At 43.8% G+C, this 72,089-nt stretch overlaps 2 protein-coding genes across 4 annotated transcripts; one reads left to right on the plus strand and one right to left on the minus strand.

Annotated features, from left to right (window-relative positions):
• Positions 1-7,690: 7,690 nt before the first annotated feature.
• Positions 7,691-49,573, minus strand: LOC141051085 (uncharacterized). Of its 3 annotated transcripts, none has more exons than XM_073547944.1 (7): positions 49,473-49,573; positions 25,651-25,800; positions 25,342-25,521; positions 25,134-25,257; positions 24,953-25,050; positions 20,466-20,556; positions 7,691-9,435 (listed from the first exon to the last, which is right to left on the minus strand). In XM_073547944.1, the coding sequence occupies exons 1-7, from the start codon at positions 49,497-49,499 to the stop codon at positions 8,522-8,524; spliced, it is 1,584 nt and encodes a 527-aa protein (XP_073404045.1). In that variant the 5' UTR covers positions 49,500-49,573; the 3' UTR covers positions 7,691-8,521. The 3 variants fall into 3 exon arrangements, with proteins under 3 accessions (XP_073404045.1, XP_073404046.1, XP_073404047.1); XM_073547945.1 differs by lacking the exon at positions 49,473-49,573 and adding an exon at positions 49,387-49,464; XM_073547946.1 differs by lacking the exon at positions 49,473-49,573 and adding an exon at positions 49,215-49,295.
• Positions 28,336-30,956, plus strand: LOC141051106 (uncharacterized). Its single transcript, XM_073547985.1, has 3 exons — positions 28,336-28,436; positions 28,549-29,157; positions 29,280-30,956. Exons 2-3 carry the CDS (start codon positions 28,829-28,831, stop codon positions 30,133-30,135), a joined length of 1,185 nt encoding a protein of 394 aa, XP_073404086.1. The 5' UTR covers positions 28,336-28,436; positions 28,549-28,828; the 3' UTR covers positions 30,136-30,956.
• Positions 49,574-72,089: the final 22,516 nt, after the last annotated feature.

Consider the following 72,089-nt stretch of genomic DNA (forward strand, 5'->3'; position numbering starts at 1 on the left):
TTTGTGAAATAAAGTTAAATGTTCATTTTTTTTTTTAAATATTCAAAAAATTCCTGTGAAGCACCTGAAGGGTTAATAAACTTCTTGAATGTGGTTTTGAGCACCTTGATGGGTGCAGTTTTTAGAATGGTGTCACTTTTGGGTATTTTCTATCATATAGACCCCTCAAAGTGGCTTCAAATGTGATGTGGTCCGTAAAAATAAAATGGTGTTGCAAAAATGAGAAATCGCTGGTCAACTTTTAACCCTTATAACTTCCTAACAAAAAAAAATGTTGGTTCCAAAATTGTGCTGATGTAAAGTAAACATGTGGGAAATGTTACTTATTAAGTTTTTTTTTTTCCAAAATCATTTTTATTAAATTTTCAAGTTTTTCATACAGTTGAACATTTCTGTAAACTTACATATTATCTCACAGATAAAGGCAGTATGTGATCGAATCCCCATAATAACAAAATCCCCAAAATAATGAAGAAATTAAAATCATGTTTACGCGCAGCCCAGGTCCCCCCTCCTCATTTCAGGCATGTGTTCATTGACATAGTTTCAGACCTTCAGATTCCCCAACGTTCCCCCTATGCTCTCGAGTAAATACCAGTTTGAGTGTATAAATGGGTTCATTACCTCTATCCTTTCGTCTTTTGTTCTCAATAAACCTCCTCCATTTTCCCATGAATTTAGCTGTTTCCCTGTCTTTGTTTCTCATCGCCTCTCTTTTATCAATGTCCAATGCTTTTTTAAGGCCCAGTATCATATCTTTTTCGTCTGGGAGCGTCTGCGTTAGCCAGTTCCTCAGGATCAATCGTTTGGCCAGTAATGCTATAACATGAAATAATTTAGGAACACTCTCTTCCCTCCCTCTATTTCCCGTATGGTGCAGTATCCAACATATGGGTTCAAGTTTCACCTTAACCCCACAAATTTCCTCGGTGAGCCTCTGTACCATCGCCCAAAAATTCTGTGTATACTGACAGTGCCACATCCCATGGATCATGTCAGTTCTCTTTCTAACATTTAGGGCATTTCTCTCTTCTGTTTGGGCAATTTGCTGAAGGAGGAATGTTAAAACCAAGCACTAGGCCGTGCATAATTCGAAAGTGGCTGTCTCTCCATTTCTCGGAGATGATGTGTTTCCTTACTCTTCCCCAGCCCTCCAAGACACATTCCATCACGTCCTCTGAGTGTAATTCTCGAGTCCAACAGCTAAACATTTTGTCTGACCCTGATGGTAACAGGATTTCCCTTGCATAACTATATATTTTTGAGATATTCACTTCTTGTATGTCCCATTTGGTCATTGTGTCAAATTCGTTAGTCCCTATTTCTTTGGTCACCTCCCGAAGTTTTCCCATAATGTGAAATTTCACTTGGTTATATTGGAGGATTTGAGACTCTTTGAGACTGAATTTCTCTATTACCTCTGCCCCCTTCAACCACCTGCCTTCCGTCTCATGTAACAGGTCACCCACGTTTCTCACCCCCTTCCTCTTCCATTCCTCGAACAAAGCATTCTCACGTCCTAACTTGAAATCTGTGTGTGCCCATATGTTCAGGTGTTTAGAAATTGACCAAGACAATTTGAATTTCTTCCTCACCGCCTTCCAGGTCATGAGAGTGTCTCTAAAAATCAATGAGTGCTTAACTTCGCTCGGCACCCCACTCAAGGAAGCGTGCAGTAGCGAAACTTTATCCCACGGTTTGCACAGTTGGGATTCCAGAGCGTTATCTGAATACCTCGATGTGCCCTTTATCCAATCAATTATATGGTGTGTCAGACAAGCCAAATTATAACCACGCACATTGGGTAGACCTACCCCCCCTCTATCTTTATGACTCATCAATATTCTGGCGCGTAGTCTCGGCTTTTTGCCCCCCCAAATAAACTTTGAGAAAGCCCTGTTAATTCTGTTACAATCTACATGTTTGATCAGAAGGGGTATGGTTTGCATGGGACAGTCTGGCAAAACTCACCATTTTCAAGAGATGGCATCTCCCCAAGAATGACAGCGGTAGCCCTTTCCACCTCTCCAATTCTTTTTCAATTTTGTCTATGAGGGGTCTATAATTCAGCGCATATACCTGACGTGGGGATCTCCCAATTTGTATGCCCAAATACTTTAGTGAGGATTTCATTATCGGGATCCCTACCAAGTTATCTCTTCCCTGACTTTCTTTCCCTTCCCTTAACATCAATATTTCACATTTTGCCCTGTTTAATTTAAATCCAGAGAAAGCCCCGAATTTTTTGATTTCCCCTAATAGGCGTGGCAAATCTCTTTTTGGGTTATTCATGTATAGGATAATATCGTCAGCGAAAAGCGCAGACTTAACTATCATTGATCCTACTCTAATCCCCTCATGTGAATCTTGCGAGTTAAGGAACCTAGAAAGGGGTTCTATCGCTAGGTTAAATAACAATGGCGATAAAGGGCATCCCTGACAGGTTCCTTTATACAGTTTGAAAGCGTCATACAAAAATCCCGGTGTGTATACTTTGGCTTTGGGGTTTTTGTACAAGGTCGTTAAATAGTCTCTGAATGGACCCAGCATTCCCATTTTGTCCAGTACCATACCCAGCCACGGCCACCTCACATTGTCAAATGCTTTTTCTGCATCCAATGTGACCATGGCTGGGCCGGCACGTGGATCTAATTTCCTAGCTCTAATTGCGTCTAGGATCAGTAGAGTTTTTCTCACGTTCGTGACTGCCGATCGACCTTTGATAAAACCTGTCTGGTGATTTGTGATTATTTTTGGTAACAGCATCGCTAAGCGATCAGCAAGTATCTTAGATAATATCTTGATATCCTGGTTAATCAGTGATATTGGCCGGTATCCCAAGGGTGAATCTTTATCTTTATCCCCTTTTGGGAGCAGTTTGATATAAGCCGTATTCATGTCCTCTGACAAGCTTTCCCCTTTCAATATGTTGTTAAACATTCGTGTCAGGGTGGGTGTTACCTGCGATCTAAGATCTTTATAGAATTCCCCATTCATCCCATCCGGGCCGGGGGCTTTATGCGCTCCCAAGTGTCTTATTGAGGACTGTACCTCATCCTCTTTGATGTCCATATTTAGAAAGCATTTGTCTTCCTCTGTAAGTGGGGTCAATGTTATTTTCTCTAGCCATTCCGTCCCCCCCGTGAGATTGTCAGATTCGTCTTTGTATAACTTTGCAAAGTATGTACCCAAAATCCCATTAATGTCTTTGGGATTAGTTACCATATCCCCTTTTTTCCCCTTTAAAGCTGTTATTAGAGTTTGCGCGCGTATGCCTCTCGCTAGATTAGCCAGGAGTTTGCCAGATTTATCACCATACCTGTTCAATTCCACTTCTCTTTGCCCCCATACCAATTGCTCCCTCCTCTCCGCCCATTCCTCATATTTATTTTTGGCCTCTACCCATTTCTGTTTGTTAGAATCGTTTGGACAAGTTTTTAAAGCTGTGTACCTAGTCCTTACCTCATTACTCGCTAATACATATTGCTCTCTGATCTTCCCCTTCAGCCTTAACGTGTAGGCTATGATCCTTCCCCGTATTACCGCTTTCCCTGCTTCCCAGAATAATTTTGCGTTCTGTTTATGTTCGGTATTTAACAACGCATATTCTGTCCATCATTCCTTGAGTTGTTTTCCAAAGTCTCCATCTTTTAGTAAAAAGGAGGGGAAGCGCCATAAATCCTGCCCCCTCTGAAATTTTTCTGACAATTCTATCGCTACTGGGCTGTGGTCTGATATGACCATATCTTCTATGGTCACCCGCCGTGTCCTTTGTATCATGTTGTCAGACCCCAATATCAAATCTATTCTAGACCATGAATTTTGAGCGTGTGAATAATGGGTATATTCTCTCTCCTGCGAATGTAACACTCTCCAAATGTCTTTGATGTGTAGGTGCGAAGTCATATCTTCCAGATAATTCCTACCTGTTCCCTGTCGTTCCCCAGTATTACCCTCTCTACACGATGATCTCTTTCTATCTTCTCCCTCTCTCATAACCTGATTGAAGTCGCCTCCTAATATCACATTGGGCTCTGCATCCCTCAGGATTCTGTTTTGTAACTCTGTAAAAAAATCTTTTTGAGATATATTAGGTGCATAAACATTGTATAAGCTGAATTTTTCCTCGCATACCTCGATGAGATGTAAAAGTCTCCCTTCCTCATCCCCTTCTTTTTGTATTATTCAATGAGCAAGTGATTTGTTTATTAGGATCATTACTCCCCCCTTTCTAGTTGAGGTCCCCGAACTGAACACTGCACCTACCCACATCTTATGCATCCTAAATGCTTCGCTCTCCCCCAAATGTGTTTCCTGAAGCAGGGCTATATCCGCCTTCAGTCTTCTTAAATGTCTCAGAACCATGCTTCTCTTGTTAGGGGATCTTAGGCCTTTCACATTCCATGTTACTATCTTTGGCATATCTGAGCTCTGGGAGGGTTTCCTCCTCCGCTGTTTTTATATCTCAATTTATAATTTTCTCCATATGAGGACCTGAGCTTGCGACCCATTCGTCATTATCTCCCACCTTCTTTCAGTTTGGAACCACATATAAAAACCCTCTTTTAAAGCAAATTCCCCACCCTTCCCCTCACATTTCTCCTCCACTTATTTTCCCCATTTTCGACTTCCATTTTTTTCTACCCCTCAAACGTCGACAACCCCTTCCCACCTCCCCTACAGAGCCTTTTAACTGACCCGCCTATAAACAAGAATGACCAACCTCTCTGCAATATATCTTACACATGTGATCTTCTGTAACTATAACAAATTTCAGTTGTACCCTGTCTACCCTCCCAAACCTCCCCCGGTTGTTTGGTCACATGTCACTCTTACCCACAATAAGAATGTGCATAATGTGAAAAAAGGGTAGGGAGAGGGAAAGAGAAAAAAGAGGGGGGACACAGAGCCCGCAGGGGGGACTAGAAGGATAACAGACAGCGAAAAGGAAGCAAGAGGAAACGGATAGCCACACACAAGAGAGTACGTGCGGGAGTGAAAATATCAATTCAATTAGCAAATTAATGGCGAAATTTCGTCTCTCCGCTGGTCGTCGCATCCCATCTTTTCTGGATCGCCCTACTGATTGACCACCTCCTCTTCTGGGACATGAAACGGGGAGTGAAATCTTTCAGCGGTTGTTATGTTCCTGATCCGATTTGTCCAAGTCCATTTCTTCATTATCAGTGTTTATGTGAAGTTCCTGGCGTGGCTCCTCTTCTCTCGTTGTTACGTTGGTGTCTTTGCGTTGTTTTCTCATATCTCGTTGACTGTTTGATCTCATAGCGTCTTTCTCCTCATGTCCGATTTGTGTTCCACTACTTCTTTGTATAATGCTTAACGCCTCATTACTTATTAAGTTTTTTGTGTGCCGTATCTCTGTGATTTAAGGGCACAAAAATTCAAAGTTGGAAAATTGCGAAATTTTCAAAATTTTCGCCAAATTTCCGTTTTTTTCCACAAATAAACGTAAGTTATATGAATGAAATTTTACCACTAACATGAAGTACAATATGTCACGAGAAAACAATGTCAGAATCACCGGGATCCATGGAAGCGTTTCAGAGTTATTACCTCATAAAGGGACAGTGGTCAGAATTGAAAAAATTGGCCCGGTCATGAACGTGCAAACCACCCTTGGGGGTGAAGGGGTTAATAATAAATCTTTCACATAGGATTGACGGCTGCACTTTAAAATCTAAATCCTCTATAATGTGATATTTCTGGTGGTCCTGCTTGAATTACATTGAATGGAGGATGTCAATCCCTTACCAGGATTCCTGATTAGAGAATCTGAGGCTGGACTAGTCTGGAAGAAACAACGCCTCGAAGGACTAGTCCTGGCACATTTACATTTTAAAAGCTGCAGAATTAAACTTAAAACACAGAAATGTTACATTAAAGGATTTATTATATTTCTGCTCCCATCATATGTAATTTATAAGGGACAGTTAAGGGACCTGAAAGGTCTTAATAGTCTCTCTTTGGCACTCGTAGAATAGAGCACTAATATTATGAATAACAATGGCATAAAAGTCGGCAGATACACACTTATTTTACCTACACTGTGTTCCAAATTATTATGCAAAAAATATTTCCTCATATTTTCTCTAAATTACCTATATGAATTGCAGTCATTGTTATTTTCCAGTCATCTAATATTCTAGTATAATTGCAATGTTTTTGAACAAACTGCCTATGAAAACAGTATATTTTTTAAAAATAAGAAAACACTCAAAATCCATGTTCCAAATTATTATGCACAGCAGAGTTTTCAACCTTTTTATTTTTATTTTGAACCAAAAAATGGTCAATTGTGAAATAAGCATTATCAGCTTATTACAAAATGAAATCAAACAGTTTTCAAGTCAAAACTTTATTCTAGGTGATGTTACATTTGCACATAGGACCCCTTGTTCAAAAGAAGCTTCTGAACTCTCTCGTCCATTGAATTTGTCAGTTTTTGGATGGTTTGTGCTTCAATTGTTTTGCATGTGGACAGAATACCCTCCCAGAGCTGTTGCTTAGATGTGAACTGCCTCCCGCCATCATAGACACTCCTTTTAATGATGCTCCAGAGCTTCTCAATGGGGTTGAGGTCAGGGGAAGATAGTGGCCACACCATAAGTTTGTCCTCTTTTATGCCCATAGCAGCCAGAGATGCAGATGTGTTATTTGCAGCATGAGACGGTGCATTATCATGCATGAAAATGATCTTGCTGCGGAAAGTTCGGTTCTTCCTCTTGAACCATGGCAGGAAGTGCTGATTTAGAAACTCCACATAGATTATGGAGTTCATCTTTACCCCTTCAGGGATCCTAAAGGGGCCGACAATCTCTCTCCCCATGATTCCAGCCCAAAACATTACTCCACCTCCTCCTTGTTGGCGCCTTAGCCGTGTTTTCATGGGGTGTCCATCAACCAGCCATCCTCCACTCTATCCATCTGGAACATCGAGCGTTGCACATCACTCATCGGTGAACAAAACAGTTTGGAAGTCAGTCTTCATGTATCGTTTGGCCCACTGGAGCCGTTTCTGCTTGTGTGCAGTGGATAGAGGTGGTCGACAGGATGGCTTACGCACAGCTGCAAACCTCTGAAGGACCCTGCATCGTTGTTTGGGGGACGTTGGAGGCACCAGCAGCTTCAAAAACTTGTCTGCTGCTATGACAAGGCATTTTTGCAGCTGCTCTTTTAACCTGACGCATTTGCCTGTTGGAAAGAGTCCTCAATTTTTCCTTATCAGCACGCACACGTGTGTGCTGGGAATCAGCTACATACTTCTTGATTGTGTAATGATCACGATGAAGTGTCTTGGCAATGTTGATTGTAGTCATGCCTTGACCTAAATACTCCACAATTTGTTGCTTCTCAGCAGCCGACACATCCTTTTTCTTTCCCATTTTGGCAAAAAAATGTAGGCTGCTTAATAATGTGGAACAGCCTTCTTAAGTAGTCTTGCCTTTATTTGGACACACCTGCCAAACTAATTTGCACAGGTATCTGCAATTGCTTTCAGTGATATAAAGAGCCCTGACACACATCACCATCAATGAGTTTAAATGACAAGCAAAAATATTCTAACCTTATCACTCCTAAACTCTTTTTGCATAATAATTTGGAACACAGTTTAATGTGGTCTTGTCAAGGTACATGTATCTTTTCGTATTGCACCAAAAGACGTTCCTCATAAATAGTCTAATCTCAAGCAGTAGCTTCCCCTTGAGTATGCTGGTTGGGTCTTCTTGATAAGGAGCAGAAACAACAACATACCAATATTTAGCAATATAAGTCTAGTTTCATATTAGCGTTAGTTAGCACAGTGCATTGTGCGCATGCGCCCCTATGTTTAACATGGGGGCGCATGGTCTAGCGTTGCATGCGTTTGAATGCGTTCTTGTGCACATGCGTTTTTTGAAGTGCGCCTAGACACGCCGGACGCAACCTGTTGCATTTTTGGTCCGTCCAACCTGTGTCAAAAAAACGCATGCACACACTTTCGCACGGAATGCGCCAAAAAAATCACATTACAGTCTATGGGAACGCAGGCGTGCGCATGGACATGCGCACACCTGCGTTTAAAATCGCATGTGTTTTAAGAGTTAACATGGCTAGAAACGGGTTAAAACGCAAGCGCTAAAAAAAGCAAAAGCATGATGTGTTTTTTGCATGCGTTTCTATTGCGCAAGAAGCGTAGTGCTAAAAACCGCTAATGTGAAAAGTAGCCTAAGACAAATCCCTGCACGCAAAAATACTTAAATAATTTGAATTGGACATTCCCAAACATGGTGTAATATGGTTACGCCTGCCAGCCTATAGCACTTGATGCCACATCTTAACATCTGAATCTTTAAGAAAGACTGAAATGCAAGTGTATAGATCTCAAAAGTAAGCAATTATGGGTTACAACAATTTTGAGTTGCTATTGTATATATTATTGGCTGCATCTCAGGTGAGTTCTTGATGAGCGAGTTTGTTGATAAAGAATGTCCAATATTGTAGACCTGAATTTGTCTTTTTTTCACATGTGAGTTTTTTCATGGTAAGTAAGATTTGATTTACGAGTAAAATATTTCCCACATGCTGAACAAAAATATGGCTTCTCGCCTGTGTGAATTCTCAGATGTTTCACAAGAGAAGATTTAATGCTAAAACATTTCCCACATTCTGAACATGAAAATGGTTTCTCCCCTGTATGAATTCTGTGATGTGCAATAAGACTGCTTTTCTGAATAAAACATTTCCCACATTCTGAACATGAAAATGGCTTTTCTCCTGTGTGACTTCTCTGATGTCTTCCAAGATATGACTTCTGGTTAAAACATTTCCCACACTGAGAACATGAAAATGGCTTCTCCCCCGAGTGACTTCTTTGATGTCTTAAGAGATGTGATTTATTGATATAACATTTCCCACATTCTGAACATGAAAATGGCTTTTCTCCTGTGTGACTTCTCTGATGTCTTCCAAGATATGACTTCTGGTTAAAACATTTCCCACACTGAGAACATGAAAATGGCTTCTCCCCCGAGTGACTTATTTGATGTCTTAAGATATGTGATTTATTGATATAACATCTCCCACATTCTGAACATGAAAACGGCTTCAGTCCACCATGAATTCTGTGATGTCTAACAAGATCTGATTTCTGGTTAAACCTTTTACCACTTTCTGAACATGGATATGGCTTTTCCTCTGTGTGAGCTGTCTGATGTTTAACATTCCTTCTGTTAGTTTTACTTTGCTTAGCAGTTTGTGATGAATCAGAAGGTACAACCTGTTTAAAAACATCAGATGATAAATTTTTGCTGTCCAGGGCTGGTGGTGTGTCTGGGACAGTAGCATGTTCTTCATATGTATTTGGTGTAATACCATGATTATCTTTCTTGAAATCTGAAGAGTTAACAAGTCTCTCTGACCTCCCGGTAAAGTTCTCTGAGAAGAAAAAAATTGATTGTATTAATTTTGAATAATAAAACCATATTATACAGCTCTGGCAAAAATTAAGAGACCACTGCACAGTTTTATAAAAATCAGCTTCTCTACATGTCTGACAGCCATTCCATTCCAGTGTCAGTTGAATTCCAACCAGAGGACACCTCATTCTACTTAATGTGCTTCTGATTAGGTGATCACCTGAACCAAATCTTATTTAATGAAGGAAAGTATAAAAAAAAAAACCCGCTGTAGTGGTCACAATCATCTAACAAAAGGTCAAGCTGGATGGGAAAACAAGTGCTAGTAATATCCCAAAGTAATAGGAATGAAAAAATAAGTCTAGAATACAGGGGATGGAGGGCACCATCGAATCAGAGTAAACAATGGGATACAAATTACTAATTTTTGGTGATCCCTGGTGTGTAGTATGTCTCTTTTTTCTGTCTTGTTCTTACAGGAATGAAAAAATAACTTTTAACCATGCCAAAGGGTTGAGAAGAAAGGTCTTAAGTGAGGAAAAGAAGGGCTCAATTCTGGCTTTACTAGCAAAGGGATACAGTGAGCGTCATATTGCCTCCATCCTTAAAATTTCTTAGACGGCAGACCACTACAACAAGATCAAGCCGCAGACATTGGGGACATCAAAGCCACAGACCGGCTGAGGACGAAAATGACTCTCCATTGACCGGGATGACCATCACCTTATTCGAATGTCACTCAGCAACTGCAGAATGACATCAAGTGACCTACAAAAGGAATGGCAAATGGAAGCTGGGGTGAAGTGCACGGCAAGAACAGTTGGTAACAGGCTCCTAGAGGCAGGGCTTAAGTCATGTAAAGCTATAAAAAAGCCTATCATCAATGAGAAGCAAAGGAGAGCCAGGCTGAAGTTTGACAAAGACCATAAGGATTGGACCATAGAGGACTGGAGTAAGGTAATCTTCTCTGATGAGTCTAATTTTCAGCTTTGCCCAACACCTGGTCGTCTAATGGTTAGACGGAGACCTAGAGAGGCGTACAAGCCAAATTGCACCCATTGTGAAATTTGGTGGAGGATTTGTGATGATCTGGGGATACTTCAGCAAGGCTGGAATTGGGCAGGTTAATCTTTGCGAAGGACGTATGAATCAAGTTGCATACAAGGTTATCCTGGAAAAACAGTTGATTCCTTCTGCTCAGGCAATGTTCCCCAACTCTGAGGTCTGGTTTTTCCAGCAGGACAATGTGCCATGCCACACAGCTAGGTCAATCAATGTGTGGAACACCACATCAAATCCCTGTCATGGCCAGCCCAATCTCCAGACCTGAACCCCATTGAAAATCTCTGGAATATAAATCAAGAAGAAGATGGATAGTCACAAGCCATTAAACAAAGAAGAACTGCTTACATTTTTGTACCAGGAGTGGCATAAGGTCACCCAAAAGCAGTGTGAAAGACTGGTGGAAAGCAGCCAAGACGCATGAAAGCGGCGATTAAAAATCATGGTTATTCCACAAAATATTGATTTCTGAACTCTTTCTGAGTTAAAACATTAGTATTGTTATTTCTAAATTATTATGAACTTGTTTTCTTAGCATTATTTGAGGTCTGCAAGCACTGCATTTTTTTGTTATTTTGACCATTTCTCATTTTCTGAAAATAAATACAAAATTTAGTGCTTGGAAATTCAAAGACGTTGTTAGTAGTTTATAGAAAAAAAAGCAATTTACATTTCACTCAAAAATATACCTGTAAAGAGAAAAATCAGACAGACTGAACATTTTGCAGTGGTCTCTTAAATTTTGCCATAGCGGAGATAGATATTAGCTATTTTATAACTTTTCTATCCAAAATGCAAGTATGTAGAAACATGAAACTAGTTATTGACAGACAGTATAAAACTTTTCTCTAGTTTTCTATGTCATTGATACCAGTATCTTCATAGATTTTACAGTGCCTTGCGAAAGTATTCGGCTCCCTGGAACTTTTCAACCTTTTCCCACATATCATGCTTCAAACATAAAGATACCAAATGTAAATTTTTGGTGAAGAATCAACAAGTGGGACACAATTGTGAAGTTGAACGAAATTTATTGGTTATTTTAAATTTTTCTGGAAAGTCAAAAACTGAAAAGTGGGGCGTTCGATGTTAAATCGGCCCCTTTAACTTAATACTTTGTTGCGCCACCTTTTGCTGCGATCACAGCTGCAAGTCGCTTGGGGTATGTCTCTATCAGTTTTGTACATCGAGAGACTGAAATTCTTGCCCATTCTTCCTGGCAAACAGCTCAAGTTCAGTGAGGTTTGATGGAGATCGTTTGTGAACAGTAGTTTTCCGCTCTTTCCACAGATTCTTGATTGGATTCAGATCTGGACTTTGACTTGGCCATTCTAACATCTGGATACGTTTATTTGTGAACCATTCCATTGTTCCATTGTAGATTTTGCTTTATGTTTGGGATCATCTCCGTCCCAGTCTCAGGTCTTTTGCAGACCCCAACAGGTTTTCTACAAGAATGGTCCTGTATTTGGCTCCATCCATCTTCCCAACAATTTTAACCATCTTCCCAGTCCCTGCTGAAGAAAAGCAGGCCCAAACCATTAGGCTGCCACCACCATGTTTGTCAGTGGGGATGGTGTGTTAAGGGTGATGAGCTGTGTTGCTTTTACACCAAACATTGTTGCCAAAAAGTTCGATTTTGGTTCTGACCAGAGCACCTTCTTCCACATGTTTGGTGTGTCTCCAAGGTGGCTTGTTGCAAACTTTAAATGACACTTTTTATGGATATCTTTGAGAAATGGCTTTCTTCTTGCCACTCTTCCATAAAGGCCAGATTCGTGCAGTGTACGACTGATTGTTGTCCTATGGACAGACTGTCCCACCTCAGCTGTAGATCTCTGCAGTTCACCCAGAGTGATCATGGGCCTCTTGGCTGCATCTCTAATCAGTCTTCTCCTTGTTTGAGATGAAAGTTTAGAGGGACGGCCGGGTCTTGGTAGATTTGCAGGGGTATGATACTCCTTCCATTTCAATATGATCGCTTGCACAGTGCTCCTTGGGATGCTTAAAGTTTTGGAAATCATTTTGTATCCAAATCCGGTTTTAAACTTCTCCACAACAGTATCACGGACCTGCCTGTTGAGTTCCTTGATCTTCATGATGCTCTCTGTGCTTCAAACAGAACCCTAAGACTGTCACATAGCAGGTGCATTTATACGGAGACTTGATTACACACAGGTGGATTATATTTATCATCAGTCATCTGTAAAGCGCTGCGGAATTTGTTGGCGCTATATAAAGATTATTATTATTATTATTTAGGACAATATTGGATACAAAGATCCAGAATGAACTTCTGGAGTGAGTTTGCTGCACTGAAAGTAAAGGGGCTGAATAAATATTGCACGCCTTACTTTTCAGTTTTTGAATTTCCACAAAAATTTTAAATAACCAAACGTTTCGTTCAACTTCACAATTGTGTCCCACTTGTTGTTGATTCTTCACCAAAAATTTACATTTGGTATCTTTATGTTTGAAGCATGATATGTGGGAAAAGGTTGAAAAGTTCCAGGGGGCCGAATACTTTCGCAAGGCACTGTATGTTGCATGACTACTACATGCACTTTAGCGTAGAACAAGAAAAGAGCAGTATAGACATGGGTAAATAAACAATAGTTTTGGAGCCAATGTAATAAGCGTTCAACAAAATGTTTCTTGAGGCCTCATCCAGCAGCCAGTTTGGTAGCCCGTGGCAAACAGAGAAGAGCACCTCAAACTTCCTGCTACCTATGACATCATTATGTTGCTGCGAGATGCACAAATGATGTCATATGGACATACAAGTCAGAGGACAATGGGTGTAGGCCAGGGTTCCCCAACTCCGGTTCTCAAGGCCCACCAACAGATCATGTTTTCAGGATTTCCTTAGTATTGCTCAGGTGATAATTGCATCACCTGTGCAATACAAAGGAAATTTTGAAAACATGATCTGTTGGTGGGCCTTGAGGACTGGAGTTGGGGAACCCTAGTGTAGGCAATTGCAGGTGGAGATGCCACAGGAAGTAGGAGCTTTGCAGTGCTCATATCAAGGTTGCTATAGACTACAAACCAGGCTGTTGTGAGTTCATTTTCCCCTTCGTCACTGAGGTCTGGTGAACTCCCTATTCTGGTAAAGGAAGGTAATGAGCCTGATTTTCAGGCACCTGAGCCTAATGATGATGACTGGCTGAGTGGAATCACGGACTGGATATAAGGCTGCCGACGCCCTTCTGCCCTGCGAGTGATTTCTCTGTGGACTTCTAGGAGACCAGTCTGATTCCTGCTCCTCTAAAGCTAAGTTTTCTGCTTTGCCTGTTAGCATTTGTGTTTTGTTTTTGTTTGCCTTGCTTTTCTGGATTCTGCCATTCCCTGCTAGGGTGAGCTGAATCTCCTTTTGCCGGTTGCTCTGTCTTCAGAATATTCCTGAGTACTGACATAGCCTTTTTGAAGCCTAGCGTCTTCAGGGCCTTTTTCACTGTCAGTCTGTTGGCTCTTATTTTCATAGGGTTTTTCACGGATTGCAGACAGCAGCCTTTCTGTCCTTTCCTATCTAGTTAGCTTGGGCCCCATCTTTGCTCAGTTTATCTTTCTGTCTGTGTTAGTGTTCTTTCTTCTTGCTTCACCGTCATTATATGTTGGGGGCTGCCTTTTGCTTTGGGATCTGCTCTGGGGCAGTTTAGATTTCCCTTTCTGTCTTTAGGCTATATAGTCCTCCGGCTGTGATCGAGGGGTCTAGGGCATCGTAGGAACCCCCCACGGCTACTGCTAGTTGTGTTGATAGGTTCAGGGGTCTGCAATCCGATAGCTGCCAACTTCTCTTGTTTTCTGGACTTAGCTAGCATTTCTGTTTTTGCCTCCTATGGTGACTCATTCATAACACCAGGCGTGCAGCTAAAGGGTCATAATTCAAGAGATTAATCTATTATCCTTCACAGATAGACAATTTCCCCCATCGATAATGGCTGTGGCTTATCTGTATTGACTCAAAAGAAAAAAAACCTGCGGGGGAACATAGAGTATAAGTAACCTAAAGCAATTTATGCAGAAGATAAACTATGCCGAAATATATACATGGAACTCTTAAGAAAAGGGTTCCATACAATATCAGATATAAGCCTACAAAAAATTTACATAACAAATCACCATATAATAAAAGATAATGCTTGGTTAGAAAAAAACATGAAACGGGGGTGTGGCTGGACATGGCAGAGTGAAGACGTGCTTTCTGCTGCTCCTAACCACCATCCACCAAGCAATCGGTTCTAGTACCTCAGCATGGGCAAATCATGGCTAAAAAGACAAGGACCCAGTCCTGCACCCGTTCTGCACAGAGACCGGACCAGGCATCATCTCCATCATCCCCCCTGGAACAGAGGCAGTCAGGAGGTGCTCACACGCAGGGTGCAGTTTCTGCATCAGAGCCTGGGAACAAGTCTTCAGACCACCAGGTAACCGGGAGGAGAGAGGAGGGTCCCCAGCGAGATCCTGTATGCGGCAGGGAGGTTCCGGAAGTCCCCACTGAGCAGAGCCTGGAGGGCATTGTGCCATTACAAGATGGCCGCTGCAGCAGCACTGCGGGGTATCACAGACAGCGTGCAGGAGACGCTGGTGTGTCGGAGCCACTAGCTGCCTGTGGTTATCAAGCGGATCAGAAGAGACTTTTTGCAAATGCAGCTTTATGACATCTGGAGGCTCCAGCACCCATCAGATCGGGATTATAATTTTTACTCCCATCCGCATGATTCTTATAGAACGTTAGACTATATCCTCCTCCAACAAAATGCCTTACCTTGGCTTTCAGATTCTAGTATTGGTATCATACTTTGGAGAGATCATGCCCCTATATATTGCTCACTAAAAGTATCATCCCTTACCAGAACATCAGGGTCTTGGCGTCTCAGTGAGTCGCTATTATTTGATACATTATGTGACTCGGACGTACGGGCCTCCATATCTAACTTTATTGTTGATCATGGAAATGATACAGCCCCCACAATTAAATGGGAAGCCCTCAAGTGTGTACTTAGAGGGGAATTTATCAAACATGGGTCCAGAATCAAAAAAGACAGAGGTCAGGCAAACAAACTAGCCTTAAAGAGAGTCACTAATCTGGAGTTAATTCACAAAAAGCCGCTCTCCACTGCAACCCTCAGAGATCTTCTCAAAGCAAGATTAAAAGATAAAAAATTACTCAGTTCTTCATGTAAACGTTTATTTCAGTTAGGTCAGAGTAGGTTCTATGAGTTAGGTAACAAACCGAGAAGAATGTTAGCTAAAGCTCATAATGCTAAAAAAGACCCAAACAAATGTTCCCTGTATTAAGAATACTCAAGATAAATTGGTTCATACCCCACCTGAAATCGCAACCCTCTTCCATTCATATTATTCAAACCTACAGTATATAACTTACCTACATCTGCCCTACACTCGGGAAATTATATTAATACATCAGCCCTCTCCAAAAAATATTGGAGGATGAAACAGTAAAATTCCTTGAAAATCCTTTTTCACATCAAGAACTTGAAGCTTCTGTTCGAGATCTCCCTAGCAATAAAAATCCAGGGCCTGATGGTTTCACAGTTGAATTCTTTAAAGTATTTTTGAACAATTGTCTCAGTTAATATTACAATTGTTTAATTTTATATCCCTTATCTACTTTCCTTCCTCCCCATTCCACAATGGAACATGCTGCAGTCATCCCCAAACCGGGGAAAGACCCCAACTCATGTAGTAGCTATAGGCCTATATCTCTAAAATTATATGCAAAGCTTTTGGCCAATAGACTTAAATCCCACCTTCCTCACTTAATACACCCAGACCAGGTGGGTTTTGTTCCGGGAAGAGAGGCACGAGATAACACATTGAAAACAATAGATATTATTAATCATGCACACACTCAAAAAAAACCTTTAATTATCCTATCGCTTGATGCCGAAAAGGCTTTCAATAGGATCTCATGGTCTTCTCTCTCTCAAACCCTGAGCCACAACAATTTGTTTGGTCGACGGGACGCCCAAGAATTCGTAGTACTGTTTTGGTGCTTCCAAAGGATTTTGGGGGTATACATTTGCCGGACTGCCGAAAGTACTATCTTGCGTCCGCGCATGCAAGAATCTTAGATATTCTGCACTGCAGAGAATCTAAACTGTGGGCACGTATGGCCTATAAGTCTTGTCATACATCAGCTTCCACTAACATGGACTTGGCCTATTTTGGCCGGAAACAACGTCCCTATTCCATTTAGTCTCAGGCAAACACTCAAAACTGTCCACATTCCCAGTATAAAGGGAATTATAATTGACCCATTAGGACCGTTATCCCCAATAACAGATAACCCAAAATTTCCATCTGGTGTCTCCTCAAGTCTTTTTCTGGGGAACTCCAAGAAATACACGTGGTCCATGTGGGTGTATTGCTTCCCTCTCAGCTATTTTAGGTTATCGCCCACAGAAAACGAGATATTCTCTTGAATATATTCAACTAGGGCATTTTTTCTCTACATATGCCAATCATTTAGAATGGGTGCGCCCCCTTTCTTCGTTTGAGTCCCTATATATGGCTCCCACTAATCTTGTGCATGCAACTTCTGATATCTATAAGCTTCCATTAAATAGTGATCCGGATATTGCTTAAATGTTGACATTCCTTCAATAGGTTAGATGGGTCCTCTGTACCTATGGACTACATGTATAAAAATGACCATCGTCAATAGGGTTTTGTTACACTTTTAGTTCAATCCACTACTCTGAGCGTTGCATTTTTCTTAACTTTTGGATTGTTTGATAAGCGATCTGTTAAGATATTTTGTGTACATTTTGATAGCATCTATTAAAGATTATGTTTTAGTGATCACTCACATATTGGTGGCAACTACAATATATTTCTCCTAATTAAACTCCTGGATAACAATCTTATCTACAAATATGAAATTATTCCTAGAGTCCATACATTTTCTGTTCCGGCAGAAAGCTGGGAAATATTTTACCCTTTTCTTTTTTCTCCAAGGTATCCTGTAAATTCACCTGTTGAAATGTCTTTAAAGGGAATTTGCCATTGACAATACATTTTTTTTTAATTGTTGAAAAAAAAAGAAGTATTAATGTTCAAATTTTTTTAAAAAATAACTTTTTTTTTATAATGGTATAAAATATGAAAAGTAATTTAAAGTTTTGATATTTTCCACTGTTAAACACTAGGGGGAGCAGCTGCTGAAATTTGCCATGAAAACCTAATATAGTGCTAGCTCACACTAGGACTGCTGTAAAAGTGGGCGGGGTCTATTCACATGTGTGTGAGACATCACTTCTCCCCTCCCCAGATGGGCATTAACAAAAGAATAAGGGAGAATAAAGTTTAGGATCACAGTACGGAGTGGTACTGAGATGTGGACAGTCACAAAGGATGGCTGGCAGCGCCAATTCTGTTAGTTGGTGCTATTAGTTGTATCACGCACTGGGATGAGATACACAGCTCAAATTATTATATCACACATGATGCGATTAGATATGTGTAGTGTATCACATGCTGGCATTAGATACAAACCTCAATGAAGTGTATAACATGTGATGGGATTAGATGTGTGGCACAAAGCGCCGTATGGCACACAATGGCATTATACAGTTGTGGCCAAAAGTATTGACAACCCTGCAATTCTGTCAGATAATACTCAGTTTCTTCCTGAAAATGATTGCAAACACAAATTCTTTGGTATTATTATCTTCATTTAATTTGTCTTAAATGAAAAAACACAAAAGAGAATGAAGCAAAAAGCAAAACATTAATCATTTCACACAACTCCAAAAATGGGCCAGACAAAACTATTGGCACCCTCAGCCTAATACTTGGTTGCACAACCTTTAGCCAAAATAACTGCGACCAACCGCTTCCGGTAACCATCAATGAGTTTCTTACAATGCTCTGCTGGAATTTTAGACCATTCTTCTTTGGCAAACTGCTCCAGGTCCCTGATATTTGAAGGGTGCCTTCTCCAAACTGCCATTTTTAGATCTCTCCACAGGTGTTCTATGGGATTCAGGTCTGGACTCACTGCTGGCCACCTTAGAAGTCTCCAGTGCTTTCTCTCAAACCATTTTCTAGTGCTTTTTGAAGTGTGTTTTGGGTCATTGTCCTGCTGGAAGACCCATGACCTCTGAGGGAGACCCAGCTTACTCACACTGGGCCCTACATTATGCTGCAAAATTTGTTGGTAGTATTCTGACTTCATAATGCCATGCACACGGTCAAGCAGTCCAGTGCCAGAGGCAGCAAAGCAACCCCAAAACATCAGGGAACTTCCGCCATGTTTGACTGTAGGGACCGCGTTCTTTTCTTTGAATGCCTCTTTTTTTCTCCTGTAAACTCTATGTTGATGCCTTTGCCCAAAAAGCTCTACTTTTGTCTCATCTCACCAGAGAACATTCTTCCAAAACGTTTTAGGCTTTTTCAGGTAAGTTTTGGCAAACTCCAGCCTGGCTTTTTTATGTCTCGGGGTAAGAAGTGGGGTCTTCCTGGGTCTCCTACCATACAGTCCCTTTTCATTCAGATGCCGACGGATAGTACGGGTTGACCCTGTTGTACCCTCGGACTGCAGGGCAGCTTGAACTTGTTTGGATGTTAGTTGATGTTCTTTATCCAACATCCACACAACCTTGCGTTGAAATCTCTTGTCAATTTTTCTTTTCCGGCCACATCTAGGGAGGTTAGCCACAGTGCCATGGGCTTTAAACTTCTTGATGCGCACGGTAGACACAGGAACATTCAGGTCTTTGGAGATGGACTTGTAGCCTTGAGATTGCTCATGCTTCCTCACAATTTGGTTTCTCAAGTCCTCAGACAGTTCTTTGGTCTTCTTTCTTTTCTCCATGCTCAATGTGGTACACACAAGGACACAGGACAGAGGTTGAGTCAACTTTAATCCATGTCAACTGGCTGCAAGTGTGATTTAGTTATTGCCAACACCTGTTAGGTGCCACAGGTAAGTTACAGGTGCTGTTAATTACACAAATTAGAGAAGCATCATATGATTTTTCGAACAGTGCCAATACTTTTGTCCACCCTCTTTTTGATGTTTGGTGTGGAATTATATCCAATTTGGCTTTAGGACAATTCTTTTTGTGCTTTTTCATTTAAGACAAATTAAATGAAGATAATAATACCAAAGAATTTGTGTTTGCAATAATTTTCAGGAAGAAACTGAGTATTATCTGACAGAATTGCAGGGGTGTCAATATTTTTGGCCACAACTGTATATGTGGCACTGCGGGCTGTATCACAGATGATGGCATTAGATATGCGGCTTTGTTGGTGCCATCAAACATGATGGGATTAGATGCGTGGCTCTGCTATTTTAGTGTAAAGCCTCCTTCAGATGTTAGTAAAGGAGAGTGGAGTTCAGTCAGTGTTCACAGCACGATAATTACACTGCAGTGTTCTGAAAACTTCAGTGACAGCGCAGACCAGAATCCTGGTTTTGCACTACTAATTCCAAGCTACAAAGCTATTTTCACCACTGGAGGAAGTCACCTCTGCAGGCCTGGCCTCACCGCTCAGAGCAGCGCTGACTTCTCCAGCTGTGAGAACATCACGGTAGCCTGACATGAATACAATGTAATGCTGTCGATCACCGCGCCGATACATAGCGCGTCCTTGATTTCTGCACCTTGTGTCACCACTCGCACTGAGAGTAGTGATGGAGGGAAATTGCAGCTCAAAGCACCGCTCCAGAGCACAAAAAGCTGCGCCTGCCCCCCCCCCCCACAGCTGTCACCTGCACAGCCCAGGGGAAGTGCCCAGGTCACAGTGGGAGGCAGCTAGAATGCAGGAGAGATGGTCGGACATCGACCACAGACTCCATTGCCCAGGGGCTGCCATATTTGAAGGTAAGTGTCGTGCTCAGACACTTACACTCCAGCAAATAAAGATGGCAGCCTCCAATCATTTGTCTGGATAAGCCCCCTCATTAATTTCAGAATTAGATTTCTGAGACCAGACAGAAAAAATACCACTCACCTGGGCGGTTACCTGGAGGAATCTCCTCTTTACACAGCTCATCACCCCTCACATATGTCTCTGTAGTATTAATATGGAGCAGATCTTCACCCTGAAACAAATAATGTAAAAGTCACAGACAGATGAAGAAGTCATGCAGTGGGGGAAATAAGTGTTCGATCCCTTGCTGATTTTGTAAGTTTGCCCACAGACAAAGACATGAACAGTCTATAACTTTAAGGGTAGGTTAATTTTAACATTGAGAGAGAGAATATCAAAAATAAAATCCAGAAAATCACATTGTATAAATTATATAAATATAAACTCTTATTAGTAGGTAGGGGATCAAACATTTCTCACTGCAAAATGCAAATATATACAGTATAAATTTATACAATGTGATTTTCTGGATTTTATTTTTGATATTCTCTCTTCTCAATGTTAAAATTAACCTACCCTTAAAATTATAGACTGTTCATGTCTTTGTCAGTGGGCAAACTTACAAAATCAGAAAGGGATCAAATACTTATTTCCTTCACTGTATCTATGATCAGCTCTAATCCTGCCATCTCCACCGTTCTCATTAACCCCTTAACCCCCAAGGGTGGTTTGCACGTTCATGACCAGGCCAATTTTCTACAATTCTGACCACTGTCCTTTTATGAGGTAATAACTCTGGAACGCCCATGGATCCCGGTGATTCTGACACTGTTTTCTCGTGACATATTGTACTTCATGATAGTGGTAAAATTTAATTAATATAACTTGCGTTTATTTGTGAAAAAAACGGAAATTTGGCGAAAATTTTGCAATTTTCCAACTTAAATCACAGAGATACGGCACACAAAAAACTTAATAAATAACATTTCCCACATGTTTACTTTACATCAGCACAATTTTGGAACTAAAAATTTTTTTTGTTAGGAAGTTATAAGGGTTAAAAGTTGAACAGCGATTTCTCATTTTTGCAACACCATTTTATTTTTATGGACCACATCACATTTGAAGTCACTTTGAGGGGTCTATATGATAGAAAATACCCAAAAGTGACACCATTCTAAAAACTGCACCCCTTAAGGAGCTCAAAACAACATTCAAGAAGTTTGTTAACCCTTCAGGTGCTTCACAGGAATTTTTTGAATGTTTAAAAAAAAATGAACATTAACTTTTTTTCACAAAAAATTACTTCAGGTCCAATTTTTTGTATTTTACCAAGGGTAAAAGGAGAAATTGGACTGCAAAAGTTATTGTTCAATTTGTCCTGAGTACGCTGATACCTGATAAGTGGGGGGGGAACCACTGTCTCGGCGCATGGCAGAGCTCAGAAGGGAAGGAGCGCCGTTTGACTTTTTCAACGCAAAATTGGCTGTAATTCAGATCGGACGCCATGTCGCGTTTGGAGAGCCCCTGATGTGCCTAAATAGGGGAAACCTCCCACAAGTGACCCCATTTTGGAAACTAGACCCCCCCAAGGAACTTATCTAGATATGTGGTGAGAATTTTGAACCCACAGGGGCTTCACAGAAGTTTATAACGTACAGCCGTACAATTAAAAAATCATATTTTTTCCACAAAAATGATCTTTTCACCCTCAATTTTTATTTTCCCAAGGGTAGCAGGACCCTAAAAGGTATTGTGCAATTTGTCCTGAGTACGCTGATACCCCATATGTGGGTGTAAACAACTATTTGGGCGCATGTCAGAAATCAGAAGGGAAGCAGCGCCATTTGACTTTTATGGTTGGAATTGGGATCGGACGCCATGCCGCGTTTGGAAAGCCCCTGATGTGCCTAAACAGTGGACACCCCCACAAATGACACCATTTTGGAAACTAGACCCCCCAAGGAACTTATCTAGATGTTTGGTGAGAATTTTGAACCCCCAAGGGCTTCACAGAAGTTTATAACGTACAGCCGTACAATTAAAAAATCATATTTTTTCCACAAAAATGATCTTTTCACCCTCAATTTTTATTTTTCGAAGGGAAACAGGACAAGAAAAGTTATTGTGCAATTTGTCCTGAGTACGCTAATACCCCATATGAGGGGGTAAACCACTATTTGGGCGCATGGCAGAGCTCGGAAGGGAAGCAGCGCCATTTGACTTTTATGGCTGGAATTGGGATCGGACGTCATGCCGCGTTTGGAAAGCCCCTGATGTGCCTGAACAGTGGACACCCCCACAAATGACACCATTTTGGAAACTAGACCCCCCCAAGGAACTTATCTAGATGTGTGGTGAGCACTTTGAACCCCCAAGGGCTTCACAGAAGTTTATAACGCCAGGGCGTGTGAATAAAAAAAATCATATTTTTTCCACAAACATGATCTTTTAGTCCCCAATTTTTGTATGGGCACACGTCGGAGCTCGGAAGGTAAGTAGTGACGTTTTGGAATGCAGACTTTGATGGAATGATCTGCGGGTGTCATGTTTACTTTGGAGAGCCCCTGATGTACCTAAACAGTGGAAACCCCCCACAAGTGACCCCATTTTGGAAACTAGACCCCCTAAGGAACTTATCTAGATGTGTGGGGAGCACTTTGAACCCCCCCAGTGCTTTACAGAAGTTTATAACGCCCGGGCATGAAAATACAAAAATCATATTTTTTCCACAAACATGATCTTTTAGATTTTTTATTTTACCAAGGGTAACAGGAGAAATTGGACCCCAAAAGTTGTTGTCCAATTTGTCCTGAGTATGCTGATACCCCATATGGGGGAGTAAAAAACTGTTTGGGCGCATGGCAGAACTTGGAAGGGAAGGAGCACTATTTGACTTTTTCAACGCAGAAATGGCTGGAATTGAGATCAGACGCCATGTTGCGTTTGGAGAGCACCTGATGTGCCCAAACAGTGGAAACCCCCAATTCTAACTCCAACCCTAACCCCAACACACCCCTAACCCTAATCTCTGCCCTAACCCTAGCCCTAACCCTAGCCGTAACCCCAGCCCTAATGGGAAAATGGAAATAAATACATTATATTTCCCTAACTAATGGGGTGGTAAAGGGGGGTTTGATTTAGTATTTATGGCGGGATTTTATATTTGGCAGCTGTCATACGCTAAAAAACGCTTTTTATTGTAAAAATAGTTTTTGCATCACCACATTTTGAGAGCTATAATTTTTCTATATTTTGACCCCCCGAGTCATATGAGGTCTTATTTTGTGCGGGACGAGTTGACGTTTGTATTGGTATCATTTTCGGGCACGTGACATTTTTTAATCGCTTTTTATTCTGATTTTTGGGACGCAGAATGAACAAAAACCAGCATTTCAAGAATTTCTTTTGGGGGGGTGCGTTTACACTGCTCCGTGTGTGGTAAAATTGATAAAGCGGTTTTATTCTTCGGGTCAGTAAGGTGACGGCGATACCTCATTTAGGTCTTTTTTTATGTTTTGGCACTTTTATGCAATGAAAACAATTTTATATAAAAAATAATTATTTTTGCATCGCTTTATTCTGCGAGCTATAACTTTATTTTTTTGCTGATGACACTGTATGGCGGCTCATTTTTTGCGGGACAAGATGACATTTTCAGCAGTACCATGGTTATTTATATTCGTCTTTTTGATCGCGCGCTATTGCACTTTTTGTTCGGCGGTATGATATAATAAAGCATTATTTTTTGCTTTGTTTTTTATTTTTATTTTTTAAGGGGTTCGCTAAAGGGGTTAACTAATGGGACAGTTTTATAGGGCGGGTCGTTACGGACACGGCAATACTAAATATGTGTACTTTTATTGTTTTTTTTTCATTATTTCCAAAAAATGAATTTATTAGGGAATGTTTTTTTTTTTTAATTTATTTAGCGATTTTTTATAAATTATTTTTACACTTTTTTTTTTTTTTTAACTTTATTACATTATCCCAGGGGGGACATAACTGTCATGTGTCAGATCGCTGATCTGACACATCACAGATCGCTGTGACAGATCAGCGATCTCACACAGGCACTGCAGAAGGCTTCCTCATGCCTGCGCTCTGCAGTGAAGAAGCTGGCTCCCTGCAGGTCCCGGAAGGTACCTGCCGCCATATTGGATCCGGGGACCAGCAGGGAAGGAGGCCCCTGCAGCAGCACTGCACATCGCGCTGCTGCGGGGGTCTCAGGGAAGCACGGAGGGAGCCCCCTCCCTGCCGATGCTTCCCTAAACCCCAGGTACACTGCGATCGTGTTTGATCGCAGTGTGCCAGGGGTTAGCGTGCCGGGGGCGGTCCGTGACTGCCCCTGACACATATTGCCGGGTGTCAGCTGTGATAATCAGCTGACACATGACCGCGATCAGTGGCACTCCCTCCGGGAGCGCCGCTGATCGCTATGACGTATTATCCCGTCCTTGGGAATTAAGTCCCGGGGCACATGGACGGGACAGTACGTCATATAGCAGAAAGGGATTAAACAAGTATAAAACATATAATACTGGTGGATAAAACAAGACTGAACACAAGACCTTCACAGCCATCTACACATCATAGGGGAGATCTCATGACACCTTCTCTCCATCTACCTGATGATCCTGAGAAACATTGGGATTTTCTTGTTTATAGTCCTGTGAAAGAAGAGGACGGGGACATCTCTCTGGTGTTGTCCTCTTACTGGATAGACCTGGAGGAAACACATACAGGGACTGAATTCATTCTTTACACACAGATAATTATAGGCCGTGTGTAGTTAGTCCTGTCTATTACCTGGTGATGTGAGGGGCTGGGGAACCTCCATCATGACGTCCTTGTACAGATCTTTGTGTCCTTCTAAATACTCCCACTCCTCCATGGAGAAATAGACAGTGACATCCTGACACCTTATAGGAACCTGTCACATACAATGATACCGTCATACCGCCTGATCCCTCCATAGCGTTACTGTATAATGTCCCAGCATTCCCAGCAGTGTCACCTCTCCAGTCAGCAGCTCAATCATCTTGTAGGTGAGTTCTAGGATCTTCTGGTCATTGATGTCCTCATGTATCAGTGGGTGAGGTGGAGGCCCCGTGATTGGGCTCTGGGGTCTTCCCCATCCCTCAGACACAGGGTCCTGACAGCGCTCACTAGTGGTCTTCTTCACTACTGTGTAATCCTGGTTATGGAGAGACACATTAATAATTCTCACTACAGACATTTCCAGAGTCCTCACCTCTCCAGTTCTGTCCATCTGTTATTCCAGTAGATAAGAATGATGTAATGTGAAGTCATCAGAATCGCTCACCTCTCCAGTAAGCCGGAAGAGGATCTCTAGGGTGAGGTGTAATATCCTCTCTGTCATCTTGTCTCTGTCTATATCCATCCTTGATGGGTCAATCAGGAAAACTATTTTATATGGATGATCTCCACTGAGAGGATCAGATATTGTAGGGACCTGAATGGGGAGATGAGGGTGAGTCAATGTAAAATCATAAAGTTTTGATAAAATAGGTTTTATCAGCAGGAGATTACCATTTGAGGACTAGTAAACCTGTTGCTGTGTAGTCATCCATATTCATAGGGCTCTATATAACCCCAACCACTGATTGGCAGCTTTCTGCCTATGCAGTATCTACACAGAAAGCTGCCAATCAGTGAAGTGGGCAGGGTTATATAGAGCTCAGTGTTCAGAAAATTGGTAGATCTGCAGTAGATAAAACAGTGATTTTATTTATAGAACTTTAATGCTCTGTACACTCTCTCTCTCTCCTGTCATGGGTCCTTGAAAAATCCATTACCAGTGAGTAACTTAGATTTTTCTTTTCCCCCATGACAGAACCACCTGTGAGAGTTATAGAGAAAACAATCCATCTTCAAGAGGGACCACCGCTTGCAGAACCATTCTACCAAGAGTTATATCAGCCGAGGAGGATAAATCCAGCCTATAGCGTCTATAAAAGGTTGAAGAAGAGGACCAAGTTGCCAACTTACACATTAGGTCGTCGGATACCTCTGCCTTTGCTGCCCTAGAGGTTGTGCGAGTAGGAGTGGAATGAGCTCTTACACCTTCTGAAACAGACACGTTGCTAGCAGAATAAGGCTACTTTCACACATCAGTTTTTGTGCATCAGGCGCGATGCGGCGAAAAGTGTAAAAACCGGATCCAGCGCCTGTTGCCACCGGATCCAGTTTTTTCCCCATAGAGTTTCATTATTGCCGCATTGCGCCGGATGCCTATGCGGCGTATCCGGTTTTTGCTGGATCCGGCAAAAACAGCCGGTCCGGCGTCTGGAAAAAACGTTACATGTAACGTTTTTTGTCTGCGGTAAAAAAACGGATGACGCCGGATTCGGCGACATACTTTTTTTTAATAATGGTAGTCTATGGCCGCCAGATCCGGCGGCATCCGGTTTTTGCCCGATTCCGGCGCCGGATCCGGTTTTTGCACTGAGCATGCTCCAAAAAGTATCAAATTTGGGGAAAAACACCTGCCAATCTCCATCCACCCTATAGGAAAGGTAGAGAGAGGGCATTCATCACCCTTAATGCAGAGGAGAAAGAGCTACTGGAGACACACACAGCCACTGGATTCTGCCACATATACACCAGCCAGACAGACATCCAGCAACCAACTGGATTTTTGACAGCCATCCACTATTGGACCTCCAGCGAGCAGGAGTTTGAGTGTGAGTATAAAAATTTTCTTGCAAGCATAGGTTTTCGTTTTGTCTGTGTGACTGCCGATGCCTTAGCACCCATGCCCATCACAGCCAGCAACTGTCTTGCCGCCTTCCCAGCTAAACTTGTCACCACCATGACCCCCACAAACGCCACTTGAACCCTCTGCCACAGAACCCCCATCACTGCTGTCACTGCTAGCCACCACGCTGGAGTCCCATGCTGTACCTGCTGCTGCCTGCCCAGCATGTATATGTATATATATACACACACACACATGTATGTTGTTCATACATTGTACTATTGTTTTTAAAAAGTTTCAGGTGTGGTCATCAGTGTGGGGAGGGATTCTAGTTATGAAGGACTGTGAAGTAGTTTGCGTGGGTGGGTGAATTTATGTGTAAATACTGTAGGGGGAGGTACTGTATATACTCGTGTATACGCCAAGATGTTACGCCCATTTTTGGTGCTAAAAGTCCCCCTCTTGGCTTATATACGGGTCATCTCCCCGTGGGTCAGAGGGGGAGCAGGGGTGTCACAGATCATCCTGCTGTCATATCTGTAGCCTTGCTTGCTTCTCCACTGTCTCCCTTCCTGTCTTCAGTGGTAACGTTACCATTCCTGAATCTGTGCGTTGCAAGCATAGTGATATCCACCTTTCCTGGGTCCATTGCTGCTCCCTGCGGTCTCTGCTGCATCCTCAGTGGGTGCGTTGATGTGAGAAGTGCGTGTCCCCCTCTGCTGGATGAACAGTCACTGACACAAGAAGTGGCAGACAGGGGCGATGGACCCACAATAGGTTTTTTTTTTGTTTTGGCATATGGGGGCATATTCTATGGAACAGCATATGGGGCCATAGTGTATGGATTACACACTGGGCTTATGTGTTCCCAATTTTTGGGCCGCTGCGGTTTATACACGAGTATGTACATAGTAATTTTGCGATGGTTTGTTGTCCAAGCTGCATTTTATAGGGTGGTGAGAGTGGAATTCAAAAAATCTTATTTTTTTACTATTTTTGTTGTTTTGTTTGATTGTAAAAATAAATGTTGCACACAGCACAAATCTAAACTACATCGTGCTTTTTTCATGCAGGAACTTGCCCAGGACACTACTGCAAAATCCTAATTTGCAACCCATATTGTAAGTATACAGGCCTGAAAGCTTTGAATATGGTTAGTGTTGTAGGTAACAATTGTTTTCATTACAGAATTTCAGCCAGACATGTCTTCTTCTGGGAGCCCTCCCTCACATCGCCAGCGAAATGAGGTATTTTTTTTTTTTTTATTGCCAGAACATTCTTGGTACACATAACCCTATATATGCATTCTTGTTTAATAGGAAGCTGAACCAGAGGGTCTCTCAGAAGGAGACGGACGTAGCGGAGAAATGCCTGGAGTGGGCTCCCCGCATGTAAGTATCTTTGCATTAATTGCACTAAAACATGTTCTTACACATCACTGGACCTAAAAACAAGATCAACATAACAGCATTTAATTTTCCTTTTCTTTTTTTTTCATTATAGGCTTCTGAATCTGTGGCTCGTCCGAGAGTTCCTCAAAGTGCCTCCCAGAGTCGTCGGCAACCACGCCGGGGCGGTCGCCATAGAGTAAGGATTTTTTTTTTTAGGACTTTTATGAGGTTTGTACATAATGCTGTGATTGTTATGTTTACCTTTTTTGTCTTTAAACAGGCTTCACAGCGTGCTCACGATTCCGACAGTGAGGATGTGGCTATTGATGTGGACCTCTTGATTGATATGGTGAGAGATCGTGAGCCGCTCTGGAATATGGCGGACCGCTTCCATGCAGATGCTAGTGTTACTAGAGGACTCTGGGAGGAAGTGTGCCATGCTGTGGTATCTAACTGGGAGGAACTCCATTCTCGGGCACAGAAAGAACAGCGTAAGTATTCACATTTCAGTAATGTTTCCGGATATATTGTGCTTGATCCTAATCATTTTGTGTTTTCAATTTTCAGGGGAAAGAGTTCAGTTGCGGTGGCGGTCAATGCGGGATCGCTTCAAGGAGTTCAACAAAGAGATGCAGGCTCCCAGCAGATCAAGAGGACGCAGGAGCCGCTATAAGTATTCTGAGGCCCTGTCATTCCTGAGATCAACTATGGTGACAAGAAGGTAAACATTCCTGCCAGAAGTGACTAAATAAAAAATGGTCAAATGTGTAATCTTTTTTTTTGCAGCCAGGGCTAATGAATATCATGATATTAATGTCTATTTTTTTCTACTTTTTTCAACAGCACCTTCAGCAGCATGCGGGAGCCTGCATTGAACCCTTCTGGAGCGATCCCCCAGGAGGCCGTCTCCATGGACCACAACATACCCAACCCCTCTGCACCCTCCCTGCCTTCCCTTGTGTGTGATCCCTCAGCCCCATCCACCTCTGCTGGAGCATCTGTGCAGGCTTCATTACATGAAGCTGCTGTTGACGAGGTAGGCTTTCCTTTACCTCACCCCTCTGACACAGCTGCCCTCTATAGAACACCTTTGAGTTCTGGGCGGCTGCGTCAGCGGGGTCAGGAAAGGCAGTTTGCTGCAGAGTTTATGAATCTACATGCATCCTTTCAAAACGCTATGAAAGTCATGACCCAGCAAATGTCTGCTGGGTTCAATCTTGTTACTAGAGAGGTGCTTGATTTAGGCACGCGTGTTGAAAGGATGCATCTAGATGCAAATAAAGCGCCGTATCATTCTTTTTTCAAAGCTGTGATTGAGCGGCTGGACAACCTAACTCCTGAACAGCAGCTGCATGTAATGCAAGCCTGCCAGGTGGCCTTAGCACAGGTGACATCAGCAGCCCCTCCAACCGGCCCAGTAGTTGCTCCAGGCCCGGTCCTTCCTACCCCTCCTGTACCATACCATTTTCCCCAGTACCAACCTCCTGCCCCTTTCCAGTCTGCTTCCCCGTACCAGTTCCCAACTGCATCCGTGCCTCCACTCCCTTCCCAACCTACACTCCCTTCCCAATACATCCAGTCTCCTTCCACATCCCAAATTCAAGCGTCCTTCACCCACAGTTTAGTTTCCCCCGTCTATTGTTTTCTCCACCCCTTCACCTTCTTTCTCCATTCCTATACCTTGTCCTTTGCTATCTGACCCCTCACAAACTATATCCTCCCACAACACCCCTGTTGAAGTGGTCCAAACTGAGAGCCCCTCCAATACTATTTCCGCTACACATTACACCAATCTTTTTTTTTTAAACCAAAGATTTTTATTATATTCAAATGTCGTTATAATTACATTCAAGCAAAGCTTTCAAATCATCTCCATTGCATATAGAAGAATACACGACATTCAATTTCCTCCCCGTCATAAAAAAGAAGATAACCTAACCCGACCTCCTCCCTCCCCCCCCCTTCCCAACTGCAATACAGACTTTCTCAATGTGATTGTCTCCACTGTAACCACATGGCCCAGAGTTTTTCAAAGTGAGCTTCCGTATGTCGCCTTCTATATATTCTCTCCTCCAATCGGATTACGTTATTCACACGGATAACAAACTCCCCAGTCGTTGGGGGTTCAGCATCGATCCATTTTTGAGCTATCAGCTTACGGGCAATATATAAGAGTTTTGCTATGATGGACTTATAGGCATTCCCCACCGACACCTCCTCCACATACCCCAACACACACGTTACTGGATCCCTTCCTATATCACATCGGTATATCTTCTCAACAAGCCCTATAACCTCCTCCCAGTATAATGAAAGTCTTGGTCAAGACCAAAGCATATGGAGCATTTCCGCAGGTTCATACCCACATCTTGGACACTCCGCATTATCCCTCAAGCCCATTTTCCTCATAAGACACCAATCTTTAATGTGTTTTGTTGTTACCAATAAAAAAGTTTTATTACAAAAATATAAAAGAAAAAATTCCAGCTAAAGCTGATAAAAATAAAAAAAAATTTTCAGTCTATCAAATGTTTTTGTTTCTTTTACTGTTAATATAACATGTCGATGTATAAAACTCAATGAGTGTGAGTGTGTGAGTGATTGTGTGAGAGTAGGTGTGTGTGAGTATGTGAATGTATGGGAGTGTGTGTGTACAAGAACATGTATGAGTAACGTACGTGTGTGGCGGTGGGGGGAGGCCTGCTGGTGGGCAGTACTGTGGAAGGTCCTTGGATACCGCTTTATAGCCCCTATATTATTTTCTACACACCACACTACATGATTTAGTAGAAAGTTTTTTACTAAATGATAATTTTTGTTCAATTTTAAAAGAGCTTTGTCAGGAATTTAAAAAATGGGAATATTTTGGTACAAAAAATAGGTAGTAAAACAATATAGAATACTGATACAAAGGTACTAATACTTTACCAAAATTGAAGCTAACAAGGTAAAGTAACTTAAACCACAGAAATGGTTTGGTACAACAAGGTAAAAAATTGGTTTTAACATCTCAAACCATGTCATCCTGCCATTCAACTCTACCTTCAGGTGACATAAAGTACTCGGCAAATGTGTCCCTCATTCTGGACACTGCTAGAGTACTTCGCACATTAGCACTGCGATAATCATGCAATGTGGTTTCAACATCATTGTCTTCGATGGCAATCTGTTCCTTACTAATAACCAAATTGTGTAGCACAACACATGCTTTTACCACCTCATCCACATTTTCTGTTTTCAAGTTAATTGCGGTCAACAGTACTCTCCATTTAGCGGTAAGAATTCCAAACGAACACTCCACCATCCGCCGTGCTCGTGTCAGGCGATAGTTGAACACTCTTTTTGTTGGTGTCAAGTCTCTGCTTGCGTACGGCTTCAGCAGGTGTTCTGACAGTTGAAACGCTTCATCACCTACGCAGACAAATGGCAGTGGTGGCCCAGAAGTTTGAGGAAGCGGTCTTGGAGGTGGGAATTGGAATGTGTTTCCGTACAAAATTACGTCCCATTGCTGAAATTTTAAAAACTTGTGAGTCATTGGAGCGTCCATAGGCCCCAATATCCACCGCAATGAATTTGTACTTGGCGTCTGCAATCGCCATCAGGACTATTGAGAAATATTTTTTATAATTAAAAAACTCAGATCCCGATCCTGCTGGTTTAGTGATCTGCTTGCCATCAACTGCACCCAGGCAATTCGGAAACTGACAGATGCTGTAAAATTGGTCAGCTATTTCGAGCCACCTCTCTGTTGTGGGCTGTGGGATAAACTCTTCATGTAGACTGTCCCACAATGCGCGGCATGTGTACTTGATGATACCTGATAATGTTGAAATCCCAATCCTATACTGGTACTGTAGCGACGAAACGATTCGCCTGTTGCAAGGAATCTGTGGGAAAAGTTAAAAAAATAATTAATGCAAAATAACTGCAACAACAGGAGGAGACACATTTCCAGTATACTGAAGTCTGCTTTGAAGGACAAAGAATAACAATTGCTTACCGGAGAGTGACCATCAAACGCTCCGGTGGTGAGATGGAGAAGCGGCAGTAGGTGTCACGTCTCCGGATCAGTTCTCCAACCCTGTCCAGCAAAAAATCAAAAGTTTCCACTTTCATCCTTGTATAATGAAAAAACTTCTCTGGATTTCCTCGCAACGACAGATATAACGTTGCAAACACTCCCAGTGTCAGCCTCTGTGCAGTTATAGGGTGAATCCAGAAACGACGTCGGCGCAGACGCATGATACGCTGCCTTTGTCGCTCCTTCGCCATGACAATTGCTGCCAAAGAATTGGCCTCAAAAGTGAAATCAATGTAAGCCTGAGCGATGTTCCCAATAATGGCTTCCATCTTGTTCCAAAACAGCAACCTCTCAACAGGGTGTATACCAAGGTATATATAGGATTTTCTGTAAATGCCAGTAGCCAATGGTGGCTTTTGGGCGTTTTTTTAAAAACCGGATCCGGCAAAAAAACGGACAAAACGGATGGAAAAACTGATGCACCGGTTCCGGTTTTTTGCCGGATCCGGCATAATCCGTTGACCGGATCCGGCAAAAAACCGGAACCGGTGCATCAGTTTTTTCACATGTTATGCCGGATCCGGCAATGCGGCACGGCGCCGCATCGCGCCTGATGCACAAAAACTGATGTGTGAAAGTAGCCTTAGCTACCCTAATGGTTTCCTTAATCCACCTCACCAGGGTGCCCCTTGAGACTTTAAACTTTTTTCCTAGCCACCTGAAAAGACACAAACTATTGGCTCTTTCTCCACTCTTTAGTTGCTTCTATGTATTTAATTAGGGGCCTTCTAACATCCAGTGTGTGGAACTGTTCCTCCCTTGGGTTTTTAGGGTTATATCGAAAGGAGGGCAATATAATCTCTTGACTCCTATGGAATCTCCTAGCCACTTTTGGCAGATAGACAGGATCAGGTCTCAAAACCATCCAGTCTTCAAAAACCTAAGTAAATGGGAGATCAATTGACAAAGCCTGAATATCGCTGACTCTACGAGCTGATGTTATCACCACTAGGATTATGACCTTTAGGGCTCATACACACATTGAGTATTTGGTGAGTTTTTTACCACAGTATTTGTAAGTCAACACCAGGAGTGGGTGAAAAATGTTTCTATCATGCTTTTCCCTTGATCATTCCACTCCTGGTTTTGGCTTACAAATACTGGGGTAAAAAACTCACCAAATACACAATGTGTGCATGAGTCCTTAGGGTACGTACCCATTTGCAAGAAAAACAGACGCGTTTAATCCGATAAAAAAAAAAAAAAAAAAAAAAAAAATCGGATTGCACTCTGACCAATGTTATTCAATGAGTTACATCTCATCTGCGATGTTTTTCTCAGCTGAAATCGGACTGAGAAAAAAATAGCAGAATGCTGCAATTTGCTGCGTAGCTCAGAGGAGATCAAGAGAAAAAACAACACAACCCACCATGCAAATGCTGTCCGATTTTTGCACACCGGTGTCCTTTGATAAGCCGGCAATTCTTATCACACTTACAGGCTAACCCCTTTACCCCCAAGGGTGGTTTGCATGTTAATGACCGGGCCAATTTTTACAATTCTGACCACTGTCCCTTTATGAGGTAATAACTCTGAAACGTTTCCATGGATCCCGGTGATTCTGACATTGTTTTCTCGTGACATATTGTACTTCATGTTAGTGGTAAAATTAATTCATATAACTTGCGTTTATTTGTGAAAAAAAACGGAAATTTGGTGAAAATTTTGAAAATTTCACAAATTTCCAACTTTGAGTTTTTAAGCCCTTAAATCACGGAGATACGGCACACAAGAAACTTAATAAATAACATTTCACATATGTTTACTTTACATCCGCACAATTTTGGAACCAACATTTTTTTTGTTAGGAAGTTATAAGGGTTAAAAGTTGACCATCGATTTCTCATTTTTGCAAAACCATTTTATTTTTACGGACCACATCACATTTGAAGTCACTTTGAGGGGTCTATATGATAGAATATACCCAAAAGTGACACCATTTTAAAAACTGCACCCATCAAGGTGCTCAAAACCACATTCAAGAAGTTTATTAACCCTTCAGGTGCTTCACAGGAATTTTTTTTAATGTTTAAAAAAAAATGAACATTTAACTTTTTTTCACAAAAAAATTACTTCAGGTCCAATTTTTTTTATTTTACCAAGGGTAACAGGAGAAATTGGACTGCAAAAGTTATTGTGCAATTTCCCTGAGTACGCTGATACCTGATATGTGGGGGGGGAACCACTGTTTCGGCGCATGGCAGAGCTCAGAAGGGAAGGAGCCCCGTTTGACTTTTTCAATGCAAAATTGGCTGGAATTCAGATCGGACGCCATGTCACGTTAGGAGAGCCACTGATGTGCCTAAATAGTGGAACCCCCCCACAATTGACACCATTTTGGAAACTAGACCCCCCAAGGAACTTAGTTAGATATGTGGTGAGAACTTTGAAACCACAAGGGCTTCACAGATGTTTATAACGTTCAGCCGTACAATTAAAAAATCATATTTTTTCCAGAAAAATGATCTTTTCACCCTCAATTTTTATTTTTGCAAGGGTAACAGAACCCCAAAAGTTATTGTGCAATTTGTCCCGAGTACGCTGATACCCCGTATGTGGGGGTAAACCACTATTTGGGCGCATGGCAGAGCTCGGAAAGGAAGCAGCGCCATTTGACTTTTATGGCTGGAATTGAGATCGGACGCCATGTCCCGTTTGGAAAGCCCCTGATGTGCCAAGACAGTGGAAACCCCCTACAAATGACACCATTTTTGAAAATAGTCCCCCCCAAGGAACTTATCTAGATGTGTGGTGAGCACTTTGAACCCCCAAGGGCTTCACAGAAGTTTATAACGCCCGGGCATGAAAATAAAAAAATCGTATTTTTTCCACAAACATGATCTTTTAGTCCCCAATTTTTTTTCATTTTCTCAAGGGTAACAGGAGAAATTGGACCCCAAAAGATGTTGTCTAATTTGTCCTGAGTACGCTGATACCCCATATGTGGGAGAAAACTACTGTATGGGCACACGTCGGGGATCGGAAGGGAAGTAGTGACATTTTGGAATGCAGACTTTGATGGAATGGTCTGCGGGTGTCATGTCGCGTTTGGAGAGCCTCTGATGTGTCTAAACTGTTGAAACTCCCCACAAGTGACCCCATTTTGGAAACTAGACCCCCCACAGAGCTTATCTAGATGTGTGGTGAGCACTTTGAACCCCAAGTGCTTCACAGAAGTTTATAACACCCGGGCGCGAAAATAAAAAAATCATATTTTTTTCCACAAAAATGATATTTTTGCCCCCAATTTTTTATTTTCTAAGGGTAACAGGAGAAATTGGACCCCAAAAGTTGTTTTGCAATTTGTCCTGAGTAGGCTGATACCCCATATGTGGGAGTAAAACACTGTTTGGGCGCATGGCAGAGCTTGGAAGGGAAGGAGCACCATTTGACTTTTTCAATGCAGAATTGGCTGGAATTGAGATCAGACGCCATGTTGCGTTTGGAGAGCACCTGATGTGCCCAAACAGTGGAAACACCCCAATTCTAACTTCAACCCTAACCCCAACACACCCCTAACCCTAATCTCAGCCCTAACCGTAGCCCTAACCCTAATGGAAATAAATACATTTTTTTTTAAAATTTTATTATTTTTTTCCTAACTAAGGAGGTGATAAAGGGGGGTTTGATTTACTATTTATGGCGGGTTTTTATGTTTGGCAGCTGTCATACGCTAAAAGACGCTTTCTATTGTAAAAATAGTTTTTGCATCACCACATTTTGAGAGCTATAATTTTTCCATATTTTGACCCACCGAGTCATGTGAGGTCTTATTTTTTGCTGGACGAGTTGACGGTTTTATTGGTACGTGACATTTTTTGATCGCTTTTTATTCCGATTTTTGGGACGCAGAATGAACAAAAACCAGCATTTCATGAATTTCTTTTGGGGGGTGCGTTTACACCGTTCCGCGTGTGGTAAAATTGATAAAGTGGTTTTATTCTTCGGGTCAGTACGATTACAGAGATACTTCATTTACGTCATTGTTTTATGCTTTGCCGCTTTTATGCAATGAAAACAATTTTATATAAAAAATAATTGCATCGCTTTATTCTGCGAGCTATAACTTATTTTTTCGCTGATGACGCTGTATGGTGGCTCATTTTTTTGCGGGACAAGATGACGTTTTCAGCGGTACCATGGTTATTTATATCCATCTTTTTGATCGCTCGTTATTGTGACAGATCAGCGATCTGACAGGCGCTGCACAAGGCTTCCTCATGCCTGCGCTCTGCAGGCAGTGAGGAAGCCACCTCCCTGCAAGCCCCCGAAGGTCCCCGCCGACATATTGGATCCGGGGACCTGAAGGGAAGGAGGCCCCCACAGCAGCACTGCACATTGCGCTGCTGCGGGGGTCTCAGGGAAGCACGGAGGGAGCCCCCTCCCTGCCGATGCTTCCCTAAACCCCGGTACACTGCGACTGTGTTTGATCGCAGTGTGCCAGGGGTTAAGATGCCAGGGACGGTCCGTGACCACCCCTGACACATAGTGCTGGGTGTAAGCTGTGATAATCAGCTGACATCCGGTCACAATCAGCGGCTCTCCACACGTGAGCGCCGCTGATCACGATGATGTACTATCCCATCCCCGGTCATAGGGGCCCGTGTCCCATGGACGGGATAGTACGTCAGATGTCAGGAAGGGGTTAAAATCGAATAGATAGAATAGAGATATATATATATATATATATATATATATATATATACACACACACACACACACGTCAGTAAAACACACACACACATATGTATTTATATTGCATAGAGAAATAGAAGAAAAGCTGGTAATTCAGCAGCCGCGGTAGTGTAAAATCACAGCAGGAGCCAACAGAATAGAATATATGGATTACATACAGTAAATACATACAGAATAGGTAGATATATCATGTCAGTGACATATACAATTAGTACAGTGTGTGTGCAGCTTACTGTACATGTGTTGAATTAAAGATTATTTTTCGGAAAAAAATGGCTTGGGCTTCTGCACATTTTTTGTAACCAGCAGAGGGAAAGCCGAAAACTGGGGGCAGATGTTTATAGCCTGGGAAGGGGGTAATACCCATGGAGCTTCCTGGGCTATTAATAACAAATCACTTCTGTATACTTAGTCTTTACTGGCTATTAAAATGAGGGACCCCCCAAAAAATGAAATGGGGTCCCCCTATAATTAATAGCCAGCAAGGCTATGCAGACAGCTGCAGGCCGATATTAATAGCCTAGGAAGGAGCTATGGATACTGGTCCCCCTGGCTAAAAACATCAGCTTTCAGTCGCCCCAGAAAAGGCACATTTCTAAGACTTGCCAATTCTGGCACTTAGCTTTGCTCTTCCCACTTGCTCTGCAGAGGTGGCAAGTGGGATAATAGTTGGGGGAGGTTGATGTCACCTTTGTGACATCAAGCCCCGAGATTAGTAATGGAGAAGCGCCAATAATATGCCCCTATTACTAACCCCATAGTCAAATTGTAAATAAAACACAGACACCCAGTAAAAAAATCCTTTAATTGAAATAAAGACACAGACCTCACCTAATTCCTGCGAAGCCCTCGATCTCCTGTAATAAAAGTAAAATAAACCAACAATATACCATACTTGTCCGTCGTTGTGTCCCACGCAGTAATCCATATCTGGGGGATATACAGTTTTCAACCTGGATGGTGCAAAGATGCGACCACCCTGGCTGAAAACCACTGGTAAAAAAGAGATGCTGCGAGTGCAGCCTCAGTGACGTCACTGAGTCTGCGCTCCCTCACAGCCTGAACTGCAGTGACCTCTGGACCGTGGGAAAATGCCAGTGATGAGGTGACCGCAGTTCATACTAAGTGTATTCACAGCAGATCACCGTACTGACAGACTTTTTTATGCTTAGCCACCATAACCGAGTCTGCTGTTATCAAAGAAAGATTTATGCTTCCTTCTAAACACCCTCCTAGCCGCTCTTGTCCCCTCAACACCACTAAACTGTAGTTACCAAATATGGAGTTGGGACCATTACCCTCCTTAGGCTGGGGTCACACTTGCAACTGCAATGTGAGAAACTCGTGCGAGTCTCTTGCCTTAATACCCGGCACTGCCGACGGCACTCGGGACAGGAGCGTTCAGCTTCATAGACATACATGCAGCTGCACACTCCAGTCCCAAGTGCAGGTGGCAGTGCTCTGTATTGAGGTGAGAGATTTGCGCGAGTCTCTCACATTGCAGTTGCAAGCGTGACCCCAACCTTAGAGTCATAACCAGTCTGTTCACTGCTGAGTAAATTAAAAGCAATTACTTTGTGCTTCTTTCCTTCCAGGTTCAGGCCGTTGTGTATTATCCCTAATATCCAGCCACTTGATGAAATTTTTTTCCAGACTGTGAGAAAGACAGAAAGCTTTCCCCCTTCCTGGGTGTTGGTGTCAATGGGAGGATTTTCTCTCCCACCCCAACCCCAAACATGAAGCCTGGATTTCTCCTCTTCCTAATTTGCTTGGTTCCTAGGAGGTTTCCTTCTGCTATACCTTTTTTCCAAAAGGACCTCCTCAAAGCCCTGACCAAAGAGGAACTCTCCTTCACAAGAGATGGCGCATAGCTTAGTTTTTGACTGTACATCTCCTAGCCAGCACTTCAACTATAACGCTCTACTAGCCGCATTACAGAGACCTGCCGATATCAACGCTAGTTTCACTGAGTCCCCTGAGGTGTCTGCCAGAAAGGCTGCTAACCCCTGTACTAAGGGCAGATTAGCCAGAATTTTCTCCCTAAGAATCTCATCTTTTAGCTGATCTTCCAATTGCTGCAACCAGAACATCATGGATCTCACTGTACAAGTGCCTTCTATGGCAGGTCTCAGAGCGCCCACTGACGCTTCCCAGGTACTTCTCAAATAAATGTCTGCCTTCGTATCCAGCTGGACCTTCAGAATACCCAGGTCTTCTAAAAGTTAAGGTAGTTTTTTTAGATGATTTGGTTACCACAATATCTATTTTTTGGAATCTCATCTCATAATGTAGCTCATCAAGGATGAGTGCAGTGAGCCTTTCCTATCTGGTTTTTTCCACTCTTCTTTATAATGAACTTCTGAATTTTCTCATGCACAAAAAATGAATGCTTTTTCCTCTGTTCCAGCCCACCAAACAGAACATTTTCTAGTGACTTATTGGTTTTAGCCTTCATTATCCCCATAGTTGTCGTTACTGCTGCTTAATCAGCCTGCGTGTGTCTTCAGGATGGAAGTATGGTCTAGCCAATGCGTCATTCTCAAACTAGGAAGAGGAGGAGGAGCCTGAATCGAAATCACCCTCTGATGTAAGGAATTCATCTGAATCAGACGATATCTGTACAAGTCTCTTTTTTCCTTTTTTTGCATTTTCTTGCACAAGTGATTTGAAGCAGTCCTTAACCTCTACCTTAATGACTGACTTCAGATTAATTGAAAAATCAGGGGCTTCTTCGCAAATCGTTTTCAGGATACATAATGCACAGAGCTTTTTCTGCCAGTTGGTTGGTAATGGGAATTTGCAAAGTGTACACTCTATTTTTACGCTTTGCATTAACTTTCCTAGGCCTTTCCTATTAGACAAATAACAAAAGTGAACTTTCCCAAAGATTACATCACTAGGGATGAGCGAATAGTTTCGGATAAGTCCTTGTCCAACTAGCTATAATGTTTACCGAATAACTGCACTGGGAACCCGGATATATGGAGCGCTCCCGATAATCAGCTGATCGGCGCCGCAGCTGCATGTGTCGCGGCTGTGTGACAGTCACAACATGCATGGAGAGCCCAACAAGCAGGCTCTTTTCAATCATATGTTGTGAATGTCACACAGCCGTGTGACTTATCTGAAGCTATTCGCTCATCCCTACTCACCACCCGTTGTTACTCAAGGGTACTGGATTCAGAGGCTGGACGAGATCACAGGGCTGTTCTTTTCTGAAGTCTCTGGACCTCTGGCTTCACTTACTTTCGCTTTTCCTGCTGCTTATGTGACTGTAAACTGCTGAGTCCGCTTCGCTGCTTCTGTTCCTCCATGTAGTACACTGGGGACAGCCGCAGCATGAACACTCTTACCACGGTCTGCTCTCATTTTTAAATGTGTTTCCCGCACAGCTTTCTCCCTGCCTCGACTTGAAATGAACATTTCTGGTTCACATCACTTAGAATGCTTGTCATCAGGACATCTTGTGGTGCGCCGTGCGCATGCACAGACCCGAGCTGGCACGACAGTCGAAGATCAGGACCAAAGTATTGGCCGCTCACACACCGGCACCAGCCTTCATGATCTGCGGAGGCACTTCTAGGACCTGACACACTGGTGCCACAAGCAAATCAGCTGTTTTTCCAGCAACCGGGTCAGGCCTGGGTCTTTATTCAACCGCTCCTTCATCTAGAGGCCTCCCAAACCAAATGATGCTGGGGAAAGGTGCCACCATTTCATATCAGTGGACTTCCTGTCCTGGATTAGCAAATCCCCTCTCAGGTGGTCATGGATGAAAGGAAAAAGTAATACAGCATGCTTCTCTTTTTCCCGTTATAATGGCAAACACCAAGAAGGACTGTTTTTTGCTGTTCAGTTTGAAATCTCAGACACTAGTGTGAACCTTGCCTGCTGGGTAATACCGATCAGCGCCTATTTAAGAGATAACATTACCTTATTTGAGGAGATGCAGCGTGTTGGGCCACCACAGATAGGATAGGTCATCGATATCGTAAGAAAAAGTCATCTGGCTGGAAAACCGTTTTAACCCCTTCGCGACCCAGCCTGTTTTCACCTTTCTGACCTGGCCAATTTTAAAAATTCTGACCACTGTCTTTTTATGAGGTAATAACTCTGGAATGCTTCAACAGATCCCTGTTATGATGAGTCACCGAAGGAGGAAAAAACAAAATACCAGCTAAGTCCAGAAAAACCAGAGAGGTTGGCAGCTATCGGATTGCAGACCCCTGAACCTATCCACAACAACCAGCAGTAGCCGTGGGGGGTTCCTACAGCGCCCTAGACCCCTCGATCACAGCCGGAGAGCTACATAGCCTAAAGACAGAAAAGGGAAAAACAAAACTGCCCCAGAGCAGACCCCAAAGCAATAGGCAGCCCCCAACATATAATGACGGTGAAGCAAGATGAAAATACTAACACAGATAGAAAGATAGGTTGAGCAAATGATGGGGCCCAAGCTAACTACACAGGACAGGACAGGAAAGCTGCTGTCTGCCATCCGCAAAAACCCTATCAAAATGAGCCAACCGACTGATAGGAAAAACAGGCCCTGAAGTCGCAAGGCTTCAAAAGACTATATCAGCACTCAGGTATATTCTGAAGACAGAGCAAAAGATCAACAGATCAGAGACAAAAATGGAATTCAGCTCACCCCCGGCCGGGGATGGCAGAACTCCCAAAAAACAAGGCAAATAAAAACAAAACTGAAGAGTACAAAGCAGAGCAGAAAAACTTAGCTTTGAGATGCAGGAATCAGACTGGTCTCCAAGAATCCAGCAGGAAAATCACCAGCCAGGAAGAAGGGCGTCGGCAGCCTTATATCCAGTCCTCAATTCCAGCCACCCAGTTATCATCTAGCTGCCCAGGTGTTTGGTAATCAGGAGGTGCCACCCCAGGAACTACTGGTTCAACAAACCTCTTCAACAAGGACTTATGAAACACATTATGAATTTTAAATGTGACAGGAAGAGCCAACCGAAAAGAGACCGGATTAATAATCTCCAAAATCTTGTAAGGTCCAATAAATCTAGGCTTAAACTTAGGAGAAGCCACCTTCATAGCGATATTTTTTATGACAACCAAACCATATCACCCACCTTAAACTGGGGACCAACGGTCCTACGCCGGTTGGAAAACCGCTGGGCCTTTTCCTGGGAGAGAGACAACTTATCCACTACTTGGTCCCAGATCTGGTGCATTCTCTCCACCACAGTGTCAACACCTGGGCAGGCAGAAGGCTCCACCTGCCCTGAAGAAAATCGAGGGTGAAACCCAAAGTTACATAAAAAAGGTGACATCAAAGTGGCAGAACTAGCTCTATTATTTAAAGCAAATTCGGCCAAGGGCAAAAATGAAACCCAATCATCCTGATCGGCAGAAATAAAACATCTCAAATACGACTCCAAACTCTGGTTTGTTCTCTCCGTCTGCCCATTGGTCTGAGGGTGAAACGCAGAGGAGAAGGACAACTGAATTCCCAGCTTGGAACAGAAAGTCCTCCAAAATCTAGACACAAACTGAACTCCTCTGTCAGATGCAATGTTCTCAGGAATCCCGTGCAAGCGAACCACCTGTTGCAAAAACAAGGGCACCAACTCAGAGGAAGATGGCAACTTAGGGAGTGGTACAAGATGGACCATCTTAGAGAATCTATCACAAATCACCCAAATAACAGTCATTCTCTGAGAGACAGGCATATAAGAGATAAAATCCATTGAAATATGGGTCCATGGCCTCCTGGGGACCGGCAAAGGCATCAACAACCCACTAGAGCGAGAACAAGGTTTAGACCGGGAGCAAGTCCCACAGGACTGCACAAAATTCCTGACATCACGAGACAAGGCGGGCCACCAAAAAGACCGACTCACCAGATCTCTAGCACCAAAAATACCTGGATGACCAGCCAATGCAGAGCAATGAACTTCAGACATCACTCTCTTCTTCCACTGGTCAGGAACATACAACTTTCCACTGGGACAACGCTCAGGTTTGTCCTCCTGGAACTCTTCCAAAACACATCTCAAATCGGGCGAGATGGCAGAAAGAACTACCCCTTCGCCTAAGATGGTAGCAGGCTTGATCACCACAGGAGAATCAGCAAAGAAGCTCCTAGAGAGAGCGTCAGCCTTGACATTCTTAGTGCCAGGAAGAAAAGAGACCACAAAATCAAAACGTGTAAAAAACAAGGCCCACCTAGCCTTTCTAGGGTTCAAGCGTTTGGCCGACTCCAGGTAAATCAAATTCTTGTGGTCAGTGAGGACCACGACTTGATGTTTAGCTCCCTCCAACAAATGTCTCCACTCTTCAAATGCCCTTTTCATGGCCAACAGTTCCCGATCCCCCACATCATAGTTACGTTCAGGTGGGGAGAACTTTCGGGAAAAGAAAGCACAGGGATTCATTTTAGATGTTACAGGATCCTTTTGGGACAAAACAGCTCCTGCACCAATCTCAAAAGCGTCCACCTCTACCTGGAACGGGAGTGAGACATCAGGTTGCCGCAAAACCAGGGCAGAAGTGAATCTTCGCTTCAGCTCCTGAAAGGAAGAAACAGCCTCCGGAGACCAATTCAACACATCAGCACCCTTCTTAGTCAGATCAGTCAATGGCTTGGCAATACTAGAAAATTTTGCTATAAATTTCCGATAAAAATTAGCAAAACCCAAAAACTTCTGGAGGGCCTTCAAAGAAGTGGGCTGAACCCAATCATAAATGGCCTGTACCTTGGCCGGGTCCATTTCAATAGTTGACGGAGACAAAATAAATCCCAAAAATGAAATCCTCTGTACCCCAAAAAGGCATTTCGATCCTTTGACATACAAGGAATTCTCCCTCAAGATCCGGAACACAGTCCGAACATGTTCCACATGAGAATCCCAATCCTTGGAGAAGATCAAAATATCATCCAGATAGATAATCAAAAATTTATCCACAAAGTCTCGGAAAATGTCGTTCATGAAGCACTGGAAGACAGAAGGGGCATTAGTGAGCCCAAAAGGCATCACCAGGTACTCAAAATGTCCCTCCGGAGTATTAAACGCCGTCTTCCATTCATCCCCATGCTTAATGCGGATAAGATTATACGCCCCCTGAGGTCAAGCTTGGTTAACCAGCAAGCACCTTTAACTCTGGAGAATAGATCCGAAATCAGGGGTAACGGATACTGATATGTAATAATAATTTTGTTGAGGGCACGATAATCAATACAAGGCCTTAATGAACCATCCTTTTTGGCCACGAAAAAAAACCCAGCACCTAAGGGTGAAGAGGATGGTCTAATATGACCCTTCTCCAACACCTCCTTAATATAGGATCGCATAGCCTCGTGCTCGGGTACAGATAAATTGAAGAGCCGACCCTTGGGAAATTTACACCACGGGCTCAGTTCAATTGCACAGTCATAACTCCTATGAGGAGGCAAAGACGCAGACTCATTCTCACTAAATACATCATAAAAGTCCGCCAAATAGTCAGGAACATCATGCGACTGAGGAGAGGTGGAAAAAAACGGAGCCTCACTAAGGGCACACCGACAACCCAACTCACCACAGACACAGATTTTCAATCCAAAACTGGATTATGAATTATTTGCAACCAGGGAAACCCCAGAACAATGGTATCATGCAAATTATGCAACACCAAAAATCTGCAATTTTCTTGATGGTCTGGGGTGACCCGCATTACCACCTGGGTCCAAAACTGAGGTTTATTTTTCGCCAAAGGGGTAGCATCAATCCCCCTCAAAGGGATAGGCGTCCGCAGAGGTGTCGTAGGAAATCCACAACGTTTAGTAAAATCCAAGTCCATTAGGTTCAGGGCTGCTCCCGAATCCACAAAAGCCTTGGCGGAAAATGTGGACAGGGAGCAGATCAGAGTAATTGCCAGAAGAAACTTAGGTTGAAAACCACCCACAGAAAACGTGTGTGCAAAACGTTTCTTTCGTTTAGGACAGACAGAAATAATATGCGAGGCATCTCCACAAAAAAACACAGCTTATTACGCCTTCTGAACTCCTGACGTTGCTCCCTGGACAAAACTCTATCACATTGCATAGGTTCAGACACTTGTTCAACAGGTGGCAACACCTCTCGTGCAGTCCTGCGTTCACGTAAACGCCGATCAACCTGAATGGCTAATGATATAGAATCGTCAAGACCAGGGGGAACAGGAAATCACACCATAGTATCTTTTACGGCTTCTGACAAACCCTTCCGAAAGAGAGCTACCAAGGCATTATCATTCCAGGTAGTAAGGACCGCCCACTTTCGGAATTTTTGACAGTACAATTCTGCAGAATCTCGACCCTGGCTCAATGCCAACAGGGTCCTTTCAGCCTGATAAAAAGCATTAGGTTCGTCATACAACAACCCCAAGGCTTGAAAAAATGCGTTCACATTAGTCAGAATAGGATCATCTGGTTTCAAAGAAAACGCCCAATCCTGGGGATCGCCACGCAGCAAAGAGATGATAATTTTAACCTGCTGCGCGGAGCTCCCTGACGAGTTAGGCTTCAAGGCAAAAAATAATTTACAATTATTTTTGAAATTCAAAAATTTAGACCGATCCCCAAAAAACACATCAGGTGTAGGAGTCTTTGGTTCAGCAGCATGTGAATGAGCAAGGTAGGCGGAAATTCCCCGCACTTCCGCAGTGAGCTGCTCCACACGATCAAACAATTGCTTTATCTCCATTGAGAGAAAAAAATTCCCCCTACGGCCTCAGAGATATAGAGGAAAAAATATACACACTTTTTTTTTTTTTTTTACAATTCTTTCCTGCTATTGAGTACCCTAGGATCTGCGGTATGGCTGGTGATTCTGTTATGAATGAGTCACCGTAGGAGGCAAAAACAGAAATGCTAGCTAAGTCCAGAAAACCAGAGAAGTTGGCAGCTATCGGATTGCAGACCCCTGAACCTATCAACAACAACTAGCAGTAGCCGTGGGGTGTTCCTACGGTGCCCTAGACCCCTTGATCACAGCCGGAGAACTAAATAGCCTAAAGACAGAAAGGGAAATCTAAAGTGCCCCAGAGCAGACCCCAAAGCAATAGGCAGCCCCCAACATATAATGACGGTGAAGCAAGATGAAAAAACAATAACACAGATAGAAAGATAGGCTGAGCAAATGATGGGGCCCAAGCTAACTAAATAGGACAGGATAGAAAAGCTGCTGTCTGCAATCCATAACAACCCTATCAAAACATGAGCCAACAGACTGATCGGGAAAAAAGCCCTGAAGACGCTAGGCTTCAAAAAGACTAAATCAGTACTCAGGTATTTTCTGAAGACAGAGCAAAAAGGAATTCAGCTCACCCCAGCAGGGAATGGCAGAAATCCAGAAAAACAAGGCAAAACAAAACCAAAACACAAATGCAAAAAGCAGAGCAGAAAACTTAGCTTTTGAGAAGCAGGAATCAGACTGGTCTCCTAGAATCCCTCAGAGAAATCACCAGCAAGGCAGAAGGGCGACGGCTGCCTTATATCCAGTCAGCAATTACCGTCACCCAGTCATCATCATCCTGCTCAGGTGCTTGGTATTCAGCCTCACTACCTTCCTTCACCAGAAGAGGGAGTTCATCAGACCTCAATGGTGAAGGGGAAAATGAACTCACAACAGTATGTCTTTGGAATGTATATATATATATATACACACACACACACACACACACACACACATACATAAACACACACACACAGATACACATACACAGATAAACACACATAAATACACACACACATACATGCAGATACACACAGATAAACACACATACACAAATACACACACACACACATGCACAGACATACCTACATACACATAATGCACAGATGCACACACAGATAAACACACATACACACACAGATACATATATACAAAAAAAAAATACCTCTCTTCATTCCCTGCTGCTTCAGTCGGGCCACGGCTGCAGTGTTACTATGGTCATGGGCGGGAAAGCAGAGGGCTTGCTCCCTGCCTACAGACAGCGCTGACACATAACGGGGTCAGCGCGTTCCCGGCTGCAGCCACACACATGCGTCACAGCCTTCAGATGATGAACGCTGCGTGCGCGTACACACGTCCCGCCTAGTGATAATGAACCACCAGGGCAGGCACCTGCAGTGTTCTCTGAGCCGCCGCAGAGAACAATGTCAGTGTTTAGTGCTGGTCTGCGGCAGTGCCGCGGACCGACAAAAGAACCCCAGCGGCCCAGTCATGGGCCGCGGACCGGTGGTTGGGGACCCCTGATCTAGAAGATCAAGTAATATCCCAGAGTGGATGACATAATTCTCCACCACCTCCCTATCTATATAATTGCCTTGTAATGTTTTCATTTCCTGTTCTGTCCAGATGTCACCGTATCCCAGAATTCCAAGCGGATGAAGTTCACTGACCGCCATTTTGGGACACTCAAGTGATGGGTGTCTCAATATGGAAACGGCTGCTGGTACCAACCTATTGTGCGGTACCACCAGGGGAACACCGTCGCACCACACACACACACACTCTATACGCCGTATGCACAACACACACACTCAAACACAGTCAGTCACACACAGCCTCTTGCGCGGTACCACCATAGAAACACTGCACGAATTCCACGCAGGCACAATGAATTATTCGGCTGATCCCGGCGGCAGATGCGCAACATGTCTACAGGCAGAGGAAGTCGGTCACATTAAGGGTACGTGCACACGCTGCGGAATCCGCTGCGGATTAATCCGCACGGATTTTGCAAAAACCGCAGATAATCCGCAGGTCCAAAGACCTGCGGATTATCTGCGGTTTTGCCTGCGGTTTGGTCCTGCGGATTCACTATCTCCACAATGGTGGAGATAGGAACCCGCAGCGGTTTCCGCAGAAAGAATTGACATGCAATTCTTTCTGCGGATTCAAAACCGCAGCAAATCCGCGCGGTTTTTTCCGCAGCGTCGGCACAGCGTTTTTTTCCCATTCAAATGAATGGTACTGTACACAGCTGCTAAAACTGCTGCGTGTCCGCAGCGGCCAAAACCGCTGCGGAAACGCAGCGGAATCCGCAGCGTGTGCACGCAGCCTAAAGGGGTTTTCCCACGAACGAAAGTTTATTTTAAAACTTGTCTGTGTCTGACCGTGCACGGAGCATACCACAGCTCCTGGGCAGGGGAGGAAGCAAAAGACAATACTGACATTACAGCAGGGGATCACAGAGGATTCATTTTGTGAGGTAAAATATTTCACTGACTGTTTTTAAACAATATTTTACCTCATAAAATGTATCCTCTGCGATCTCCTGCTGTAATGTCAGTATTGTCTTAATTGCTTCCTCCCCTGCCCAGGAGCTGTGGTATATTCTGTACACAGTCAGACACAGGAGTGAGAGAGACAGAGCACAGGGGGGGGGAGACAGTTCAAACGGGACAGCACATGAGGGGAGAACACAGCACAGGAAGGAGAGAGACAGCAGACAAGGGGGACAGCACATGGGGAAGACAGAAGAGAGCATAGACGGGAGAAGTCAGCACATGGGGAAAGAGAGAGTGGATAGGTGGGTGAGCACATGGGGGGAGAGATTCTCAATGCTGCAAAGCCTGCCCCCCATCGTGACATTACCGCCCTCCCGATGCGATAGCATCATGCCTCCATCTAGTAGAAAAGTATAAAGGCTTATTTCACACTTCACCATTATAATCATCTGACTAGAATTCCCCAAAATAATAATATTCCAGCTTTCATTTTATCAGAGTCGTTCAAGGAATGTAAGAGGAGCTCTGAGAGAAAGCGTCAACTGTCCCCAAACCAGAGCGCCCTCCCCTGTAAACATGAGCCCAGCCAGCGCTCTATTACTGTCCATATACACATGGCAGGGGGCGCTATCTCCGGGAATGTAGGGGTTACTGCCCTCTGTGCAGCCCAGTAATGGGGAATCTCCAGCACCTACCTCCACCTGCAGGGGGAGCTATCTCTAGGAATGGAGGGGTTACTGCCCCCTGTGCAGCCCAGTAATGGGGAATCTCCAGCACCTACCTCCACCTGCAGGGGGCGCTATCTCCGGGAATGGAGGGGTTACTGCCCCCTGTGCAGCCCAGTAATGGGGAATCTCCAGCACCTACCTCCACCTGCAGGGGGAGCTATCTCTGGGAATGGAGGGGTTACTGCCCCCTGTGCAGCCCAGTAATGGGGAATCTCCAGCACCTACCTCCACCTGCAGGGGGCGCTATCTCCGGGAATGGAGGGGTTACTGCTCCCTGTGCAGCCCAGTAATGGGGAATCTCCAGTACTTACCTCCACCGGCAGAGCCGCACTCCACATATATGGCTGCTCTGTGCGCACAGGACCTGTAATGAGGTCACAGGAGGGGAGGAGTCAGGGGTCACATGATCAGGGGCCTCAGTGTATGCAGGACTCTGCTGTGCTGGTTGTCATGGTGCTGGATGAGGGGAAGTTTCTGTGTGGGGTCAGGAGGGGTTTACAGGGGGGATGTAGCAGAGCCGTGTGTGTACGAGGTGTACGGAGCGGAGCCGCGTGTGTATGAGGTGTACGGAGCGGAGCCGTGTGTGTACGAGGTGTACGGAGCGGAGCTGTGTGTGTACGAGGTGTACGGAGCGGAGCCGCGTGTGTATGAGGTGTACGGAGCGGAGCCGTGTGTGTACGAGGTGTACGGAGCGGAGCTGTGTGTGTACGAGGTGTACGGAGCGGAGCCGCGTGTGTACGAGGTGTACGGAGCGGAGCCGTGTGTGTACGAGGTGTACGGAGCGGAGCCGCGTGTGTGTACGAGGTGTACAGAGCGGAGCCGTGTGTGTGCGAGGTGTACGGAGGGGAGCCGCGTGTGTACGAGGTGTACGGAGCGTAGCCGCGTGTGTGTACGAGGTGTACGGAGCGTAGCCGCGTGTGTGTACGAGGTGTACGGAGCGGAGCCGCGTGTGTACGAGGTGTACGGAGAGGAGCCGTGTGTGTGTACGAGGTGTACGGAGCGGAGCCGTGTGTGTACGAGGTGTACGGAGAGGAGCCGTGTGTGTGTACGAGGTGTACGGAGGGGAGCCGCGTGTGTACGAGGTGTAAGGAGCGGAGCCGCGTGTGTACGAGGTGTACGGAGAGGAGCCGTGTGTGTGTACGAGGTGTACGGAGCGGAGCCGTGTGTGTACGAGGTGTACGGAGCAGAGCCGTGTGTGTACGAGGTGTACGGAGCGGAGCCGTGTGTGTACGGAGCGGAGCCGTGTGTGTACGAGGTGTACGGAGCGGAGCCATGTGTGTACGAGGTGTACGGAGCGGAGCCGTGTGTGTACGAGGTGTACGGAGGGAGCCGTGTGTGTACGAGGTGTACTGAGAGGAGCCGTGTGTGTACGAGGTGTACGGAGCGGAGCCGTGTGTGTGTACGAGGTGTACGGAGCGGAGCCGCGTGTGTACGAGGTGTACGGAGCGGAGCCGCGTGCGTACGAGGTGTACGGAGCGGAGCCGTGTGTACGAGGTGTACGGAGCGGAGCTGTGTGTGTACTGGGTGTACGGAGCAGAGCCGTGTGTACGAGGTGTACGGAGCGGAGCCGTGTGTGTGCGAGGTGTACAGAGCGGAGCATTGTGTGTACGAGGTGTACGGAGCGGAGCCGCATGTGTATGACGTGTATGAGAGCTTGAGCCGCATGTGTACGAGGTGTACGTAGCGGAGCCGCATGTGTACAAGGAGTACGGAGCGGAGCCACGTGTGTATGAGGTCTACGAAGCGAAGCCGCGTGTGTACGAGGCGAACGGAGCGGAGCCGGGTGTGTATGATGTATACAGAGCGGAGCCGTGTGTGTATGACGTATACGGAGCGGAGCCGTGTGTGCGATGTGAATGGAGCAGAGCCGTGTGTGTGTGTACAATGTGTACTGAGTGGAGCTGTATGTGTGCGGAGCGGGTAAAATCCGTATGGTTGAACTTATTTCTCACCAAGATTCTGTATGGCATCTGAGTTTTATGCATACATCTCAAAGGAGCCAGGAAATTGAAGCAAGCAAGTACCCCCCAAAAAGAGATTGTGTTTAAAAGCTTACATACCCCAGCAGAATTTTTGCTTTCTTGGCCTTTTTCAGAGAATATGAATGATAACACCAAAACTTTTTCTGCACTCATGGTTAGTGGTTGGGTGAAGCCATTTATTGTCAAACCACTGTATTTTCTCTTGTTAATTCATAATGACAACCCAAAATATCCAAATTACCCTGATCAAAAGTTTACATACCCCTGATAGGAACTGAAGGAGTTAAATTGAGTTCTGTCTATGTTGCATTCTCTTGTTTAAAACCTTATCTTTTCTTCGAGGAGATGTCTCAGACATCTCCCTTGTGAACCAAGGTCAAATACCTCTGCTTTTTCGCCTAAATGACTTTCTTTGTCTAAAACAAGTTGTAAAATCATTTGTACTGCGCATGTCTGTAAAATGTTTACATTCTTTACTATAAAAGACGGAAGCCTAACTGATAAGCCAGAGGCGTCTTGGAGGCATCCTGAGTGGTATTATACAGCTGGTGTCTGTGTAGTTCTTCTCGATGGAGCTGATTTAATTAGAGACATATGATGCTTCACACCTAAGAACATCGGTCCTTCAGATGAAAGAGTAATCTGAGGGATCCCGACAGTTTCCTGGCGCCCGAACAGGGACCTGATATAGGCACCTCTCCAAGACTACCCGATCAACAGACCACTCCAGTTACTGATGAAATTGTGAACAGCAGACCTAAACACCTGGCCAGGTAAGAGATCAATTTTTCTCTTCTCTGCTCTTCATAATCTATCATTATAACTAAGGTCCGTATAAAGGGGAATCTAGTAGAGGAGGGGGCCGTAAAATCAGGTCCATATAAGAACTCTGAGGAAATCGGGTGTGACACGCATATGTAATTTCTGCTCGAATGAGAGGTTACTGTAGGTTCTGTGTGTGCACAGCTATTTTTAGAAAAAGAGCTGATGCAAATCAAAATGGGAGAGGTCTGACATTATGGAATATAAGGCTGGGTGAACAGTTCATACTGCGCAGCCCGGACGGACAAGTTTTTCACAATAGACTGTTCCGCACTAGGAATAGAGGAGGTTGTTGAATGGCTACTTTGATTTGAAAGGTTGTGGAAAGTAGACAAATAAGCTGCACAGTAGGTATTCGTTCAAAGAGTGGTGATATTGCCTAACTGGGTCATGTGACAGCGTCCTTTTGGGGAGGTCACCGCCTAAGCTTAAATCAACACCCTTTACGAATAAACCTTGTGACAGATAAGAGTGTGACCGAATGAGCACAGGACCGTGAAATGAGCCTGTGACAGGATATGACTGAAGAACCCCAGTAGATGGATACTTTATTTACAATCCTGTGTGTTGTGGGAGTATTTCTGTTCGGATGCTACATAGCATATAAGTACACGAAACACGTAGTACACCGAGGAACAGACACTCCATTTAGCCTGTTAGCACCTTAGGAAGAAGGTAACGAGGTATAGTAGAGCCTAGTCTTGAGCTTACCCAATACACCACCTAAGGCAGGGGACTAACAGGAAGACAACAAGAGAGACAGGATAAGAATAAAAGATAAGATGGGGAACAGTCAGGGAAAGATACCTGAAGAAGGAAATCGGTTATGTGATATAATTGAGGATAGATATGGAAGTAGTGCAGCAAAGAACCTGGAAAAAGTATTAATCAAATCCAAAGTGCAAGATAGGCAGGCTGTGTGAATCCTTGTATATATGTCTATGAGAACCTCTGAATAAGATGAGAGATGAGTAATTGAGTAAAAAAAAATAAAAAAAAATCAGTGAATGAGCACGTATGAATGAATCATCACACATCATTTTTGTGTCAAGAGATTTGTGACCTTTCTAGTTGTGGTGGAATCCCGGACAGATGCGTTATAGATATTTCAAATCTACATCTGAGACTGAATGAATTGAGTAATGATATAGTTCGTGTTATATGTGGCATTACATTGTAAAGTTTCCTGAATGCATTTGGCCAGAAAAAGGGCAAGGCATGGTTAATCTCATTATACAGTTATCTGCCCTTACAGTGAAATCCCGTGATTTTGAGTTTCTTTGTAGAAATTGATTTTGATAAGTCTAAAGAACTACAGAATTCTGTGAAGGACGACGCTGCATTCTGACGGGAGGAGTTTAGGATGGAGCTGCGTAGTTTTTCTTCTCCCTTCGCTCTTATCTCTGCTGAGTGTGAGCTGTGCTCAAAATTCTCTGTAATTCTATCCGTAAGGTACACGCTGAAAGATTTGTGCATTTTAAAGCAACAGTACTTAATTGAAGATTGGAAGTTAAAAGTAAGATATGGTGCCTAATTTAGAAGGGAATTGTAAGTGATTGCTTGGTCATTAATGTGTTTGAACCTGCTTCTAGTTGTGTGATTGATTTGTATAGCAAATTGTGTCAAATTACAAGAGACAGAGAAGGAAGGAAGCAGTAAAACAAGTGGGACAAATATTGAAAAAGGCAAAAATACCAGAGTGTGAATGTTTGGATGTACAAAAAGGCACAGACAAGGGAAGAAAATAGCAAGTGAATAAATGATGCTTGAGAATGTGCAGCAGTATGGAAGGTGTATTATGAATGTTTGATTGACAAAGTGTAACCAGAGACCCAGACAAAACAGATGGACTTGTAAACACTGTGGTCAGACTCAGACAAACCCAGACTGAATAGCTACTTGTGTGACCTGTGCTACTGACCTAAGAGAATTGCACTAAATCCTATCCAGACAAGATCATAAGAAGCTGACATAATAGTGTGGATAGTGGGTAGTAGGGACATTGGCCCTTGAGGAGTAAGCTGACAGTAGACATCAGACGGCCAACCCCATCAGGACCTAGAAGTGTGACTAGAATAAGAAAGATGCAGGTGTATTATCCCTGGAGCCCCTCTGACCAGCTAGCTTTGCTGAAGCAGCTGCCTGCCCCTGAAGACCAACCATTCCCGTTTTACAGACACATAAAGGAAGTACAGCAGACATATAAGTGTACCTGGGCAGACCTAGAGAGGTTGGTGAGTTTAAAGGCAGGTGACGCACTAGATCATATAATTAAGACACACAGATGTGACAAAGAATCAGGCTTGGGGCATGGATGATAAATCTGCACGATCTGGGGAGACGTACTGTGAGTCACTAAGACAATGGGCTGCAGTGGAACAATCAGAGCAGTCTGTACTCCTGACTAATGTGACACAGCAAAGAGGAGAGAGAGTAGAGATGTACCTTGGACGGTTACAGCTGAAATGGGCAGACATGGGGTACATTTGCATAAACCCACTTGATGTTAGAATACTGGTGGATGCATTCATTGACGGTATGAACAAAGACTTACGAGACGCAGTACAGACAGCCAGACCTGAATGGAGACATGTAGATCCGAAAGACCTCCTTAAGGTAGCTAAAGAAATTGAGCAAACAAGGACAATAAAACGACCTGTCATGTATGCTGGAGCACAAGGAAAAAAGTGGAGACGTAATAGGGAAGGCATGTGAGATGACACTGACGTTTCTTTTGACAATCTATTCCCCACATGACATCCATGCCATACTCCTACAAGTTCAACCAAAACATCTGTCTATGGCCAGACAGCTCCGACTTGAGTGTGCTCTACTAATTCCTGAGTATGTCACTCCTCAAAAGATGTAATGTTCTGAATCCAGCCACCCTCCTGCCTGTGGATTCAGAAAAGGGGGAATTGGTGACCGTATTGGCAAGTGAGGAAGGATACTTTGACATGACGCATGAACATGTCTGCATAGAACTGATGAGTCAGGAGACAGTTGGGTTTGCACACATTCATGAAAAACCTGTTTCTAATGCAGACTTTGAGTTTCTTTTTTGTAGATGGCCCCAGATACCACCAGGATGGACGATTCTACACTGGATATGCAGTAGTATCCTCACATGAGGTAATCCGAGCGGAACCACTCTCTCCTCACATGTCGGCGCAGGAGGCAGAGTTGAAGGCACTCACTGAGGCGTGTAGAGCCGCTGCAGGTAAAGTCGCTAATATTTTCACAGATTCGAAGCCCATTAAAAATGCAGAGCTGGTGAAACAATTGATGGAGGCATTGATGTTACCAGTCCAGGTTGGCATTGTCAAGGTAAAAGCACACACAAAGGTGACTCCGTGGAGGTAGAGGGCAATAGAAGGGCGAACGAGGCTGCTAAAATAGCACAAGGCGGCCTAGAGAGAGCAGTGGACGGTGGCGGGGAGTCAGCGTATTCCAGCCACATTGGGTCTAGATGTCCTGAAATCCCTCCAGCAAAAGGCTGCCCAAACAGAGAAGGTACACCGGGGGAGACTGGGAGTTGAGCTGAACTCAAATGGAGTATGGGAGAATAAGGATAAAATGTGCCCACCAAAGTCCCTGTTCCCAATCATGGCGCAAGCAGCACATGGCCCCAATCACACCTCAAAAAGTCACATGTGTGCCATGGTAGATGCCTTCTGGATCGCTCCTGGTTTCAGTTACGCAGCCGCGAAACTTGTACAATCATGCCTCATCTGTGCACAGCACAACCCAGGTAAAACAGTAAAAGTCCCTAAGAAAGCGACACCTAGGCCTCTCTACCCGTTTCAGAGATGGCAGATTGACGACATACAGCTACCAAGGTAGGAGTGTATGCAAATATCCTAGTATGTGTAGATCTCTTCTCTGGATGGCCAGAGGCCTACCCGGTGAAAACGGCTACAGCTCGAGCCACTGCAAAGAAACTGGTGATGGAACTAGTACCACGATTCGGTGTCCCTGAAACAATTGAATCAGACAGAGGTACACACTTTACTGCTGAGGTAATGCAAAATGTCATGCAAATGATAGGTGTAGAACAGGCATTTCATACACCCTACCACCCACAGAGTTCAGGGAAGGTAGAAAGAATGAACGGGACACTGAAATTGAAAATACAGAAAACCATGGAGCAGACCCATAGACCATGGCCAGAGTGTCTCCCATTAGCATTATTCTCAGTAAGGTACACACCCACGGGGAAAACTAAACTGTCACCCTTCGAGATACTGTTTGGAAGACCACCGAACACAGCGTTGTACTACCCACAGGTCTTAACACTCAATGTGGATAATTTGACAAGTTATGTAATCCAGTTGCAAAAGCATTTAACTCAAATGCATTCTCTAGTTTTCTCTTCCATTCCAGATCCAGATAGTGTGGAAGGAATCACTGTCTACAACCTGGTGATTACGTATATGTCAAGAAACACTCCAGAAAGACCCTTGAACCCCGATATCAAGGACCTTACCAAGTACTCCTAACAACGCCTACTTCTGTTAAGTTGGAAGGACGACCAACCTGGATCCACGCATCGCATTGCAAACTAGCCACAGGAATTAACAAAGCATAAGAGTGCATAATGTTTTGGTTTGGTTTTGTTGCATTATCTGTAATAATGGTAGCTGCGTGGGACAATCTAAATTCTCCAATGTCCTTGAATAATAAGTTTATACAACATCATGAAAAATTACTGAATGATTGGTCAAATCATTTGCTGGATCTGCACACATTCACCAGTATCAGCCACTAGTATTCCGTTCCTTGTTATTCCTATGCCACCCGAGGAATTATTTGCCTGGACCAGTTGTTCTGATACACTTGCTAATAATGCCACAAATAATGTGAAGTTATGGAACACAACTGTTGGTATACCTATTGTGGGATGGGTAGGATACCCTTGGTGGCAGGGTAATCTTTCAGGAAGTAATACATACCTTCAATATCTGGCATATAAAGGGGGGCTTGGGTACCCAGGAATAGAACTCGATTAACCTACCTGGGGCAAATTCCAATGTATGGCCTACAAGTTAGTTTTAATGTAACTTCCCACTCTACTGATGCCTTCAAACCAATACTGCTAGAAAGAAGGTTGCATAACACGTCCTGGGAGTATTCCAATTTATTTCCCCAGGGCAATAATGAAACTTGTTTTTTGGTGTATCTCTGTATGCAAGAAAAGATGTAGAAATAGATAAGGAAGTTTGACTGTAAACAACAAGAATTTAACTATTATTCCTTTGAGTCCTAGATTGACATCTCATTTCTGGCATGAAGGAGCGTACTCTTGCAATGATAGACGTGGCTTCAGTATCTGGGGGATGGAGAAGGTAGAAGACCTGTCTCCCTTGGGCAACCCGTCGGCCTGGGATAGTACCTGGTGAACGAGCCACTGTCCGCTGTTGTTGCAGGATCCAGTGTTCCAGATTGTGGAAAATGAAGATGTCAAAGGGGGGAATGATAGGAACTGAAGGAGTTAAATTGAGTTCTGTCTATGTTGCATTCTCTTGTTTAAAACCTTATCTTTTCTTCGAGGAGATGTCTCAGACATCTCCCTTGTGAACCAAGGTCAAATACCTCTGCTTTTTCGCCTAAATGACTTTCTTTGTCTAAAACAAGTTGTAAAATCATTTGTACTGCGCATGTCTGTAAAATGTTTACATTCTTTACTATAAAAGACGGAAGCCTAACTGATAAGCCAGAGGCGTCTTGGAGGCATCCTGAGTGGTATTATACAGCTGGTGTCTGTGTAGTTCTTCTCGATGGAGCTGATTTAATTAGAGACATATGATGCTTCACACCTAAGAACATCGGTCCTTCAGATGAAAGAGTAATCTGAGGGATCCCGACACCCCATTTCTTAATACCGTATATTGCCCTCTCTAACATCAATGACAGCTTGAAGTCTTTTGTGGTAGTTGTGGATGAAGTTCTTTATTTTCTCAGATGGTAAAGCTGCCCACTCTTCTTGGCAAAAATCCTCCAGTTCCTGTAAATTCCTGGGCTGTCTAACGTGAGCAGCGCGCTTGAGATCTCCCCAGAGTGGCTCAATGATATTGAGGTCAGGAGACTGAGATGGCCACACCAGAACCTTCACTTTGTTCTGCTGTAGCCAGAGACAGGTTGACTTGGCGTTGTGTTCTGGATCATTGTTATGTAGGAAATTCCAAGTACGTCCCATGCGCAGCATGCGTGCTGATGATTGCAAATTTGCTTCCAGTATTTGCTGATAACATGCTGCATTCATCTTTCCTTCAACTTTGACCAAGTGTCACGATCCATTCTTGGATCTGTGTCAGAGTCTGGATTCTCTTATATAAACCTTTTTTCCTTTCAGACCATTGGGAGTTAATATTAGTTTTTGCCCCCGTGGCCGCTGGTGTTACTACAACTGTAGTTGGTCTGCTGATGGGTTTTTCCCCCCGGTGGCTGCTGGTAATACTGCATGGTGATTAATTATGCCGGCGGGTGCCACTCCCTCTTCCCTTTATAAGGCCACCTGGTGCTGCAGATCACTGTTGGTAACACTGGTCATTTGCTAACCAACCTTGGTGAAGACTGGACCTACCTGGTGCAGAGGGGGTTCAGCTTATCTGGAGCAGTGGTGTTGCTGCTGGATGCTGATCGGGTGCCTTACTCTGCTGCTTGGAGCTTTGGCAGCAGATAAAGCTAAGTTTTGGTTTTTAGTTGCTTTAACCCTGTGGTGTCTGTTTTATCTTTCCTTTCATGTTATTGGTGCAGTTCACTTTATTCCCTGTCTCACCTCCTGGGGTGGGGGTTGGGGGTTTAGCTCAGGGCTAAACAGGAGATAGGGACAGGTAGGGGACTTGGGCCTCACTACCATCAAAATACAATAGCAACGGTATATAAACGCATCCTGTATGTCATGAATTAACACACAGGTGCTTATTAAATTGGACAATCAAGATATTCAAATTTATATAAAGAGGCATATATTACACCCAAATGGGCTAAGAAGATTTAAATAAATGGTTAAACAGTGTGAAGGATGAGCTACCATACATCACTAGGACAGTTGCGTATGTCCAATTCAATGATCATCACACTAAGAGGACTAATCCCCATCAGATATTATCCACATGTGCTATATACATCATCCGGCTAAATGCCAGAAAAAAACTAATGCTGCTGCCACAAGGCACGACCGACTACACCATTGAAACACATGTTAAACGGAGCAGCTAATTGTTCCTACCACTGAGGGATATATGTACAGCCCACCCAGATGGGGTTAATACCCCGAAAAACCATTACCTCAGATTAGCCTACAGGATTACCGGGCGGTCCGCTCGTGTCCCCGACGCGCGTTTCGGAGCGCTAGGCTCCTTCCTCAGGGGGCGTGGATAACCAGCACATAGTGCACATATTTATACTATAAAATCCCATATCTAAGCAACATCCATATGCATTTTTCAAATATATATACCCACATATAGGTATTGATAATGTATGCAGTACCTTGATCACCCTATCTCAATAACGTCCATACATCAACCCCAAACGGTGAGGGGGCAACGCCCCCAAAAATCAATAGTCCCACACATATGAGCAGTGCATGTCCCTATATACCCACCAAACATGGTCACGACCTTATCAAAAATTGGACTATTTCATGTGATTGATCATGGTAGATAGTATGGTGATCATCCATCAAGCAATATCCCATTAGGGGAAAATACACGTACATGTATATCTATATATCTCATTAACAAAAAATATCATAGACCTAACAAGAAGTACATAAGAAATCAAGAAGCAAAAAAAAACAACAAAACATCAAGAAACAGCATTATATCTAACACCAAAAGCATTTCTATTGTGAAAAATGCCAAACTATAAGGCACCAAATCTCATATAAATATATGAGAAAGGACTGAAATTGTACGAAGAGGTCCATATAAGTTGATGTCCATAGGGGTTTTCATGGTGAAAAAACACCACACCACAGCCAAAATCATGCCATCTTCCCCATTGGCATCTGTGGGGCATGCAAAGTGTCCAAGCTGGATATATATGAAACTCTTCTTCAACTTGTTCCGTGGATGCCACTGAATTATGTAGGATTCGTTCTTGACAACCAGGAGTGATGGATATGGATGTCCCAGAGTAACCCCATTCACATGACCCTAATAACAAACTGGAACAAAAACAATAAATAAAATACCATAAAAAACTACTGCACAACTGTGTGCCCCAGCACGGTCCCAGAACGAGGGACTACAATCACAGGAATGGACTATATGATAAATTTTCATTTAACCCATTGGGATGCACCGTATTCAACGTCCAGATCCACAACATTTCTTTTTGAGCTAGACGTTGGGAGATTTTTCCACCCTGGATCCCCATATCCATCATATCAATGCCCTTCACTCTGAGGCCTCTGCGATCGCAGTTGTGGTGTATCTTGAAATGCCTCGGTAATGTTTTAAGCAGATGCACCTCTTCCTCATTAGCCGCAGCTTGTATCCCTAAAACATGCTCCCTGATCCTGACCTTCAATTGTCGGGTCGTAAGCCCTATATAGATCAGGGAGCAAGGGCATGTGGCAAAGTAGATAACATTACGGGACATACAATTGATGATTGTCTCAATCTAAAATTGTTTCTGTCCTGAGGAATCCATAAAAGTGTCTGCTTTAGTCATATTAGCACATGCCACGCAATGGCCACAGGCCGCACTACCACCTTTCTTGTTACGGGTAAAATTGTCCAAAAAGGTCTTACGGGGATCCCCAACGTAATGGCTCTGTACGAGATGATCTCGTAAATTCCTAGCCCTCCTGAAGGTAATTTGAGGTTTGTCTGCAATAATCCTTGATAGAATGGGGTCAGTTTTCAAGATGTTCCAAGACTTACTTAGAATACCACATACCTGTTCTGACCGGGCATTAAAATTGGTAATAAACCTCACTACCTCAGGTTTCTTTGATTCATTATTAGTTTTATACAGGAGGGTATTTCTATTACTATACTTGGCCCGTAAATAGGCCCTTTTCGTTGACCGGTTACTGTATCCCCTCTCAGCAAAACGACCCCTCAACTCCTTCGCCTGAATTTCAAACTCTTCCTCGGTTGAACATAGGCGTTGGAGACGTAGAAACTGGCCTATCGGTACTGAACGTACCATGTGTGCCGGATGTGAGGAGGATGCATGAAGGAGCATGTTCGTAGCCGTCGGCTTCCTATAGATAGTGGTTTGGATAATCCCTTCATGGCCCCTACTCAACAAAACGTTCAAAAACTCCACCCTGTCCCTGTTAGGAACGGTGGAACGCACTAAATAAAAATATAAATAAAGTGCGTTCGCCGCTCGGGGTCCACCGTGCAGTAGGTGAAATAACCGCTGCTAGGTGGTGGCAGGAGCAATATGGCGGAATTGCACACAGGGTTAAACTCCACCCAGGTGTGCAGAGCAATCTCAGTTAAACTCACGGAGATGCAAAAAGTACAAACACAAATAACTGAGCTTGTAGTCACAGAACTCAGTAAAAAACGCACACACGGTATATGGTGACAGGAGTAGCCCAAGACAGCGGCACTACGTCCGTCTAGACCTACCGTGTGCGCAGCGTTGCAACTGCAAACGCAAAAGAGGCTGCTACTGCAGCGCGGCGTGGACACTTCCGCCAAACGACAAAGGCAAGACGCAAGCGCAATGTTGGACGCTAGCAGCTGTGCGAGTTGAAGCAGAGGAGCAATGGCGTTGAAACTAACTCAGTCCCTATTCACATGCGTAATATCAGAGGGAAGAGGTTTCAAGTGAGTCAGTCACCAGAATCATGCATCCGTCCTCATACACACAGCAGCAAGTATGACTATACCAGCGCATGGCCGAACAGCCATGCGCGCCTTTTATAGTAGCCGGGACCTTCTGCACGCTTCCAGATCTCTGAGATGGACCAATGAGAACTGGAGCGGGACCTGAGCACATGACTCCCGATCTCCAATGGGAGATCGTCCCATGAGCATGCCCAGTAAGAGGACAGAAGGACTTAGCCTCAGGAGAGATTTTCTGCAAGGCAATCTCCTCTGCAGTGGCAAAATAGGAGGAGAGTGCAGAATGTGAGGATCTGGATCCCTGCTGAGTAAACGCAGAAATCCGACTCCTAACATTACCCCCCGTCCTAGGGCCCCCCCTCCCTGAGCCTTACGATCCACCAACTTGTGCCCGTAAGAGGTATAGGCCTCAGACTCATCCGCAGGCAAGTCTGATGTCCCGGTAGATGACAGAGAGACCCGGGACACGTGAAAGGCCTCAGGGGTGGCAAGATCTCCAGGTCTGAGAAGGGACCCGTGGGAGACAGCAGGAGCGGAAGTTAAAGTGGAACGCCACCGTGCGTCAGCAGGTGTCTCCGCTCTTTGCTTAAAGAGGCTATTCCGAGCACAAAAGGCGCAGGCCCGAATATATTTAACATCCCGAGCCCTGTGCGGCCACCAGTAAGACCCTGCCAGGAGTTTTGTGGTTTGCATATAGCCGCAGTGACCACCCCTCCTGGACGTGTGTGCCCAAGCAAGAACCTTCGGCCGAAGGTGGGGAGGAACAAGGGTCTTACCCGGCGGTACAGAATCTGGTCGTTGCGGGGCACAGTTGTTCTGAGACCCCGCCTGTTGACAAATAAGGCCGCGACTGGAGTCTTGTGCCGGACACACCTGAAGAACGGCGCGAGACACCTCCATGGGCTCAGGGGGTGGAACCTCAGGCTCAGGTAGTTCCAGAGGCTCAAAAAAATTGGGAGCCGGAGTAACCTTCCGTTTGGATTGAGCACGCTCCTTACCGCGCTCCGAAAAACGGAGGTCAATTCGGGTGGAAATGGCAATCAGCTCTTCCAAACTGGCAGGAACCTCTCTAGTGGAGAGAGCATCTTTTACGTGCTCTGCCAAAACTCTCCAAAACACAGGGTTGAGGGCTTTATCAGACCACTCCAACTCGGAAGCCAGTGTCCGAATACGGACGGCATACTGACTAACCGAGAAAGCACCCTGAGTCAAAGCTAGACTAAAAAATATAAATAAAGTACGTTCGCCGCTCGGGGTCCACCGTGCAGTAGGTGAAATAACCGCTGCTAGGTGGTGGCAGGAGCAATATGGCGGAATTGCACACGGGGTTAAACTCCACCCAGGTGTGCAGAGCAATCTCAGTTAAACTCACGGAGATGCAAAAAGTACAAACACAAATAACTGAGCCTGTTGTAATCACAGATCTCAGTAAAAAACGCACACACGGTATACGGTCACAGGAGTAGCCCAAGACAGCGGCACTACGTCCATCTAGACCTACCGTGTGCGCGGCATTGCAACTGCAAACGCAAAAGAGGCTGCTACTGCAGCACGGTGTGGACACTGCCGCCAAATGACAAAGGCAAGGCGCAAGCGCAATGTCAGACGCTAGCAGCTGTGCGAGTTGAAGCAGAGCAGCGCTGGCGCTGAAACTAACAGTCCCTAATATCAGAGGGAAGGGGTTTCAAATGAGTCAGTCACCAGAATCATGCATCCGTCCTCATACACACAGCAGCAAGTATGACTATACTAGCGCATGGCGGAGCAGCCATGCGCGCCTTTTATAGTAGCCGGGACCTTCTGCATGCTTCCAGATCTCTGAGAAGGCAATCTCCTCTGCAGTGGCAAAATAGGAGGAGAGTGCAGAATGTGAGGATCTGGATCCCTGCTGAGTAAACTCATGAATCCGACTCCTAACAGTCCCTATCAAACATGGTGGTAAGATGAATATTTAGGCCATTATCATTTAATTCCGAGATGAAATTTCCCAATGACACCGTATCACCCTGCCAGATCACTAGAATGTTATCTATGTAGCACGTCCAAAAGAGGACGCGCTCCATAGATGACAGCCGATCTGACATCAGGAGGTCTCTCTCCCACAGCCCCAGGAACAGATTGGCATAGGAGGGCACGTACGCCGCCCCCATGGCTGTCCCCTGGAGCTGTAGGAAGAAAGACCCCCTGAACGTGAAAAAATTATGCGTGAGGGTAAATTCTAAAACTTCCAAAGCAAAGGCCCTCAAACTCGGGCAGAGACTGGACGTAGATAAAAAAAACGTAATACGTCACCATGGCGAATATTCGTGTATAACGATTCCACATCCATATTGACTAAGATCGTGTCATCATCCAAAGTGAGGCCATCCGTTTTACGCAACAACTGATGTGTCCTTGAGATAGGATGGTAGGTCCTCCACAAGTGGCTGAAGCAAAGAATCCAACCACTTGTTAACACACTCCAAATAGCCCCCCGCCCCAAAACTATAGGTCTACCTGGGGGGCTCTGAATGTTTTTATGGGTCTTGGGGAGGAGATAGAACGTTGGTATCATAGGTTCGACTAATATTAATGCCGTAAAAAGTTCTCCAGAAATAATATCGGCATCCCTCGCTCTTTGCAGGATCCCCTTTAATTGTGCACAAAAGGCGGACAAGGGGTTAAAAGTCAGTCTCTTGTAGCATGTGCTATTAGAGAGCTGATGCATGGCTTCCTTCTCGTACATTTGTTTGGGCCATAATACGATATTTCCCCCCTTGTCCGCCAACTTGATCACAATATTAGGGAGACTCTTTAAATGACTCAATCGTTTCCTCTCCTCCCCAGTAAGATTGTCCCTCTGTATATACTGTGGTAACTTCAAAAATTCATTGCTGACAACTTTTACAAAAAGGTCAATGACACTACAGTTCGAGAGTGGGGCGAACTTCTTGGAGCGCATTCTCAAAGCCGGAGGAATCTTACCTCCCTCGGTGGATAAATGTTCCTCAGCCAACTCCTCGAGAATCCTCAGGGCTGATTGTTCTTTTTCTGTGGGGAACAATTTGTTTGTATTATCATCAAAGAAAAAGCGCTTGAATAATAGAGACCTAGCAAAGATATGCAGGTCTTTGATAGCCGTAAATCTATTAAAGCCCGCTGTTGGTGAAAATGACAGGCCTTTATGTAACAAATCGCAATCAGCTCTAGTGAGCAAATAGTCACTAAGATTGATTACCTTATTGTCTCTACTTGGGCCTTCTTGTGAGCGATTTTTCTTCCTTTTACATGGATGAAAGTTGTAATTTCTCATCGCCCATAATTAACCCTTGATCGAGTGACTATAGAGGAAGTAGAAGCCTCAGATTGAGTACTAAGTGATGATATAGAGGTGTTAGAGACACTACGATGTCCCACGGACAAATTACCAGCATATCTTTTCCATTGATAAACCACTTTATCTTGATAGTCCTTCAGGTCTCTATTGAGTTTTGAGACCTGTGTATCATTAATTTTCTTCAACACAGTATCCACTGACTTTTCAAGATTATCCTCATATAATTTCAATTGTTCCACCGAACAGCCAGTCCGAAGATCCACCAAAGCCTGATCGATCTCTTTATCCAAAACACTAATGGATTTCGTATTATGACTTATCAATAATTTCATCAGGGCCACAGAATACGTCCCACATGCATCCTCCCAGCTAGACACAAATTCAGCATCCTCAATGGGGAAGGTGGGTAGAACCCGGACCCATAGGCCCCTCGGTATCATACTTTTCGCGATATATTTTTCCAAAAAAAATCTATTCCACCAAATCTTTGTTCGCTTGATGAGTAATTTCTTTGTAGACTCAAATAGAACATCATTCCTATGATTGCCAGCCCGCGTACCACTTATCACGTCCTTTCCAAAGACTTCATCGGCTTGCCCCAGCCAGGATTTTTCCCTGGCCTTGTAGTCCATTTTACCAATGCAAAACCCTGTGCAAAACACAGAACATAATTGATAAAACACAATAGCAATGGTATATAAACACATCCTGTATGTCATGAATTAACACACAGGTGCTTATTAAATTGGACAATCAAGGATCAATCGCTATAATATATAAAACGAGAATGTGGAAAACCACAAAATATTGCAACCAAAAATCCATATTGTTGAATATATAAATCACTTTTTTATTATTAAACAACAGACAAAAATAGGACAAATAGGGGACTTGTGCAAACAGCAAACAAGGTGCAGCAGTGCAAAAACGCGCAGGACTTAGCCACAGTTAAACATAGGCTGTAAACATAGCTATTACCAAGATATTCAAATTTATATAAAGAGGCATATATTACACCCAAATGGGCTAAGAAGATTTAAATAAATGGTTAAACAGTGTGAAGGATGAGCTACCATACATCACTAGGACAGCTGCGTATGTCCAATTCAATGATCATCACACTAAGAGGCCTAATCCCCATCAGATATTATCCACATGTGCTGTATACATCATCCAGCTAAATGCCAGAAAAAAATCTAATGCTGCTGCCACAAGGCACGACCGACTATACCATTGAAACACATGTTAAACAGAGCAGCTAATTGTTCCTACCACTGAGGGATATATGTACAGCCCACCCAGATGGGGTTAATACCCCGAAAAACCATTACCTCAGAACAGCCTACAAGATTACCGGGCGGTCCGCTCGTGTCCCCGATGCGCGTTTCGGAGCGCTAGGCTCCTTCCTCCGGGGGCGTGGATAACCGGCACATAGTGCACATATTTATATGCGCCTACCGGATGTGCCGCGGATGCGTCGCCCGCATGACTCACTGCAGATAGCGCCTCTCACCAATGACGTGACCGGAAATACGCGGGCCCACGTAATCTGGCACCCGACACTGGCAGGACACATCACACAGCGGGACCAGCAGGCGCGCATGCGCGGCACATATGAGATACCGGCGGCCATAATACAAATAGGCAAAAGAGGGGGGAGGTAAATGTACACCAACACTTATAATTAAAATGGAATGGATTAACGCCTACTACTCCGAACATACCAGAATGTACATATGGCAAAACAATAATACATCATTACTCATGGGAACATAGAAAAAAGACAAGTATGAAGAAAACGCATATACTATGCCCATACTATAAAATCCCACATCTAAGCAACATCCATATGCATTTTTCAAATATATATACCCACATATAGGTATTGATAACATATGCAGTACCTTGATCACCCTATCTCAATAATGTCCATACATCAACCCCAAACGGGGAGAGGGCAACGCCCCCAAAAATCAATAGTCCCACACATATGGGCACTGCATGTCCCTATATACCCACCAAACATGGTCACGACCTTATAAAAAATTGGACTATTTCATGTGATTGATCACGGTAGATAGTATGGTGATCATCCATCAAGCAATATCCCATTAGGGGCAAATACACGTATATGTATATCTATATATCTCATTAACAAAAAATATCATAGACCTAACAAGAAGTACTTAAGAAATCAAAAAGAAAATAAAAAAAAATCAGAGAACAGCATTATATCTAACACCCAATGCATTTCTATTGTGAAAAATGCCAAACTATAAGGCACCAAATCTCATATAAATATATGAGAAAGGACTGAAATTGTACGAAGAGGTCCATATAAGTTGATGTCCATAGGGGTTTTCATGGTGAAAAAACACCACACCATAGCCAAAATCATGCCATCTTTCCCATTGGCATCTGTGGGGCATACAAAGTGTCCAAGCTGGATATATATGAAACTCTTCTTCAACTTGTTCCGTGGATGCCACTGAATTATGTAGGATTCGTTCTTGACAACCAGGAGCGATGGATATGGATGTCCCAGAGTAACTCCAGTCACATGACTCTAATAACAAACTGGAATAAAAACAATAATTAAAACCAATAAAATACCGTACAAAACTACTGCACAACTGTGTGCCCCAGCACGGTCCCAGAACGAGGGACTACAATCACAGGAATGGACTATATGATAAATTTTCATTTAACCCATTGGGATGCACCGTATTCAACGTCCAGATCCACCGCGTTTCTTTTTGAGCTAGACGTTGGGAGATTTTTCCACCCCGGATCCCCATATCCATCATATCAATGCCCTTCACTCTGAGGCCTCTACGATTGCAGTTGTGGTGTATCTTGAAATGCCTCGGTAATGTTTTAAGCAGATGCACCTCTTCCTCATTAGCCGCAGCTTGTATCCCTAAAACATGCTCCCTGATCCTGACCTTCAATTGTCGGGTCGTAAGCCCTATATAGATCAGGGGGCAAGGGCATGTGGCATAGTAGATAACATTACGGGACATACAATTGATACCATCAAGTGTACCCCCAAGTTAACGAAAGTCAGGGCACCCCCAAAGCCATAGCGGGCAGTGCAGAGGCCCAGGTTCCTCATCCCCTGTTTTCCCACTACTGCCCCGTGACACCAAGTTTTCTGTGCCTTTGTAGCTCACACATCCCCAATACATCAGCGATCCACCTCCGTGCTTTACCGTAGGAATGGTGTTCCTCTCCTCATAGACCTTGTTGACCTCACTCCAAATGTAACGTTTATGGTTGTTGCCAAAAAGTTCAATTTTAGTCTCATCACTCCAGATTACCTTGTTCCAGAAGTTTAGAGTCTTACCTCTGCTGCTGTTTTGCGTATTGTAGGCAAGATACTTTGTCGCATTTGCGCAGTAATGGCTTTCTTCTGGCGAATCAACCATGCAGCCCATTTATCTTCAAGTGCCTCCTTATTGTGCATCTTGAGACAGCCACACCGCTAGTTTTCAGAGAGTCCAGTATTTCAGCTGATATTATTTGTAGGTTTTTATTTGCATCCTGAACAATTTTCCTGGCAGTTGTGGACAAAATTTTTGTTGGTCTACCTGACCATGGTTTTGTTTTCACGTCCCTGATTTTCCATTTTTTAATCACAGTTTGAACACTGATGACTGGCATTATCAATTCCTTGGATATATTTGTATCCCTTTGCTGTTTTATACAGTTCAACTACCTTTTCCCATAGATCCGTTGACAATACTTTTCCTTTCCCCATGACTCAATCCAGAAACGTCAGTGGCTGAATGAAAGATACAAGATGCTGTCTGGATCCCAGAAACTCACTCAGCTTTTATGCACACACACTGATTACAAGCAAACAGGTCACATGTGAGGATATTAAGGTACTGTCACACTTAGCGATATCGCTAGCAATATCGCTATAACTTGTGACGTTATAGCGATATTGCTAGTGACATCGCTATGTCTGATACTTACCTACGCCCCGCTCCCCCGCTGGTTATCGCTGATCGCGCGAGAACGTCCTGGACCGTTTCTCATCGTCAGCTTCCTGCTGGGCTTCCTGTGGAGAGACGAGCATGGAGCCGGGCGGGAGGACGTCAGGATCGCCTCGTCTGACAGGTAAGTAGCGACCTCCGACCCCTGCGATGTCGCTGGTAAGATCTGCCTGTGTGGCAGCTCACTAGCGACCACTTAGCGATGCACCAGCGATCCTGACCGCGTCATATCGCTGGTCGGGATCGCTGGTGCATCGCTAAGTGTGACAGTACCTTTACAGTTAGTAGCCAATCAAACTCATTTGTGTCAACTTTTGTGCTTGTTATCAAGTCACCATTGCTGCGGTTACCATTGTCCCTCTTGCCTCAGCATCCCTGACGCCCTGACATGTGTTCTCCTGGTTGGTGACTGGCTGGCCATTTCAGCCCTATAGTTTTACCTTGGTGTTTTCCCCTATGCAGGTTATTTTCATTTCAGGGGGAATTTCCTCCTCCTCTTAGGGGCACCTTCTTTACAGGTATTCCATGTAACCACTTAGGCTTCATACAGGGCTTTGTTTTCTACAGCCTTCTGGGAACGCCCAAATTGGCATTATTTTTGCATGTATTTAGGACTCATATATGTTACATTATCTTGTGGATCTTTGTTGCACCTACAGTTGTGGCCAAAAGTATTGACACCCCTGCAATTCTGTCAGATAATACCCAGTTTCTTGCTGAAAATTATTGCAAACACAAATTCTTTGGTATTATTATCTTCATTTAATTTGTCTTAAATGAAAAAACACAAAAAGAATTGTCCTAAAGCCAAATTGGATATAATTCCACACCAAACATAAAAAAGAGGGTGGACAAAAGTATTGGCACTGTTCGAAAAATCATGTGATGCTTCTCTAATTTGTGTAATTAACAGCACCTGTAACTTACCTGTGGCACCTAACAGGTGTTGGCAATAACTAAATCACACTTGCAGCCAGTTGACATGGATTAAAGTTGACTCAACCTCTGTCCTGTGTCCTTGTGTGTACCACATTGAGCATGGAGAAAAGAAAGAAGACCAAAGAACTGTCTGAGGACTTGAGAAACCAAATTGTGAGGAAGCATGAGCAATCTCAAGGCTACAAGTCCATCTCCAAGGACCAGAATGTTCCTGTGTCTACCGTGCTCAGTGTCATCAAGAAGTTTAACCTCCCTAGATGTGGACGGAAAAGAAAAATTGATAAGAGATTTCAACGCAAGATTGTGCGGATGTTGGATAAAGAACCTCGACTAACATCCAAACAAGTTCAAGCTGCCCTGCAGTCCGAGGGTACAACAGTGTCAACCCGTACTATCCATTGGCGTCTGAATGAAAAGGGACTGTATGGTAGGAGACCCAGGAAGACCCCACTTCTTACCCCAAGACATAAAAAAGCCAGGCTGAAGTTTGCCAAAACTTACCTGAAAAAGCCTAAAACGTTTTGGAAGAATGTTCTCTGGTCAGATGAGACAAAAGTAGAGCTTTTTGGGCAAAGGCATCAACATAGAGTTTACAGGAGAAAAAAGAGGCATTCAAAGAAAAGAACACGGTCCCTACAGTCAAACATTGCGGAGGTTCCCTGATGTTTGGGGTTGCTTTGCTGCCTCTGGCACTGGACTGCTTCACCGTGTGCATGGCATTATGAAGTCTGAAGGCTACCAACAAATTTTGCAGCATAATGTAGGGCACAGTGTGAGAAAGCTGGGTCTCCCTCAGAGGTCATGGGTCTTCCAGCAGGACAATGACCCAAAACACACTTCAAAAAGCACTAGAAAATGGTTTGAGAGAAAGCACTGGAGACTTCTAAGGTGGCCAGCAATGAGTCCAGACCTGAATCCCATAGAACACCTGTGGAGAGATCTAAAAATGGCAGTTTGGAGAAGGCACCCTTCAAATATCAGGGACCTGGAGCAGTTTGCCAAAGAAGAATGGTCTAAAATTCCAGCAGATCATTGTAAGAAACTCATTGATGGTTACCGGAAGCGGTTGGTCGCAGTTATTTTGGCTAAAGGTTGTGCAACCAAGTATTAGGCTGAGGGTGCCAATACTTTTGTCTGGCCCATTTTTGGAGATTTGTGTGAAATGATCAATGTTTTGCTTTTTGCTTTATTCTCTTTTGTGTTTTTTCCTTTAAGACAAATTAAATGAAGATAATAATACCAAAGAATTTGTGTTTGCAATCATTTTCAGGAAGAAATGGAGAATTGTCTGACAGAATTGCAGGGGTGTCAATACTTTTGGCAACAACTGTATATTTATCATAATATATTGTGGTGTGTTATATTGCTGCTTTATGGGACCTATGTGATGTGTTTTGTCTTTGTCTTTTTAATTGATTTTATTGTGGACTGTTTTGTCTACTAATAAAATTTTCATATATATTCATATATATCATGGCTTATATATTCTTATTTATGGGTGTGCGCTTTTTTGTGCATGGATCTTTCCTTTTTTTATGACAGCTGACACAGAGTCCAAGGCAGGACCGGATGCTGGTGGAACAGATATTAGAGATGGTTCAGACAGGAGAGGGTTTCAGGCACAGGTACAAGTTCAGGTATCAACGAAGCTGTTTCAGGTACCTGGCGGGAGTGGTACCCAGGTCCTTGAAGAAGATATTTAAGACTAATGGGTTAAAGAGATACGTGGAAGGAGTTGGGCACACATTATAAAGCTGGGAGCTTCAATTTGTAGGATACAGTGTTGATGTGTTTGAGGACCTCAAAAGGACCGATGAAACAGGGACACGACTTGTAGGCCGGCATCTTCAGGTGGATATATTTAGAAGAAAGCCACACCTTATCTATTAGCTGGAAGGTTGGTTGGTCCAAGCTTCTTTTGTCGGCAAGCCTTTTCATCTGTTCAGAGAACTTCTCCAGAGTTGCTTTGGCATCCCTCCAGATCTCAGAGAATTCTTCAGTAAGGGCATCGGCTGTAGGGAATACCAGGCTGGTGACCATAAACGATGTAGAA

Source organism: Dendrobates tinctorius, unplaced genomic scaffold (genome assembly GCF_039654945.1).
Source record: "Dendrobates tinctorius isolate UK_male_01 unplaced genomic scaffold, ASM3965494v1 ptg000155l, whole genome shotgun sequence".
NCBI lineage: Eukaryota > Metazoa > Chordata > Amphibia > Anura > Dendrobatidae > Dendrobates > Dendrobates tinctorius.

What these genes read in the sequence shown, in the direction of transcription:
- LOC141051106 (XM_073547985.1), top strand. Translation starts at nt 28,829, where the DNA reads ATGCAGATGCTAGTGTTACTAGAGGACTCTGGGAGGAAGTGTGCCATG. An exon ending in TCAACTATGGTGACAAGAAG is followed by an intron (nt 29,158 to 29,279) that starts GTAAACATTCCT and finishes TTTTTTCAACAG; the next exon opens with CACCTTCAGCAGCATGCGGG.
- LOC141051085 (XM_073547944.1), bottom strand. Translation starts at nt 49,499, where the DNA reads ATGTGGAGTGCGGCTCTGCCGGTGGAG. An exon ending in ATGTTTCTCAGGATCATCAG is followed by an intron (nt 20,557 to 24,952) that starts GTAGATGGAGAG and finishes TATTTGTTTCAG; the next exon opens with GGTGAAGATCTGCTCCATAT. An exon ending in TCCTCCAGGTAACCGCCCAG is followed by an intron (nt 9,436 to 20,465) that starts GTGAGTGGTATT and finishes TTTTCTTCTCAG; the next exon opens with AGAACTTTACCGGGAGGTCA.